The sequence below is a fragment of the Haliotis cracherodii genome, unplaced genomic scaffold (genome assembly GCF_022045235.1).
Source record: "Haliotis cracherodii isolate W230 unplaced genomic scaffold, xgHalCrac1.p SCAF_8, whole genome shotgun sequence".
Taxonomy (NCBI): Eukaryota; Metazoa; Mollusca; class Gastropoda; order Lepetellida; family Haliotidae; genus Haliotis; species Haliotis cracherodii.
The window spans coordinates 22,660,144-22,732,232 of record NW_027266341.1 but is presented as its reverse complement, the minus strand read 5'-3'; the positions used below and the strand labels follow the sequence as shown (position 1 = coordinate 22,732,232).

At 38.6% G+C, this 72,089-nt stretch overlaps 2 protein-coding genes across 2 annotated transcripts; both read left to right on the top strand.

The window, feature by feature from the left end:
* The first annotated feature begins 31,908 nt into the window (after positions 1–31,908).
* Positions 31,909–35,471, top strand: LOC139450865 (uncharacterized). Its single transcript, XM_071232701.1, has 4 exons — positions 31,909–31,924; positions 32,460–32,527; positions 33,360–34,349; positions 34,473–35,471. Exons 1-4 carry the CDS (start codon positions 31,909–31,911, stop codon positions 35,469–35,471), a joined length of 2,073 nt encoding a protein of 690 aa, XP_071088802.1.
* Positions 35,472–35,912: 441 nt separating this feature from the next.
* Positions 35,913–37,037, top strand: LOC139450864 (uncharacterized). The gene has a single exon (XM_071232700.1). The coding sequence runs from the start codon at positions 35,913–35,915 to the stop codon at positions 37,035–37,037; it is 1,125 nt and encodes a 374-aa protein (XP_071088801.1).
* Positions 37,038–72,089: the final 35,052 nt, after the last annotated feature.

The window sequence follows — 72,089 nt, the reverse complement described above, 5'->3', positions numbered from 1 at the left end:
CAGTGGAGGAAGTGATGTAGACAAGTGGCTGTTCACATCTCACAAGAACAGGCTAGGAATCCTATCCTGGGTTAATGTGTTCAACCTTTTTGCTGGCATTGCTGATTTGCATTAGTTACACCATCGGTAAACACAAGCAAAAACATGCTGCAAGTCAAAATAGGGAATTGCGTCGGACACCATTTTTGTCACTGATTTATAAAATTTGGAAATGTCCTCCACATGTCTACCATAAACTTTTGAAATTTTACTGAGGCCTTGAATGTTGTAACCTTGGTTAAACAACAGCTGAGCAATCGATGATGAACAATTTCACAAAACTAATATGGATTAAAACAATTCAGATTTCTTTATTAAGAGTTATTACACGATCTAGGTCATAGTTTCTGGTCTGGTAAGTGGAGCTAATGGGGTAACAAAATTGAACAAAAACCTTCATCAAAATGTACAACATTAAGACTGCCTGGTTAAGTGCCAGCCTGTTCCTAATGGTATGAGTAAAATGATTTAAGTTGTCAGAGTAAAATGTCACAATAATGGATCTTGACCATTACCATGTGTACTTGTGACCCACCAGAACCCATTCCTTACCCTCTGTGTAAACCCAATCTACATGGCTGTCAACGAAATTGCCATCCTTTTACCATCCCATGAGATCAGAGTTGCTTGAAGAACCACACACCCTAACACTGGCAAAGCAATGTCAGTGTTATGATGATTGTAATGCCAGTGCATTAGTAAATAAGAACAGACTTCCATTTTTTCGATCACTTTACTTGAGAAAATCAGTGTGAAATGACAACAACTAAACAAGTATCGAACAGGTTGAAACACAGGCGTGTTTATAATTATATCTGGGGCGGTCGGGTAGCCTAGTGGTTGAAGCGTTCGCTCATCACGCCGAAGACCCGGGTTCGATTCCCGACATGGGTACAATGTGTGAAGCCCATTTCTGGTGTCCCCCGCCGTGATATTGCTGGAATATTGCTAAAAGCGGCGTAAAACCATAATCAGTCAGTCAGATATAATTATATCTGGTTCCAGTTCCGATTGCGCATAAGGACCGTCTATTACACAATGGCGCCGTATAGTACAATGTTCTCTAATTAGTACAGATGTATGGTCGTCATAGCACAGAGGTGATACATGTTGTTTATTGTTTAACGCTGCACTCAACAATACTTCAGCTATATGACGCAGTCTGTAAATAATCAAATCTGGACCAGACAATCTAGTAATTGATATCACGAGCATCAATCCACACAATTGGGATGCAATGGCATGCATCAACCAAGTCAGTGAGCCTGACCACCCAATCCCGTAGTCGCCTGCAACAAGCATGTGTTTCCTGAAGACTAATTCTAACCGGGATCTTCACGGGTTAGGGGGTGAGTGAGTTATTCATCAGATAACTTTAATGATATCTCACACTAAATTTGACACTTGCTTCTTACGACAAGCATGGGTTGCTGAAGACTGATCTTGACCTGGATCTTCACGAGTCAGGTGATTCATGAAAAGAGCTAAGCAATCTTAGTGCTATGATCAGTGTGCAATAACTTTGTACAAACTTATAGTAGTCATAGCACTGAGATGATATATAGAAAATCTCACCAGAGTGTCTTTTTATATCAAATATATCAACACGAGTTGATAAAAGTGAAAAAATTCTGAGGCTTGCCGATAATTATTGCCACTTTTATCAACGAGTGTTGATATATTTGATATCAAAAGACACGAGGGTAAGATTTTATTTATCATCCAACATCATTCTTCCAACTTTTTCAATTTGTCGACAGTAATTAGCAGTGTCTTCAGTGGAAAAAGTACTGCTAACAGCTTCAGTAGCAGAGCCATTAGTGATGTCATTTGATTGTGACGTCATGGTAACAAGTGACGTCACAATGGTCTGCACAGCATTGTGATGTAATTTCATTGCAGTGATATCTACAGTGTAGATATCGCTTGATCTCATCCGAGCGATATCTCCTGTGGGAGCCAGTTTTGGATGATATATGAAAAATTAATCCTGGTGCTACGACCATCTTTGTATACTTTGTTGTAAGTAGTTCATTCTTCCCATGCTTTTGCACTGAGAGTAGTTAGGGCTGACTATTGATATATATCATAGAGATCGATAATCGCTAACTAAATATCAATCAATTATCAATAATATCGGAGAAGGAACTTTAATAAAATATACAAGAAAGCCCCAAAAGAAATCAACAGATTTCATGCCACTGGTGAGCAGTGACACATTTATGCATAGATTACTTTGTGGACATTTGAGATATAACAAAAACAGTTGTTTTCCATCTTCAACAGTTGACATTTTTAACAATGACAAATCTGTTTTGGTAAGTGTAAACTTTATTTCATCACAATAGTTTATGTGAGTTATTATCGATGACAAAGGTTTAAGATCAATAATCGTTACTATTTCTTCCCATTGACAATAATTTCGATTATCGATCATTTTAGCCGGGCCTAACCTAATTCATAGCAAAGCTACACCTACATCCTCCATGACTATCATACTTACTTTGACCTGAAAACAGTCATAGCTCTAAAACCGTTTTGTGGCACAACGTCCATGCATGCAGCGTTACATTAGAAGGATCCACCTAAGAGCATTGCCTCTCAGGTTACAATTACCGGTAAGGGAAAGCTATCAAATATAAAAAAATGGACACCTAGTATGGCTTCTGGGTTCATGTTAGTTAGCTCTTAAACTCACGATAAGAGATCTTATTTTTGAAGCAAATGATGAATGATTTATAACCAGGATCAATTCATTCACTCCAACATCTGTTCACAGAACTTTAAGTTGTGCTTATTGTAATGACCGATTTTCTTATGATCAATCTTTGTCTGCAGTCATTAGGAATAAAAACTGAGATTGTGTTCGAAATACTAATGCGAGGTCAACTTATTCAGTTCAAATATCCGAAATTTAAAAGCATCATCATTTTTCATGCTTAAGTTGGCAGAGAAACAATGACAGCGGATCACCTCATGTTTCAAGCTGATTTTTAAAGCAACAGGAGAGACAGCAACTGAGGAAATTAGTTTTAAAACCTTCAACAAAGTCTGCCTTGTATGAGTCTTGCAGAAGAAAGTATGATGACAACAGAATTTCTTTTGTAATGGACAGAAGAGACAAATATGTTTCTCTGAATACAATTTCATTAATAATGGGATGCTGGGCCAAGTATTGAAAGATTTACATTTTGTGAAATATTTCCAGCAATCAACAATTTCCTACAAATTGTATTAAAAAAAACCCAACCAGTTTACAAATTGAAAATGTTACATATGCTCTTTTGTGTCCTTTATTTCTCCTGATGTGAGTCATTCACATCATGTTTGTGTAACTCATGATCTCTCAATTAGTTCCTATTTCATCATTAATTTAGGGATTGGTTCTTATTTTAAGAGATACCCGGGGAGGTTAGTTGAGCTGAGGGTGGTGTAGGGGAGGGTGGGTATGGGGAGGGGGCTGTGTAATCAAGTAAGGTCACCCACAATGAAATGCACAGTGGGGTGAAAAGTTGACTACACTTTCTATCTTGCATTCATGTTTCATCCTCTTGACAGCGTGCAATCCTGGCTCTCATGCCTTCTGTGCTCTGCGTCACATCCTGGATGTGGTAGATAGAAGCTTGTACTACACATGCCATTATTGTGATTTACTTCTCCGGTTATCACGATGCTATCAGGAGGCACATGTGGAAGACCATAGAAGAAATGGGCAGACATCTCTGAAGAGAGTAAAAATAACCATTGTTTGGACACATATGGATGAAATGTCTCATCCCTATTTGTAGTTGTCCCTCAAGAAATCATTTCTCCATTAGCACTTATCAAGCAAGCTTTCATGTCTCCATGAAGCAATTGTCAAGCTAGCTTTCATATCTCCATTAGTTACATATACATATATATATAGTTGCTACACAAGCTTTCATATCTCCATCAGCAGTTGTCAAGGAGGTTTTCATATCTCCATAAGTTGTTAACAAACAAGTTTCCACATTTCCATCGGCAGTTATCAAGCAAGTTTTCATATACCCATAAGCAATAATTATTGTCGAGCATCTTTTCTTATTTCCATAAGGAGTTAACAAACAAGTTTTCATATTTCCATAAGCAGCTGTCAAGCAGGTTTTCATATCTACATGTGCAATTATCAAGCAAGTTTTTATATCTCTATAAGCAGCTGGCAAGCAGGTTTTCACATCTCCATAAGCAATTGTCAAGCATTTTTTATATTTTCATAAGCAGCTGTCAAGGAGGTTTTCATATATCTCAGCAGTTATCAAGCAAGCTTATATATTCATAAGCAGCTGTCAAGGAGGTTTTCATATATCAGAAGCAGTTATCAAGCAAGCTTTTATATTTTCATAAGCAGCTGTCAAGGAGGTTTTCTTCATATATTAGAAGCAGTTATCAAGCAAGCTTTTATATTTTCATAAGCAGCTGTCAAGGAGATTTTAATATATCAGAAGCAGTTAAATTATCAAGCAAGCTTTTATATTTTCACAAGCAGCTGTCAAGGAGTTTTTGATATATCAGAAGCAATTATCAAGTAAGCTTTCACATCTCCTTTCTTAGTTATCACACAAGCTTTTATATAATCCATAAGTTTTAGTCCTACACGTTTCTTATCTCCATGAAGCAAGATTTAAAATCACACTAAGGTCCTGTCAAGCAAGCTTTCCTTTCGCCAGTTGTCATATCATATCACCCTAAGCAGTTTTTGAGAAGGAACAACAGTTTTCCTTGTGTTCGACAATATTTATATAAAAAAACAGATAATCAGTCATTTTGAAACAAATATGATTATAAACTTATGTGAATGGTGAACCAGCCAATTTTTTTCTTCAGAGAAATAACACTTCCAGTATTAGACAACTAGTACAATTTACTGTCAGAAAGGTGTAAGAAATTAATCAGTCCAATATTATACCAACCAAAGTTCCTCTAATATTCACAGGTACACAGGATTTATAACACAGCTAGAGGTAAGAATTAGAGTTAAGATCCTCTCAGCCCCGATCTATCATTAACCAAACGATGTCTGTCCCAAGATCAAAACACCCTTGATTATGCTCTCCTCACTCTAGAACTGTCCTAGAATGATATACCAAGAGATGTCGAACCATCCATTACTGTAAATAATTCAAGAACATAACTGTATATAACCAAACATATGTCTGGCAGTATTAGAGTGATGTTCACCCATCTGACTAATTGAACATAACCATATGGGTTTTAGACAGTTGAACTTTCATCATGGGTTTCCCAGGCCAGATTAGCCAGATCTGGCAATCCCATGATGCAGTGTGACCCTGAACTGACAGACATTAGGTCACACAGGCATTCTGCAATGTGACTGTCGCAGACATGGTGTGGCTGTCCCTGTCAGAGTCACATTGTTAACCAGATTATATCCACTCGTGATGTCTTGTGGGATGAATAGTGGGACGCCCATACGGAGACTCCAGAGCCTTGTGCCCTTATTGAATCAGCTCGCACTCCTTTGTGGTACTTTGAAATGTTAAGAGGCAAAAACCAACACAAGTTTCTGCTCAGTAATGACCAAATATGGAATGTTGCTTTTTTTAAAGTGTTGAGTTTAATGGTTGGTTTTGAGAACATCAAAAGGTAAAATGACATCTTCTTGAGAAGAGTTCTTTCTGCAAAGCTGGTTGCATTAACGTGAATCATCTACCCTTAAATGTGTGCAGAAACTTTAAACACTCGCTCACAAATGTCAAGATAGTTTTGAAGAAACATTTCTCTATGTCAGTGAAATTAAAGGTGTAAGATCAATCTGAATTTTCTTGGCCTTTGAGTTTTTAGCATTTTCAGATAAAGAAGCACTTTATCTAAACACTCAATTTAATTTCAGGCCTTTTTATGGCCACAAAGTTTGTTCATTTAATTCTTAAAACCTTGCTTACATAAGATACCTCTGATCATGACATCACAGTTTCATGTGTACATAGATCATGACATCACAGTTTCATGTGTACACAGATCATGATATCATGTACAGTTATCGTGACATCACAGTTCCGTGTGTACAGATATGACATCACAGTTTTGTGTTTAAACAGATCATGATATCACAGTTTTGCATATACAGATATCATGATGTCACAGTTCCATGTGTACACAGATCATGACATCACAGTTTTGAGTGTACACAGATCATGACATCACAGTTTTGCATGTACAGATATCATGACGTCACAGTTCCATGTGTACACAGATCATGACATCACAGTTTTGCATTTACAGATATCATGACATCACAGTTTTGAGTGTACACAGATCATGACATCACAGTTTTGAGTGTACACAGATCATGACATCACAGTTTTGCATATACGGATATCATGACGTCACAGTTCCATGTGTACACAGATCATGACATCACAGTTTTGAGTGTACACAGATCATGACATCACAGTTTTGAGCGTACACAGATCATGACATCATAGTTTTGCATATACAGATATCATGACGTCACAGTTCCATGTGTACACAGATCATGACATCATAGTTTTGCATATACAGATATCATGACATCACAGTTTTGAGTGTACACAGATCATGACATCACAGTTTTGAGTGTACACAGATCATGACATCACAGTTTTGAGAGTACACAGATCATGACATCACAGTTTTGCATATACAGATATCATGATGTCACAGATCCATGTGTACACAGATCATGACATCACAGTTTTGCATATACAGATATCATGACATCACAGTTCCATGTGTACACAGATCATGACATCACAGTTTTGAGTGTACACAGATCATGACATCACAGTTTTGCATATACAGATATCATGACATCACAGTTCCATGTGTACACAGATCATGACATCACAGTTTTGAGTGTACACAGATCATGACATCGCAGTTTTGCATATACAGATATCATGATGTCACAGTTCCATGTGTACACAGATCATGACATCACAGTTTTGAGTGTACACAGATCATGACATCATAGTTTTGCATATACAGATATCATGATGTCACAGTTCCATGTGTACACAGATCATGACATCACAGTTTTGAGTGTACACAAATCATGACATCAAAGTTTTGCATATACAGATATCATGATGTCACAGATCCATGTGTACACAGATCATGACATCACAGTTTTGCATATACAGATATCATGACGTCACAGTTCCATGTGTACACAGATCATGACATCACAGTTTTGAGTGTACACAGATCATGACATCACAGTTTTGCATGTACAGATATCATGACGTCACAGTTCCATGTGTACACAGATCATGACATCACAGTTTTGAGTGTACACAGATCATGACATCGCAGTTTTGCATATACAGATATCATGATGTCACAGTTCCATGTGTACACAGATCATGACATCACAGTTTTGAGTGTACACAGATCATGACATCATAGTTTTGCATATACAGATATCATGATGTCACAGTTCCATGTGTACACAGATCATGACATCACAGTTTTGAGTGTACACAAATCATGACATCAAAGTTTTGCATATACAGATATCATGATGTCACAGTTCCATGTGTACACAGATCATGACATCACAGTTTTGAGTGTACACAGATCATGATATCACATTTTTTCATATACAGATATCATGACATCACAGTTCCATGAGTACTCAGATTATGACATCACAGTTTTGAGTGTACACAGATCATGATATCACAGTTTTTCATATACAGATATCATGTCATCACAGTTCCATGAGTACTCAGATCATGACATCACAGTTTTGAGTGTACACAGATCATGATATCACAGTTTTTCATATACAGATATCATGACATCAAAGATCCATGTGTACACAGATCATGACATCACAGTTTTATGTTTACACAGATATCATGATATCACAGTTTTGCATGTACAGATATCATGACATCACAGTTTTGTGTGTACAGATATGATGACATGTCATGTGCTGGGGTGAAATCCTTTTCATATAGACTGGTTACTTGATGCATTTGCACAGCACCATCTTTTCTGATGAATCAGTGTTTAACCAGTGGGTAATGCACCTGCTGAACAAATGTCTGAGATATGAAGCTCGGTAATTAACACAATATTTTGAGAAGTGCATGTTTTTCTTTCATTTCGTGAGCAAGTCTGATCTTGCACCTTTAAATTTTAATGCAGTTTATATATGTTCATCTGAAAACAATTTTGTAATAGTACACTCTTTTATTGTTGCTTAAACGAGATACAATTACTTTTTTAGATTAACATGAATCATTATTTGGGTATAAAAATAAGAGCATCAAGTACACACTTCTGACAAACATACGTTTAATCTCTCAGTGATTTAGGCCTACCAGTAATTCTGTTCTGTTATGATTCCTGCGAAACATTCTCCAAACATACCCCCTCTCATATCCCCAGGTAAATATTAATATGAAAAGAAATAACTGTTCCATTTCAGTTGTTGTTAATTAGGAACATATCAAAATAACATAAGGATATTAAGGATATGTTCTCTAAGAACTCTAAAGTCTGTAAAATATATGAAACAAATGATTATAATCATCTGACCAGACCAGCTAAATGGACTTACAGTGTAAGTTTAAATATACTGATTTAGGACAGACAAATTATTTATTTCACTTTACAGATTGGTTTGGCCATGAGGAGGTGAAATATCACTGAAAGAAAGTAAAAACTTTAAAGAGACCAAGATGATGAAATTAAGTTCACAATTTGAATCCAGTTGAATGTTACATTATTGTTCTCGATTTTGTAATATATTCAACGAAATAAGCTAGGATCATGAATGCTTTTGGGGATATTTTTTGTAGTAAAGACTGAACAAAACATTTCATATTTCACATATAAAAATTTTCATGATCCCTAACCTTTTTTGGGTCCAGTATCTATAGGACAGGCCTAGAATAAAAATAGCCTGGCCTCGAGTTAATAAAAGAAATACATTTTGCCAATGTATTTTACTACTTGAATTTTAGAATACTTACGGTAATTAGAATTCTATGGCTGCACATGCAGCACCAGAATTGATAAAATAACATATCACAGATTAATCAGATTAAAATTTGATCATCTGTAAGTTTTTCACATTTAATGGCTAAAATGATGTTTGCATGAAATGGGAAACATCAATTTTTTTCAAATTATTTTGTCATCATGAATTAAACATCTGACCTGCACAAAGTAGAAATATAACTAACCAAAATCATTTAAAACAAATAAAACGAGATAGAAACATTAAAAAGATTATTCCAATTAGGTAACACTATTCCATGAGCAAAATACAATGTTGACTGGGCAGTAGGCCGTACATCATATAAGATAGGTAATCTACAAGTGTGTGTTTGGACACGTGATATTCTCTTCAGGATATGCAATGGTCACTAGTATAGGCCTAATTGTGCCAACACATTCCTAGTTGGACCAAAGGGAAGGTTACTTCACCATACATCGCAATTTAGCACCGCTAAGTACAGAAGCATCTCCCAGTCGTTGCTGGAGTTACAGGGAGCAGTGGTGTATCTGCATCGTGCACATGCAAGCACACAATTACCAGGCCACTACAGGAGTAATCCACACGTCTTAGTGTCAACACGGTACGTGCCAGACAATTCTAACACTTCTCTGTGTAACAAGTCATCTGCTATCACATGAGTGAGCCAGTGAGTCTAATGCCGCTTTGAACAGTATTTCAGTTATATCACACACGGGAGATATAACAAGCCTGAAGTCTTAGGTGTTTACCACTTTGGTGAGTGGGTATAGATATGGTTTTACACAATATTCCAGGAATATCACGACAGGGGACACCAAAAATGGGCTTCACACACTGAACCCATGTTAAGAATCGAACCCAGGTCTTCGGCGTGATGAGCAAATGCTTTAACCACTAGGCTACCCCACCTCCCCACCACTTTGGTGAAGCCCACTATAATGGGTATGGTGGGTCTCAATCCATTATCATAGGATCCAGGTATGACCAAGGGACACAACTCTGCTAAACATTACTGGATTCCTTTTTTTCATGACATGATGTAGCAGGTCAAACTTTCCCCTGACTTTTGTCTTTGAATTATTGACTTTGGCCTGTTTTCCCCATTGAAATTTGAACTGGGCCAAACTTTATCCATCCAGGCAATCCATGACAATTTCTTCATAGCATTTGCTAGTTTCCACCAGTGACTTATGTTGGCATGATCCTCCCAAAATACTTGATAATATATCATCTACAAGAAGGCTTCATAATTATGTCATAGCGCCAATTTACTTCAAGAGTAAACTGAAAGAAATGAATTTTCTACACATATTAATATTCTATCTGAAATGGTAGATGCTACCAAAATCATGACACAGAACCAACTCACTTTTCCCAAAGCAATAAGAGACCTGTCATGTTCTTGTTTGATCCAGAAAACTGAGCGTTTGACAAGTTGACTTGTAGTCTATGCTTTAATACAGCTGCAAGCATCCTAACTTTGAGAGATTGACTTAAAACGTGGCATGAGAACATTTCGAGACACGACAGCCTGAAACACTCCATGACTGCCGAAATCATACTAGGTGACATCTATAATACACAAGCAATCTCTTAACATTACACCTGACATGTTCCCTTCACTTGACACCAACTTGTCCACGTTGACAGGAATCGGTGTAGGATTGGTCTACCAATTAACAGCATCTGCCATGGCAGTTACTGATGGATTCAATTGGTATGTATACTGTATTTTTAACTTCTGAATAATATGAGATCTTTAAAAACTGGAATTGGCTGTTATGAGAGAAACTACTTTTTTTAGTCCACGGTAAGACCCTATTCCACAGTATCACTGCCCCTGTCACATGTCCTTGTTGGACTCTCCAACAAGGGACTCTCGCTGTACAGAGTTGCGTCCCTTGGGCACGCCAGAAACCTATGATTGTGGGTTCGAATCCCGGTTCGCCCCGATTATGTTTCTAGGTTTGTCAGCACCATACCTGTGCTCGTGGGTTTCACCGAAGTGGTAAACGTCTGAGACCTGCATCACTTCGGGCTTTCCTCCCACATTAAGCTGACACGCCGCGATATAACTGGAATAATGTTAAAAGCGGCGTAAAACACAACTCACTCACTCTCCAACCTCCCACATGTTAATGAAGACTTTCACACTGGGTTTATCATAGATCTCTGTTAACACTAAGTACTCTTATAGACCAGTGCAAACACTAGGTACCCTCTTAGATCAGTGCTAACACTAGGTTCTCTCTTAGATCAGTGCTAACACAAGGTACTCTCTTAGACCAGTGCTAACACTAGGTACTCTCTTAGACCAGTGCTAACACTAGGTACCCTCTTAGACCAGTGCTAACACTAGGTACCCTCTTAGACCAGTGCTAACACTAGGTACCCTCTTAGACCAGTGCTAACACTAGGTACCCTCTTAGACCAGTGCTAACACTAGGTACCCTCTTAGACCAGTGCTAACACTAGGTACTCTCTTAGATCAGTGCTAACACTAGGTACTCTCTTAGATCAGTGCTAACACTAGGTACCCTCTTAGATCAGTGCTAACACTAGGTACCCTCTTAGACCAGTGCTAACACTAGGTACTCTCTTAGATCAGTGCTAACACTAGGTACTCTCTTAGACCAGTGCTAACACTAGGTACTCTCTTAGACCAGTGCTAACACTAGGTACTCTCTTAGACCAGTGCTAACACTAGGTACTCTCTTAGACCAGTGCTAACACTAGGTACTCTCTTAGACCAGTGCTTACATTAGGTACTCTCTTAGACCAGTGCTAACACTAGGTACCCCCTTAGACCAGTGCTAACACTAGGTACTCTCTTAGATCAGTGCTAACACTAGGTACTCTCTTAGGTCAGTGCTAACACTAGGTACTCTCTTAGGTCAGTGGTAACACTAGGTACTCTCTTAGACCAGTGCTAACACTAGGTACTCTCTTAGGTCAGTGCTAACACTAGGTACTCTCTTAGGTCAGTGCTTACATTAGGTACTCTCTTAGACCAGTGCTAACACTAGGTACCCTCTTAGACCAGTGCTTACACTAGGTACACTCTTAGGTCAGTGCTAACATTAGGTACCCTCTTAGGTCAGTGCTAACATTAGGTACCCTCTTAGACCATAGCTAACACTAGGTACTCTCTTAGATCAGTGCTAACACTAGGTACCCTCTTAGGTCAGTGCTAACATTAGGTACCCTCTTAGACCATAGCTAACACTAGGTACCCTCTTAGATCAGTAGTAACACTAGGTACCCTCATAGATCAGTGCTAACACTAGGTACCCTCTTATACCATAGCTAACACTAGGTACCCTCTTAGATCAGTGCTAACACTAGGTACTCTCTTAGACCAGTGCTAACACTAGGTACCCTCATAGATCAGTGCCAACATTAGGTACCCTATTAGACCATAGCTAACACTAGGTACCCTCTTATACCATAGCTAACACTAGGTACCCTCTTAGATCAGTGGTAACATTAGGTACCCTCTTAGGTCAGTGCTAACACTAGGTACCCTCTTAGACCAGTGCTAACACTAGGTACACTCTTAGATCAGTGGTAACACTAGGTACCCTCTTAGGTCAGTGCTAACACTAGGTACCCTCTTAGATCAGTAGTAACACTAGGTACCCTCTTAGACCAGTGCTAACACTAGCCACAACAGGAACCATTTCACTGTGGAATCAGCAACAACAACAAAAAATATCAAATTTCAATGTTTACGTTTAAGAGTTAGGGGTGAAAAGATAGCGCCAAGATTTTTCCATAGAGGAGCCCCTTGAGGATTGCACTTATGTTCAACTGTAGTATGTAACGACATCTCAAAATCTCATTCACTCACTCACTTCCTATAAATTTCACTTGAGGATGCAGCCAGAATAAAGGCAAGTGGCAGAAGAGGGCCCTCTCCTCGTCCCATGTTTATGGGGCTCAGGTGTCAGTTGCCTTGGAGGTGCTACAATCGTTACATACGACCAGTGTGGATAGGATACACTTTAGCCACCAGAATGAAGCCCTCAAATCAAGTCCCTGTTGCAAGCTTGTCAGTGCCAGACTAATCTTTATCTGTCCAACCAGGGAATAAGTACCCTTTGGTACCTTTCTCTCTGTCAGTCTTGCACCACGCTTCCTGTCTACATGGGCAGAGCAGAACATCAGCTAATAAGGACACACCGTTGATTCCATACACAAGGATTTGTATTGTTGCAAAATGTAATTTAAACTTCTGGTAATATTGTCGGGGACATTAGTGAGTGAGTTTGGTTTAACACTATTTACTGTATTTCAGTTACACTAAACTACATGCACTCATCACGAACATGCTTATAGGGAACTGACTGCTATTATGAACTTATTTTTTAGTCCCCGCCATGTTTGCATATATGCTGTATATATGCTTATAACGAACTATGGATATTACAAAGTAAAATTAGTGGTCCCTTTGAGTTCATTTTAACTGTAGTTTACTGTATATCGGCTTGTCAGCTTGATGACGCAAAGTGAGGTTGGAACACCATGGTAGCACTTGGTGACATCATACTTAACCAGTACAGTACTTGTAGACTTGCACAAGTCTCTAAGGCAATAATTTCATTTAGTGCTTCTCACTAGATGGGTTTATTGAAACCATAATGCACCTCTTTGTTTACCTCCGTTACATCATTTCCTCTTCCAATCTCCCGCCACTTACGTCATAATTCTACTTCCTATGACGTCATCAAACTTTCTCTTGCTTCATCACCATCGTCATCACCATCATCTGTTAGTTCTGTCAAAAACTTTTGTACCCAGTTTTGTACAGCAATTCTCAACTTTTGGTTCCCACCCACCCTACCCCTAGCCTGACACATTCATATTCTCTCTAATCAATCTTGTGTACATATATGGCTGAGGGCAAACTATGTATATTGCTTATTTATTCAATAAATGTTATAGGTGGGCGTGGTTCTTGTGGGCTACAAATGTAAATACTTACTTAATCACCAAGTAATCATCAAAATGATCAGGTCCCTGCTCATCAGCGGGAATCTGTTCAGTCCCTCTGCTTCTCAGCGGATGGGAACCTTTAGGCTTAACTTAATTCATGTCAGCTTTTCAGCAGAAACTTAGTATTTTGCTGCTGGCAACATAGTTGCCCATTGCTGCTTCTGCTGCTGCTTGCTGCTTGCTGCTTGCTTGTAACTCAAGTTGCCAAATATATGTCATTATAATAATAGCTTAGGGCAGCCCACAAGTCCTGCCACACCTATGACCTTGAACCCAACATATGCCTTTCTTATTTCTCTTGCCTTGTCAACTTTGACAAGGCAGGTTACTTTGCATGGGATGTTTCAATAATTATTAGTTAAGATAATAGTTTCTAGAGGATAGAAATAATAAGAACAATCTGTCCATAAAAGAGACCGCTTATCTAGACTAGCCTATTTTAAGGATAGAATTTCTATGCACCCATGGACTTGTCATTCAGTAATCCTTGGAGCAGGGGCTATGTTACGTGTTGCATCTCTATATATGCTTCCCTGTCGCTCTAGGAGCTGTAAGGTAGTATAGTGGACAGAGTGTCAGCTTGTGATACCTTACACCCATTCGCTGTACAGAGTTGCGTCCCTTGGGCACGCCAGAAACCTATGATTCAGGGTTTGAATCCCAGTTCTCCCTGATTATGTTTCTAGGTTTGTCAGCACCATATCCGTGCTCGTGGGTTTCACTAATGTGGTTAATGTCTAATACCAGCATCACTTTCGCTTTCCTCCCACTAAAAGCTAACATGCTGTGATATGACTCGAATACTGTTAAAAGCGGCGTTAAACACAACTCACTCACTCACTCACTGTGTTGCAATACTACAGGAAGCAGCTTAATCTACACTCACCAAACCACTAAAAAAAAGGGTTTGCCTAAAGATTTCCAGAAAGAGTAACTTCCACATAGAGCAGAGTTCCAACACTTCAAACATCATAACACTGTCCAAGGGTACTCTACATTCCCATCACAGACCTAATCAAAGCCATGATCAATGGCACCAATAATATCATCAAACGGAAGCACCACATAACCATCTTGACCCATGGGAACTTACAAATATTGATAGTATGCCAAACTAAGTGAGGATAATATTTAAGAAGCCAAGCAATTTGTCATGTTTATTTTAAATTCCTTTATGATAATGGTGTGCATTTTGACAGCGGCATTCCATAATTGATGCAATCAGCATCCCTCCTCATATCAACTCATCCTGTTACTAGGGTACGGAAGTATGTCTGGCCCCCATTGCCTTATCCCTATCACCATGCTTGTCACATGAATTGTTTGGAGTTTAATGTTGAATGTTAAAGTGGAATATAAATATATTTATCATACCTCCATGTCAGAATGATGAGATCCATGTGATCTTGATAAAATACTGTGTAACCCACCTTGGAGGGAAATAAATTTCTCAGCAGAGGAATAAATCTCTTATACCCCACCATGAGCAAATCAGGCTGCAGGTAGATTTCTGAGAGACAAAATAAATCCTTATATATATCCAGCTTCAAATAAAAAAGCTGCACGCTTTTCCCCGAGTCAGTGGAAGTCACGTGACATAGCACAATTGAACAGTTGTTTTCTATCAATTTTGAGTTTGTTTGAATTCTCTTACAATGTCATATTAAAACATATCGGTAAGATAAATTCATTGTAGCAAGATCACTCGGGGTACATGGGGTTTTATGCATCCCATCCGTGGTATAAAACCTAACACATGACGCATAAAACCCCATGTACCCCTTGTGATCCTGCTACAAATTATAGTGTCGAACCTTTCATATACAGGGCGGTCGGGTAGCCTTGTGGTTAAAGCGTTCGCTCGTCACGCCGAAGACCCGGGTTCGATTCCTGACATGGGTACAATGTGTGAAGCCCTTTTCTGGTGTCCCTTGCTGTGATATTGCTGGAATATTGCTAAAAGCGGCGTAAAACCATACTCACTCACTATCATATACAAGGAGCAGTGAGGTGGCCTGGCATGACCGATCAACTATAGTGTTATGAAAGAATTGGGGGTCCTTAACTTTTTTTGAGTAGTATAAGCAGAGACCATATAATAGATGGTCTCTGGTATAAGAGAGTAAAATGAAACAATTTCATAAGGGAGCCCACAAGTCCTTTAATCTCAGTGCTGAGAACAGGAAGAGTACAGGCTGCTACAGCTGTGACAGGATGAGAGTGGGATGGGGTGATTTTTTTATTAAATACCAGTATATGCTCTGGGATCTGTAAAAGAGACTAATTTTACTTTTGTAATTGGACATAATGCTAAACTAGCCCTTCCTTGAATTTTTTTTTTTAATTATCTATATGTCTGAATCTGAAGTACCAGAGTTAAATGAAAAATGAAAAAAAATGAATGAAAAATACAATATTCCTTCAATGAGTGAGTAAGGTGAGTTTAATGCTGCTTTGAATAATATTTCAGTGTGTATATCCTGACATGTCAGATCAACATGAATGAGATCCCCATGACATCAGTCATAGATATTTACTATGTTGGTGAAACCCACATGCAAAATCCTAGATCCACAATCTGGGTGGGCACGGGTGGCCCAGTCGTCACGATTCGCTGTACAGAGTTGCGTCCCTTGGGCACGCCAGAAACCTATGATTGTGGGTTTGAATCCCGGTTCGCCCCGATTATGTTTCTAGGTTTGTCAGCACCATACCTGTGCTCGTGGGTTTCACCGAAGTGGTAAACGTCTGAGACCTGATCACTTCGGGCGTTCCTCCCACATTAAGCTGACACGCCGCGATATAAATGGAATACTGTTAAAAGTGGCGTTAAACCAAACTCACTCACTCACAATCTGGGCAAATCTGGAATTCAAACCAAGTGGATCAGATTGGCCTGGCAGCTATGGGACATAACTCTGGAGAGGGATTGTGGTGTCTCAAGTGATCACCTACATTTCAGCTATGTAAACAGAATAGAAGGCATGAGTGAGTGAGTGAATGAGTGTTTCAATGGAGAGACACCAGAAATGGGCTTCACAGATAATCCCTATTGGGAAATAAAACCCAGGCAAAACAAAAGAACGATTTAACAACTATAGGCTACCCCCCTGCCCCTTGAACAGTATTGAAGCATTGGACAAATAAAAACTTTGTATAATAATACAATCAAACCACTAAATGACAGATCAATTTTGATCTCTGACAATATTACATTTAAAGTGCTATGTGCAGCCCTGTGTAAATATTTTCACATATGAAATGCAGCTGAAGATTTTGATACGGCCCCCGTCAGTTCAACCTGACATTTTTAAAGCTAAAGTCTTAAAGTATTCACAATCATATGGCAAACTTCAACCAACAGCCCACCCTTTAAGCCTCAATTACTGATTCCAGAACACCTGTAAAATCAAGCCATGAACCTGCTGTTCACATTATTGAACACCTGCATAAATATGATTATTTTCATAAACCTAACTAATATAATTTCAAGAAACATTCTACCTCAAAGTTAAACAATTACCTGAATCCTTTTTTTCTTTTCTCAAAATTGATATTTTTCTCATCCTTATTTTTGGTACTATTTTTGGGGAATATGTTAATTTGCAAACAATCTTGTAATGATTACATGATGAATGTACTGTAATTATTTCCAGAAAAGCTTATCCAAATTGTTATTACGTTCATGTGATATTAGTTTGAGAAGTATGCTTATTATTACTCAGTGTGGGAGGATGAATCTTACCATGATTCAGGTAGTAGTGGGGTAGCCTAGTGATAGAAGTGTTTGCTCATCACACTGAAGACCTGGGTTCAGTTCTCCCCTGGGTACAGGATGTTAAGTCCATTTGTGAGTAATGAGGGTTGCATAATCTTACAGAAGTGTAAAACTATAGCTGATTTCACTCACTCACTCACTCACTCACTCACTCATCCATGAAGATCTGGCTTAGAATTGGGCTTCAGCAACCCATGCTTGTCGTAGGAGGCAACTAACAGGGTCAGGTGGTCAGGCTTGCTGACTTGGTTGATGCATGCCTCATATCCCAGTTGCTCCGATCAATGCTCATGATGTCAGTCACTGGATTGTCTGGTCCAGTTTCAATTATTTACAGACCGCCGTCATATAGCTGGAATATTGCTGAGTGCAGCGTTAAACAACAAACATACAAAACATACAATGACTACCTTCTAGATTAACATATCTTGTGTACTGTGGTAGGACACGATTGCTGTGGTAGGACACGATTGCTGTGGTAGGACACGATTGCTGTGGTAGGACACGATTGCTGTGGTAGGACACGATTGCTGTGGTAGGACACGATTACTGTGGTAGGACACGATTGCTGTGGCAATGGCTAACAGGGCAAGAAATATTGGGATAATTAAATCAACCGAATCTTGAGAAGCTGTGTTTACTTTTGTTTTCTTACTCTCGCTTAAAGGGGCACTGATCTAACGCAATCCCTGGGACTGGTTGTTGCCTTTGTTATTGTTTTTTCCCCGTGAGAACCCGGATGTTACGCAACGCAACTGAGCGTGACCAGAGACTGGGCTACCGTCTGCAAGGACAGCTAAATAAACTTGGAGGCTGGAGGCAATATTTGTTTTTACGCATTTTTGCATAAACACTGATTGGTTAACTGTGATCTATAAAGATTTCGACAAAGGGCGCATGTTAATTAATTTCTTCAGCCGAAACAAACAGACAAAAAGAATGGCGGAGCTCATCGGATGTCGTCATTTGGAAATACCCCAGATAGTTATAGTTTAATTCTAATAAAAAGTATCCATGCAGTGAAAGCATATTCGGATTTCGGATTTCGGCTTGTGTCGATAATACGATTACTACTCCCTTGTTGTCATCCACGTTTTCTCGTATAACCCTACACTTGTGTATTTGTCGTCATTTACTTGATGCTCAGTTAATGAATTTATTACAGGTACAATTAGTGGTAGCACCACTTAGATTACCTGACAAAGGTTCCCATTTGGCATTTATTGTGTCTGGGGTAATTATTCAATGTAAATCCAGGTTTGAAGTGAGGTGAAATGTGTGTTATGTAATATGCACGTGGCAGCCCAGCAAGAGATGAATGATCAGTTGATTTACTTTTTTTTTGTAAATCAATGGATCGTTCCTGGTCATCAATGGATTAACAGAAAATACGTTGATTGATTAATCACTGTTATCTTGCACAGTGGATATGTCAAGAGTGAGTGTTTACATGTCTAGGTTTACTAAAACAAAGGGAATACACTCATATCATGGCGTGAAGTGCCGATGTAAAAACAACATACTTTGGTCAAAGGGTTAACTGATAATACGTTGATTGATTGATCATTGTTATCTATCACTCAATGGATTTTTTAGGAACCGTGGACTTTATGAAAATAGTTGTCACGTGGGCTTTTTCAGCTGACCATTGAGACTTGACACCTATGTGAAACACCTGAAACAATCTAAGTGATCAGTTGAGAAACGAACACGGGTTATTATATCCCAAAACGATATATATATTTTAAAATATTTGATTGTTACAGCGACACGTGACATCGAATAAGTTTCTTTGAACAGCTGCAGACGAGTGGGTTATTGTTCCTTTGTGGGGATATTCACGGATACATTCCTCAAACAAGGAAGCTGCCTAAAATTTATACACATAAATTTGGTGGGTTGTAATTATGATATTTGCATTTTGTTTTCCTTCATTTGAACCGATTCGTTCTTGTTTCTCTACGTCTTGGTTGGGAAATTCTTCAATGCGCGATAGACGCTGTTTTCACAGGTCTTCTCCTTTGTAAGCGTGTATATATTACCCGTCAATTTGTAAAATGTGATTCTCTCAGGCAATTTATAAAATGCGTAAATATTTCAGTCATTTTGACTAAAAAATCTGTCCAGATTGATTAAGACGATCAAAAGGGCCTACAAACATCACAACAGATTATTATGTAGGATTAGTAGCCAAACAACATAGAAATCTACTTTTCAACATAACATTTTCAGTCTCTTGGTGATGACATTAAACATCAAAATGTTTGGAATTCGTTATCATAATAATACATATGGAAATGTTTTTCAGTCACTTTGTAAAATAACTGAATATTTAGACGTTTAATAAATGTGTTACACATTTGACAGTAAAAAAATATAAACACTTTAAAAAAAAGCAATGCTCAGGTGAAATATTTACTTTGTGTTTCAAGTCAAAATAGTGTAAACAAAAATCGCAAAATTACCAAGCAAGTGACTTATCAAAACTTCATCACCATTACCGATACTACCCACAAAGATACCTATATTTCCTTATTATCTCGAAAACTGTATTTCATTTTGTTGATCAATGTGACCATCACCCTTATTACTACCCATAAGAGTGACTAATGCGCTTACGAATGGCGCGCAGCAGAGGTCGCGAATGAGTCTAGATTTCTGCTATAGATCCGGGTACTCACTGGGAAAAAACAATAACAAAGGCAACAACCAGTCCCGGGGAATTGTGTTAGATCAGTGCCCCTTTAAAAGATCAAATCTGTATTTTGTTTGACTGATGAATCTTGCCTAAATTTTACAAAACAAGATGTGATTAGCTCTGATGCTTAGTTCTTGGAATCAGGTTCTCTGGTTTTAACCTTCAGTCTAGAACTTTTTGAGGTCAATAAAACAAAACATCTCTTTGACTAAAAGAAAAATAAATGTTATTAATTAATCCATTTGACAAAGTAGACACAAATTTAGGGATAACAACTTCTTTATATACAGTACTGACTTTTCAGAATAGATCCTTATACGCATATACAGTATGAGGATCTATACCGAAATGTCACCTTTACAATAATTAAAGAAGTTGTTATCCATAAACTTGTGTCTACTTGTTATCAGTCAACTTCTCTAAGTAATGCCTATCAAACAATTCAACAATAATCCATTTATTGCCTAGCTAGGTTCATCTGTTCAAGGATTTTACGTGGCGGTCGGGTAGCCTATTGGTTAAAGTATTCACTTGTCACGCCGAAGACCCAGGTTCGATTCGCGACATGGGTACAACATGTGAAGCCCATTTCTGGCGTACCCCGCCGTGATATTGCTGGAATATTGCTAAAGCGGTGTAAAACCATACTCACTCATGGATTTTAATCCACAATTGGCACTAGTTTTACCTTGTTCTGTCAGCACCATACAGATTCAGTGGGTACCCCACATATGTATCCTCCACCAGCATTACCTTCCCTACATTAAGACAACACACCATGATTGGAGTACTGTTCAAAGTCCTGTTCAAAGCAGTGTTAAATCAACTCCTTCCCTCACAACAAACTTAATGCTGATTTCGGATTTTTTTCCTTCTGCGCCTTGGTTGTTAAAGTGAAATACTGTTCCAACACTCCCCGGCTCTCGGCATTAAGGGGATAAAACAAGGACTGATCGGCTCGGAGTCAGCATACTGTGTTTGAGTGGTGTGTCCATGTTAAACTGTGGCATGGTATATCAGTGGGATAGCACAGACAGACAGACAGACAGACACTGCTGTACATGTACAATAATCTTAAATGTTAAACCCAATTTCCCCACCCCTCTTTGTTCTTCTAACGAGCCTCCAGCAAGATCAATTGTATATTAATGCACTTGCTGACATAAATGTTCACAAAACAAAAAAAGAGCTTAGTTTGATTTTAAACTCTTACATTTAAATAGTTGCCTCAGACATTTATGCAAGAGTTCATTTTGGATAAAAACCAAGTACCCTGATAAACAATAAACAGATATTTTCAAAATATCATCCTCAGTTCTTTTGTCTTTGACTTTCAATTTCATTTTTTCTGTCGTAATTAACATCTAGACATTTTGGAAAATAAACTTTGTCTCTTGTACCTTACTTAATACAGCTGGACATCTGGAAGAATTATTTTAGTCGGGCCTAACAAGAGATTAAATCTACCAGCAGAACATAAACTGGAATAACATTTAAATCCTGAAATTAGTTTACCAGGAATTTCAACAGCTTGTTTCCATTGAATTACTTCCCCTTGTGTGAAGGTTCAGACTCCCAGAATTGTGTACTGGATCGTACAATATGTCTCACGCAGGTAAACGAAGATGTTTCCTTCTAATTCCACAGAAAAATAAGCAGGAGTGTCACAGAATAAACATTATCACTAGTGAAGGATAAGATACCTGTTATGTGTATCTTCCTTACTTACTTTTACTTATCAGATGCCAGTGTAAATAAACATCCACGCTAGAAACATTTACAATCTGGGAATGAATAACAAAGACGGAAAATATAATTTAATTTTGAGGTCTGCGTTGCTGGACCATGTTGTGGATATTTGACATTTAGAGTGCACTAGATTAGCTACAGTCAACGCATAATTCTGTTCAATAATATTATTTTTATGTTATACAATATCAGTTATAACATCTTGATGCCTAAAATGTTTTTAAGACATTTTGTAACTAATTTGAACAAATTGCTGTACTCATTTCATGTTCGTATCTCTGGGACACTTTCTATGCATATGGTTGAACAAAACCGATCAAGACGAATTCATGTAAATGTGGGATTCCTTAACACCAATATTTTTTCATACAAAATTAGTCTTAAAAATATATGAAGACATATAGCCACTAATCACAATCATTTGACCTATTTCGACAACCATGTCGCTTATGAAATAAAAAATGTCACCTTCAAACCCTCTCTCTTCGTTATAAACTGTCATGATCCTACATAAAAACACTTGTGACGTGTTCTGGAAAGTGTTGCTGGGTCACCTCCCGCTGGAGTTCCTTCGCACTCTCCACACACAGACGATGAAACTCGTGCAATATTTGCAGGGCAGATCCCTCGACATTGAACAACCATTCCATGAGCTGTTTGATTACTATGCCATATGTGCAAGTCTTCTTATGGCAGCCATGGCCGTTTACCAGAGAGAACTTACCATTATGAGATACCACGCATGAAACAACTTCTAATGTTTTAGGCAACGTTACATAAAGTCCTAACAAATGTATATACAGTTAAAGTGTGTTGTTTCATCAAATTTTCTCGCACCTTAGTTCATTAACGCTTCTTTTCTTCCACTCTATTGTACTTGCCTTACTGCTGTATCATTCTTATTCATACAATCTCTGTGAGGAAGAGAATTTATGGCTGTCAACTTCTTCATTATGAGGAAACACAGGAATGGAGGAATGGTGTTTCCTCATAATAAAGAAGTTGACATGTGTATCACTTCTAAATGCCATTCAAAGACTTAACTCTGAGACGAGGAAATAAAGAGTGATGATGATGATGATGATGATGTGAATGTATTATTCCTTGTCACCATTTTTTACAGAATAAGCCTTCAAAATTTATGAAGACATAATAGCTGATGATCACGATAATTTTCTTTAAACATTTTTTACACATTTCTGTCCTATCACATACATCTGTTTTGGTTATGAAATAAACATTGTAACATTGAAACCACCTACTTGCTTAAATAGTCATGATTAAACATAAAAATCATGTATAAAAAATAATATGAAAATTCAGTTACCTGTCCAACTCTTATGAACACCACAAGTAAGGATCACAAATTCCTTGTTTTAACTGAAATGTTGAGACCATCCACCTGTTACATCCTCGAACAGATAATCATGGCTACGTTTCACTGGCTTAGCAATGAGCCTTTCAGCTATCAAGCTCTATTTTATGTTCTGTCAATGATTTTCGGAAGTGTTTCTTTCTAATAGTCACAGGTGCTGAATCCTGCCTGTAAAGCTATAGGGAGCTACCTGACAGGCATCCACACACAAATGAAGATTGAAGGCAACCTGTAGTGCATGAAGAGCATAGATAGGCTAACCCTTTTTATTTCATGAAAAACAGGAAAAAAATAAAAAACTCCAGAGACATGTGTCTTCTAGGCAATCAAGTAATAGAGAATTAAAAAAACCTTTCACATGAATTGCCACACTTGATATTTGTTTCTTATTTAATATTTTTTTCTAATTCTAATTTTATAAGCTCTGGTAGCATGTATAGAGTTAAAGAACATTCTTAATGGTGTTAAATTGGTACAAATGGCAAGTTTCACATTATCCAGCTGTTATGTAAATATTAGGTTAACTCTGGTAGTCTCTATTGAACACTACTTCCAAAGTTCTTTACTGATTTACTGACAAAAACAACATATGGTAATCAGGTAAAATGTAGTGATTAAATATATCAAAGACGTGTATCAGACCTGAGAATCACACTGTCGTTGTGTAATTATCCCAATAAAAGATGTATTCGTCAAAGAATAAAGAGTCTCAAAATAGTAATTTATTACACAACATACGTCAAATGAGTTTAAAGCGTGATAAAAGAATCCTGTTCTTGCAGATTAGGTCTCCTGTTGTCAAGAAAACATTCTGAGAAATGCATTTTGTATGTCTGAAAAAAATTCCTCTCTTTTATAAAACCAGCACGCCTTTGGGATAGTTGTACAGTTGTATAATATGTGCTGGAAAGTTCAAAGTGATACATCTGAAGGATAATTTCTCCCAGAACAACAACTTCAAACTTTTTACCATTTGATTTACCATTCCCTGGGAATCTAGTATTGTTTGATTATTGTCCTATACATAGAAGTATCTGGGAGTGGGCTGGGAGGAGTTTGTACAAGGAACAGATTACTCTGTGGAGCTGTTGGACTGCATAAACCACACAACGCTGTCCAAATGGTAATGTATATGCCTTAATGCTGTGCCGGGTGTTGTGTGCCTATGACAGCACCAGACAAGTGATGAGGTGGGTTAGGACTCCTATTGATCATATCTGACCAATTATAGAGTAGAACCATATCAAGGAACTTCTGAAGGAGAGTTCTGTCTCTCTTACAAGTACAGCCACTCATATTATAAGGCTGTAATAGTTCTAACAAAGGGATACATATTACTGACTTAACCACTACTGCTGAGATACTTAATCCTTAAAACTACATTTCTCACATCCCTCGCATGGCAAGTGTCATAGCCCTACCACTACAACTTCCATAGCCTTAAGCACTATTACTTCCATATACTTAGCACTGCAGCTATCATATCCTTAAGCACTACAGCTGTCATATCCCTAGAACAGCTGTCACATCCCTAGCACCACAACTGTCCCTAGCACTACAACTGTCACATCCCTATAGCACTACAGATGTCACATCCCTAGGACTACAACTGTCATATCCCTAGCACTACAGCTATCACATCCCTATAGCACTACAACTGGCACATCCCTAGGACTACAACTGTCACATCCCTAGCACTACAACTGTCACATCCCTATAGCACTACAACTGTCACATCCCTAGCACTACAACTGTCATATCCCTAGCACTACAACTGTCACAACCCTATAGCACTACAACTGTCACAACCCTAGCACTACAACTGGCACACCCGTAGCACTACAACTGGCACACCCGTAGCACTACAACTGTCACAATCCTAGCACTTCAACTGTCACAACCCTATAGCACTACAACTGTCACAACCCTAGCACTACAACTGTCACAACCCTATAGCACTACAACTGTCACAACCCTAGCACTTCAACTGTCACAACCCTATAGCACTACAACTGTCACAACCCTAGAACTACAACTGTCACAACCCTATAGCACTACAACTGTCACAACCCTAGCACTTCAACCGTCACAACCCTATAGCACTACAACTGTCACAACCCTATAGCACTACAACTGTCACAACCCTATAGCACTACAACTGGCACACCTGTAGCACTACAACTGTCACAATCCTAGCACTTCAACTGTCACAACCCTATAGCACTACAACTGTCACAACCCTATAGCACTACAACTGTCACAACCCTATAGCACTACAACTGTCACAACCCTAGCACTACAACTGTCACAACCCTATAGCACTACAACTGTCACAACCCTATAGCACTACAACTGTCACAACCCTAGCACTACAACTGTCACAACCCTATAGCACTACAACTGGCACACCCGTAGCACTACAACTGTCACAACCCTATAGCACTACAACTGGCACACCCGTAGCACTACAACTGTCACAATCCTAGCACTTCAACTGTCACAACCCTATAGCACTACAACTGGCACACCCATAGCACTACAACTGTCACAACCCTATAGCACTACAACTGGCACACCCGTAGCACTACAACTGTCACAATCCTAGCACTACAACTGTCACAACCCTATAGCACTACAACTGTCACACCCCTATAGCCTTACAGCTGTCATACCCCTAGCACTACAGCTGTTATATATATAAACTGCAGACTGACACAACAAACCCTGCTTGATGGTAAGATAACATACGGTGGTTATACATAATACAGTTAGGAATACATTACAGCTGTAAGAACATCATCTGAACTACATGTGTCTGTAGAACTCTATCATGATCCATCATTTAAGATTGCATGACTTCCTCAACTGTTAGTTACATAAACACTCTTAATGATGCTCTCACACTGCTTTCATAGCCATATCAATCGTAATAAATTAACACCAGACCAATTATTTTTTTCTTAAAGTTGGTTGGTTGGTTGGTTGGTTTGTTGTTTAATGCTGCACTCAGCAGTATTCCAGCTATATGAGGCTGTCTGTAAATAATTGAGTCTGGACCAGACAATCCAGTGATTTATATCATGAACATCGATCCACGCAATTGGATCAATGACATGCATCAACCAAGTCAGCTAGCCTGACCACCCGATCCCGTTAGTTTTTCTTAAAGAAAAAAACATTTTTCCATTCTACGGAACGACAAACAGAACTAGATGCTAATAATTAATTGAATGTATGCTAATTTTGAATATACTGGTTGATTCTTAGAAGTTGTATTTAGACATTACAAGGTTAATCTAAAGAAAAGTATGCATGTATGCTCTTGTATATAATTGGCATTTCTATATGGAATCCTGAACTCTCCTGAAGAACTTTACACTGAAATGGTTCTTAGTAGAGATTCCTTATGAATATGGAATGGGTTTTGTCGCTTTTTTTTGTAATTGAAGTCCTAGTTGTCGAATAGGATAAGATTTGATCAATACAAATGTTTGTTTGCGTTGATCCTGGATACTTTGGAAGACAAGTCAATATGTAAAACGTGAAATATACATTTTGGGTTAGTAACTTCTTTTATATTCATGTTTCTTTGTTGTTAACACAGCAATCCAATATTCCAGCTATATGACAACAGACAGTAAATAATCAAATCTGGACAGTGATTCATATTGTGAATTTATATTTCTGAAACTGGTCAGCAACCGGTATCCTCCAAGGTTTGTCAGCACCATACCCGTGCTCGTGGGTTTCACCGAAGTGGTAAACGTCTGAGACCTGCATCACTTCATGCTTTCCTCCCACATTAAGCTGACACGCCCCAATATAACTGGAATACTGTTAAAAGCGGTGTTAAACCCAACTCACTCACTCACTCACTCCAGGAAATAACATTAACAGGAAACATGTTTTGTTATTTATGATGCTATTTAATTAAGACTGTGTAACGGTCATCTTGCACCAATAACCATGAATGCTGGATAATGTCAATTAAGAAAATTCCTATTTTATTCAACAAAATGTAACAGCCAAGCCATGACCCAGAAAGCTGAAACGTATAACAGATGTTTAGTCCTTCCTGCGCTTTGTGTCATTCAACAGGGTCAACAAGTTATGAATCTAGCTTATGAATATTTAAATTCAATTAGCATACCTTGCCATGCTTGGTATAGTTCATTACCAGAATTGTTACCTGAGTCAGTTCAATGGCTGGCAAGTCAAGATTTTTGTGTAAGCGATCATCGTATTCTCTGAATGTGTCCATTTGTGACATGGTGATGGAACAAATCATATTATTGTTTGAAAACATTTTTACATCAATTTCCGATATTGACACCGCAGCCTAGAGAATATGCTAGTGGTTGGAATTGTTTGACTTTCATTTGGTAGTGATGTGACAAAGTGTGAATTCATCTAACAGTAAAAGAAAGGTGTGAAGGTACTAAAATATTCACCAAGCTGAAATTTTGGATGATATACTGTAGGATAATCAATAAGCTAGGTCAATACGTGAGGTTATTATTTCCTTTGATGAGTTTAACCGTTTTTATACATGGCGCCATGGATAACAGCGCTTGGTGATGATTGATCGAGGAAAAGACCTCTTTTGACGAGATGTGTTGGCTATTTTCAGCACAAAAAGAATTTTCGGAAATATCAGAAACATGTGAGAAATGTTAAGTTACATTATTTCTTATCAACCATCAAGTTTATCACCAAAGATAAAGAATCTTATAGGCTATAGGCTATAGGATACAGGATATATGTCTAAATATATGTGAAAGATAATTTACTTGCCAATATACAAAATTGTAATTATGATGAAATGAGAACCCACACAAATCTGAATGATATGTGGAGTTTTTTTGCTTCTTTCCATAAAATCTATTATGATTTTGAATAGAAATACATTTTAACACATTTTAAAGATTAAGCTTGGTTATAGCATCACTCATACATCAATCACCGCCTCCGTGGTCTAGTGGCAGAGCCTCTGCCCAAAGAGCAGAACTTCCAGGTCTCGATCCGCGGCAACGTTATACCAAAAGACATTAAAAGATGGTACTTGTTGTTACCCTGTCTGGCGCTCGGCATTAAGGGACTAAAACAAGTACTGGTCAGCTTGGAATCAGTATACTGTGTCTGAGTGGGGTATTCATGTTAAACTGCGGCATGGTATATCAGTGGGCTAGCACTATAAATTGGCATCAGTCCAGACCAGCTAGCACATGCAGCCACACACTTACATGCACATCGCTATATAAGTGCAATAATCTTGGATGCGACGTTAAATCCCATTTCACCACACCTCATACATTAACCAGTGAAGGTATGGCTTTTCATAAATAACATTTAAAAAATATCACTCTTATTCTTACACAATCAAAAGAAAAGAAAAGAAATTGTACATAAATGTCAAAATAACACTGCATGTCATAACTGCGGGTAGACAGAGGCTTTCCTGCCTTGTCAGCTGCAGGGTTTGCACAGAATGCTCCAAGAAGTGAAAAGTTCCCATTGCGGAGGCAGGTGTCATTATTATTTCCTGTTGTTGAAAATGTCTCTTTTCACCTATTGTTGTGAATCCGCCATGGATGGATGACTATTAATAAAATGAAAAGGTGACATCTAAAGATTATTATGCTTCCGAAATAATTAACAATATGAGTGTGAATGACTCAGACTAATATAACAATTCATTTCCATTACTGTCAGAAATGTCAAATTCGGGTTTAGAATTCATGTAATTATTAGGCAATATGTTTCTTGTTGTGAAAGTAAAATACTGTAACATTAAAAGCCTCTTTTTGTTTGAAAATGTTTTTTATTGACATATCTTAATTTGTATTGTTATCTGTTATCAAGAGTTATTTTTGGAAATACACTTCCCACACACAGATCAATGGACATGCAGCTTCTTTATAACAATGAATGTGCATTGTTTGTAATAAAGAAGATGTATATCCATTGAATTATCTCCCTTGTTCATCATATCAACTTCTCAATGCAACTTAAAGAAGTTACCAAACACTGATAATATTCTTTTAAAGATTATTTATTTTCCTTCTACATGATTGAAAATCAATAAAATGATAAAAAAAATTGTCTCCCTTAAAATAATTTAAATTTAAACAAAGCATCTTTAAATTATTTAAGAATGTAACAATACACATCTTGTCTCTCTCCCTTATCAAGTGTAAGAATAAAATTTATATTGTGAGTCTCTAAAAATACATATGTTTAAAAATAACATATATACAAAAATAAAAAAATGAGATAAAAAATTGTTTACCATTAAAATGAAACTGGTTCCCAAATAAATTCAACAAACAATTATATCATGTCACAATGTTACATACCAAACAGACATAAAATTGACAACTGTTTGACAGATGTCAACATGGTTGTCAACTAACTTCAGCCGCATAATGTGTTATTAATAACAAAAGCCTGTAAAGCGACATTAAATCAATCATACATCAATATTTGCCTGTACTGAAACCTAAAACAATCCAAGTCTATATGTAACCAAGTTACCAACATCACAAAAAACAACACAAGATGCGTCATGTATACATAACAAAGATGAAATCACTACCAAAACAAACAAGACCTATCAACACCCACCACCAGAACGTTCCATTTCTCACACAGCAAACAACTCGGCTTTCCGTTGAGATACACTCAATCGAAATTGATCAGAGCCGTTTGCTATCACCATTAGCAGCGACAAGAAATCGTTTTTCGTATTTTCAAGCTGAAAGGAAAATGTATACAGGGTAATGGTGAAATCAATGTTGTCTTGATGGAGATAACTTGTTGTGATTTCCCGGTATCTCGGTGCTGCAGGGCATATAGTGTGTTACTGCTATAGCATCAGATTGGTCATGGGTCTGATATGCATATATTTTCATCAAGGCCAGACCAATCTGATATTGGAGTTTGTTGTTTGATCTAGCCTGATTTCTTAAAGCAAATCTTGAAATGAGGGTTTTAAAATAAAAATAAACTATTTTTGTGAAAAAGCATGTTTATGTGATAGTGATTCAAATAAATATAAGCAAAAAAAAACATTTCCATAGTCACGAGGCATCTCTGCTCAAAAGTAGAGTCCATTGAATGAGTCCAATTATATCATATCATAAGCAAGTGTTTATGGATGACTATCAAATAGGGTGGTGAGGTGAAATAAGGTTAAACGTCACATTCAAGATTATTGTTCTTATTTAGTGACGTACATGAATGTGTGAGTGTGGATGCATGTACGTGTCTGTTAGATAGTGCCAGCCCACTGAGATACCATGCTGCATTTTAACATCTCATTCAGACACAGTATACTGACTCCGAGATGACCAGTCCTTGTTTTAGTCCCATCACGTGTAACAACAAGTACCATCTGTTAACGTGGCCAAGGTTCTAACCCAATCCTTCCGCTCTACCACTAGACCCTGGCGGCCTATCAAATAGGACCACTGAGATACCATGCTGCATTTTAATATGAATACCCACTCAGACACAGTATACTGACTCTGAGATGACCAGTCCTTGTTTTAGTCCCATCAAGGGTAACAACAAGTACCATCTGTTAATGTTTCTTGGTATAACGTGGCCAAGGTTCTAACCCCAACCTTCCGCTCTACCACTAGACCATGGCGGCCTATCCAATAAGACCACTGAGATACCATGCTGCATTTTAACATGAATACCCACTCAGACACAGTATACTGACTCTGAGATGACCAGTCCTTGTCTTAGTCCCATCAAGGGTAACAATAAGTACCATCTGTTAACGTGGCCAAGGTTCTAACCCCAACCTTCCGCTCTACCACTAGACCATGGCAGCCTATCCAATAGGGATGATACCAGGTGTTAACAAAAAGGTGAACGTATTACCAGAGTGTAAACACATGCTCATTACAAAGTCATAATTGACAATGCACTCTGCCTTCAACAGTGGTTTCTTATGATCATAGAAAGGGTTTGGTCGCTTTTATTAACCAAACATAACTCAAATTTATGTTTGTATATATTTGGTAATTTCTTGAAAGCAGTTCATCAAATTGATTAGTCTACATTAATATGCAAATTACAAAACAAAGTTTAGAACGACAACATGCAGGGTGACGACAAAGAAGATAAAAAAGACAACACACAAAAATTATCAAATAGTCACCTGAATGAATGTTGTTCAACACCACAGTTGGCAATATTCAAACTATTCCCTGTGAATAATCAAGTCTTTACTAGGCAAATCAGTGGTTGATATGAACTACGTCATTGGTAAGAAGACATTAAGTCAATAATGTGACCAAACTTTCAAACTGAAATTTTCAGAAAATATCAAGATCCATAAAAATAAATAATACATGTATAATAAATAATAACATAATATGATATAATAAATAATATAATAAATAATGTATATTGTGGCTGTTTTAGTTAAGATTTATTATTTTTGTTTCATAAATTTAAGCATAAATCTAACAAAACTTTTCATCACAAAATGGTTAATAAATCTGAACTAAAATAGAAACATTACGGCCTCGAGGGTATTTATGAGAAAAGAATCAGTTCCACCTAATTCCAAAACCCACACTATCAAGTCACTGTGAAGATACAGTGATAACCCATGTTTGGTTAATTAAATCAATTAAAAACTCAAAGTATCATGTTGTGATGCCTTAATTACATTCAAAATAAACCTCATTCCTTCTGTAGGACTATTTTTATCAGGAATTTGTCACGCCTGCATTAACTTTCTTTACAAACTTCTTTCCAAGATATTTCAGTTTTACAATCCTATTTTTTTTTTCAGACATCCTGAGAACCAAGGTTATTGATCCAGTTCATGAAGACGGTAGCAGTTTTGCCTTCATCATCACTGTATGCCCCTCAGACTAGAATGTCCTTGGGATATAGGATCACATAGCTCTACTCGCTAAATCCTTTTGCCTGATAATTTTGACACTAACAAATATGACAGATAAGCCTTGCTAATAACATGGATTAGAACCAATAACAGCCTAAACCACTGGTCAAGGCTCTGTTAAGGTTGCCTGCAGATAGGATTGGATATTTAATTGTGTCCAAGTGTGCAGTCCCGATTGTCAAATCCCCTCAAAAGAGAGCAGGATTTGATGAGTGTCTGATGGCTAGGAAGCTTACATTTTTGTGAACTGCAAAACTAATGCTTTTGATACTAAGGCAGGGTTAACAATATTTAGGTTAATTACCAGACAAATACCCATCTTGATCATTATTTGAAGGATCAGTTTTAAAATCTAGCCAATTAAACATGTTGGTGTTTCTGTAAGAAATCTGTACTGACGGCTATTCGGTGATGTCAGAAAGGATGTTTGTCCATGCTTCCAGGGGGATATGTAGCTTTAGGATACCAGGGACTTTAGAGATGTATTAAGGTTTAGACTCCCAGTCTCTCCGTGCCATGACCATGGACATTATTTCTAAGAAGACAAGATTTACTTAACAGTTTCTATAAGCAGGTGATTTTCACCCACAAGCTTTAGTTTTTCTTGTCAACTTGGCAAGGATTTGTTGGCAATTTTATTGAGTCCAAGAAAAAAATAATGACCCCCGAGACAATTGTGTGAATTCTTTGTATACAAATGGCTATAATTAACACATTTATTGGGCCATGCATAAACTTGTACAACTACAGCGCCTAGAAGTGTGAATAGGTTGTGTATAAATGTAGGTAAGGAGGACTTGGTTGGTACTTGAAGAGCAGGAACAGAACACAACACTGACTACATGGACAGTAAAGACCGTACTTGAAGAGCAGGAACAGAACACAACACTGACTACATGGACAGTAAAGACGGTACTTGAAGAGCAGGAACAGAACACAACACTGACTACATGGACAGTAAAGACTGTACTTGAAGAGCAGGAACAGAACACAATACTGACTACATGGACAGTAAAGACTGTACTTGAAGAGCAGGAACAGAACACAACACTGACTACAAGGACAGTAAAGACTGTACTTGAAGAGCAGGAACAGAACACAACACTGACTACATGGACAGTAAAGACGGTACTTGAAGAGCAGGAACAGAACACAACACTGACTACATGGACAGTAAAGACTGTACTTGAAGAGCAGGAACAGAACACAACACTGACTACATGGACAGTAAAGATGGTACTTGAAGAGCAGGAACAGAACACAACACTGACTACATGGACAGTAAAGACTGTACTTGAAGAGCAGGAACAGAACACAACACTGACTACATGGACAGTAAAGACGGTACTTGAAGAGCAGGAACAGAACACAACACTGACTACATGGACAGTAAAGACTCTACTTGAAGAGCAGGAACAGAACACAACACTAACTACATGCACAGTAAAGACTCTACTTGAAGAGCAGGAACAGAACACAACACTGACTACATGGACAGTAAAGATGGTACTTGAAGAGCAGGAACAGAACACAACACTGACTACATGGACAGTAAAGACTGTACTTGAAGAGCAGGAACAGAACACAACACTGACTACATGGACAGTAAAGACTGTACTTGAAGAGCAGGAACAGAACACAACACTGACTACATGGACAGTAAAGACGGTACTTGAAGAGCAGGAACAGAACACAACACTGACTACATGGACAGTAAAGACTGTACTTGAAGAGCAGGAACAGAACACAACACTGACTACATGGACAGTAAAGATGGTACTTGAAGAGCAGGAACAGAACACAACACTGACTACATGAACAGTAAAGACGGTACTTGAAGAGCAGGAACAGAACACAACACTGACTACATGGACAGTAAAGACTGTACTTGAAGAGCAGGAACAGAACACAACACTAACTACATGCACAGTAAAGACTGTACTTGAAGAGCAGGAACAGAACACAACACTGACTACATGGACAGTAAAGACGGTACTTGAAGAGCAGGAACAGAACACAACACTGACTACATGGACAGTAAAGACGGTACTTGAAGAGCAGGAACAGAACACAACACTGACTACATGGACAGTAAAGACTGTACTTGAAGAGCAGGAACAGAACACAACACTGACTACATGGACAGTAAAGATGGTACTTGAAGAGCAGGAACAGAACACAACACTGACTACATGGACAGTAAAGACTGTACTTGAAGAGGAGGAACAGAAGACAACACTGACTACATGGACAGTAAAGACGGTACTTGAAGAGCAGGAACAGAACACAACACTGACTACATGGACAGTAAAGACTGTACTTGAAGAGGAGGAACAGAACACAACACTGACTACATGGACAGTAAAGACGGTACTTGAAGAGCAGGAACAGAACACAACACTAACTACATACACAGTAAAGACTCTACTTGAAGAGCAGGAACAGAACACAACACTGACTACATGGACAGTAAAGATGGTACTTGAAGAGCAGGAACAGAACACAACACTGACTACATGGACAGTAAAGACTGTACTTGAAGAGCAGGAACAGAACACAACACTGACTACATGGACAGTAAAGATGGTACTTGAAGAGCAGGAACAGAACACAACACTGACTACATGGACAGTAAAGACGGTACTTGAAGAGCAGGAACAGAACACAACACTGACTACATGGACAGTAAAGACTGTACTTGAAGAGCAGGAACAGAACACAACACTGACTACATGGACAGTAAAGACGGTACTTGAAGAGCAGGAACAGAACACAACACTGACTACATGGACAGTAAAGACTGTACTTGAAGAGCAGGAACAGAACACAACACTGACTACATGGACAGTAAAGATGGTACTTGAAGAGCAGGAACAGAACACAACACTGACTACATGAACAGTAAAGACGGTACTTGAAGAGCAGGAACAGAACACAACACTGACTACATGGACAGTAAAGACTGTACTTGAAGAGCAGGAACAGAACACAACACTAACTACATGCACAGTAAAGACTCTACTTGAAGAGCAGGAACAGAACACAACACTGACTACATGGACAGTAAAGATGGTACTTGAAGAGCAGGAACAGAACACAACACTGACTACATGGACAGTAAAGACTGTACTTGAAGAGCAGGAACAGAACACAACACTGACTACATGGACAGTAAAGATGGTACTTTAAGAGAAGGAACAGAACACAACACTGACTACATGGACAGTAAAGACGGTACTTGAAGAGCAGGAACAGAACACAACACTGACTACATGGACAGTAAAGACGGTACTTGAAGAGCAGGAACAGAACACAACACTGACTACATGGACAGTAAAGATGGTACTTGAAGAGCAGGAACAGAACACAACACTGACTACATGGACAGTAAAGACTGTACTTGAAGAGCAGGAACAGAACACAACACTGACTACATGCACAGTAAAGATGGTACTTGAAGAGCAGGAACAGAACAAAACACTGACTACATGGACAGTAAAGATGGTACTTGAAGAGCAGGAACAGAACACAACACTGACTACATGGACAGTAAAGACTGTACTTGAAGAGCAGGAACAGAACACAACACTGACTACATGCACAGTAAAGATGGTACTTGAAGAGCAGGAACAGAACACAACACTGACTACATGGACAGTAAAGATGGTACTTGAAGAGCAGGAACAGAACACAACACTGACTACATGGACAGTAAAGACTGTACTTGAAGAGCAGGAACAGAACACAACACTAACTACATGCACAGTAAAGACTCTACTTGAAGAGCAGGAACAGATCACAACACTGACTACATGGACAGTAAAGATGGTACTTGAAGAGCAGGAACAGAACACAACACTGACTACATGGACAGTAAAGACTGTACTTGAAGAGCAGGAACAGAACACAACACTGACTACATGGACAGTAAAGATGGTACTTGAAGAGCAGGAACAGAACACAACACTGACTACATGGACAGTAAAGACGGTACTTGAAGAGCAGGAACAGAACACAACACTGACTACATGGACAGTAAAGACGGTACTTGAAGAGCAGGAACAGAACACAACACTGACTACATGGACAGTAAAGACTGTACTTGAAGAGCAGGAACAGAACACAACACTGACTACATGGACAGTAAAGATGGTACTTGAAGAGCAGGAACAGAGCACAATACTGACTACATGGACAGTAAAGACCGTACTTGAAGAGCAGGAACAGAACACAACACTGACTACATGGACAGTAAAGATGGTACTTGAAGAGCAGGAACAGAACACAACACTGACTACATGGACAGTAAAGACTGTACTTGAAGAGCAGGAACAGAACACAACACTGACTACATGGACAGTAAAGACGGTACTTGAAGAGCAGGAACAGAACACAACACTGACTGTAGCTTTTACCATTCATGGAATCTGTCATGTTGAAAAAACGAAAGCAGTTATTCTCTAGCACAGATGTTTCATATTTAAGCTTCCTCCCCACTCAATCTCATTCAAATCAGATCTAAGTTCTCGCAGCCGCTTAACAAAGATCTGAGGACATCCCATTACGGGTCACGTCAGAACGACCTTTCGCGAACTCTGACCGCGACTAGCAAAGAGTCGACATCAGCCAATTAGAAAGCAGCTTTCTTGAGCTTTACGGCACTTGTTTAAACCTGGTGACTTCCATTTCAGACTATGCTTGAAAATATGTTGACACAGTTCTCAATTAAAATTTTGAAAACTAAACATTCCGGAATATCTAATGTATGGTTGCGATTGTATGGCAGTGCTTCCCACATACTGTGCAATGCCTCCTCCGTTCAAATGTTTATCCCACTGAAGCGAGAGACAGACGGGCCATAACTGTCATTCGGAATACCCCGGGTTAACGTTTTTGAGGTTGCATGATTAGAAAACACATTCCGACTGTCACTTTCATGATCTGGTAAGCGACGCTTTGATTGGTCGGATGAAAGGTCGTTCTGACGTGACCCGTAATGGGATGTCCTCAGATCCATGTTTAGCGATAGCGAGAACTAAGATCTGATTTTAATGAGATTGCTCCCCACTATGATGAAACATGATACAACAGAACTATTGTTCAAGACCCAACTCACTTACTCACTCAGACAATAGTTGCATACCATTTCAGAACATAATACCCTGTATAGACCCTGATGCCCATAGATATATAACAGCACATCCAGTGAATAGAATACTCCATCCAGTCTAGGTTATACATTCAGCTGCAGCCATAATGGGGAGATATTGGATGACGTGACATGCACACAGACATCAATGTGTGGCAACAAACTACATTTAGATATTCTGTGATGCTGCAGATGTAATTTCCAAAGTCATGCAACGACTCCGAGATAGTCAGGATTGTGTCAAACACAGCATGGTAATAACAAGATTCACCCTCAATGATACTACATAATTGAAATAGATAGAACACAAATCACGTTGATGCCAATTATGAGGAATCTTTGAGTATAAAACTACATTTTTTCAAGAATGACAACAACAACAAAATCTCTCACTTTAAAGGGTCATGACAAAGCCAGGATTTTGAAAAAGGAGATGCATCATACCCAAGTCACGAAGGGAATAAAAACATGATAGATGGACTTTCCCAAGTTGACACATAAGATTTTTGAAAACAGGCCTGTGTTTCCATGCACACATGTCCCTGGCCGCTATGTGGTCTAGTGGATTGAGCATCTGCCCTGAGAGCTGAAGGTCTGGAGTTCGATCCCCGGCCGTATCATACCAATAGGCATTAAAAGATGGTACTTTTTGTTACCCTGCCTGGTATTTGGCATTAAGGAGATAAAACAAGGACTGGTCAGAACACTCACAGACACACACACAAGCATTCACAAACACACATATGCACATACAGACACACATGCACACAAACACTCACAGAGACACAGATACATACACACATACAGACACACATGCACACCACACACACTCACAGACACACACTCTTTCACTCACAGATAGACAGACACACATATCCAGAGGAAGGGGTTGGATAAATCCCCTTATATCTGTCATGTCTTACACCTTATGTGTCAACCTATGCCAGGTCCTCTATCCTGTTTTCAAGCACACTTCAAGACTTGGACCACGTGAACCCCTTGTTTCAAAATTCTGGATCTGCTTCTGAATGCCATCCTCATACATGGCACAGAACTGCTTATTGCATTGAACATCTGCTTCAAGAGTTCTATCCCATATGCAGACAGTGCCTGGAAGTCCATCATATACACTGCACTAACAGATCAATACGTACCATACAGATAGTAGAGTACGACACTCATCAGCCCCCAAGTGGGGGCAACAGTGTAATCTTTTCATCGAACAAATTACAGTTGGAAATGGAGGCATTTACACTCAGGAAGAATGTCACATGAAAGGGAAATTGAACACCCTTGGATATGGAATTAAGAGCTATTCACGACCTTGAAAAGGCCAAGAGAAAGAGCTCAATATACTAAATGTATAGAGTTATCAGCAGCAACATATTTGGGCCTTTGTGTTGTATGGTGGGCGGACATTATGCTTTGGTGATTTGGAGTAGCTGATTGAAATCTAAATCATGTTCTTCCCTCATTCCCACTACCACTTCTTTCCTCGGCCCCATCCCCACCCCCTTCTTCTTTTCTCCCACCCTTTCTTATGATTCACTGCTTTTCACTTCTGTTCCTCTTCCTCTCCTGTCTATCTGACATTACCTTGATCTCTCATACCTCCATCCCTTGTTCTGTCAATCTTTCTCACCTGACTATCTGCCTCTCCCTTGATCTCTCCAACCTCCATCCCCTTCTTCTGTCAATCTTTCTCACCTGTCTGACACTACCTTGATCTCTCATACCTCCATCCCTTCTTCTGTCTCTCCCATCTATCTGCCTCTCCCTTGATCTCTCATACCTCCATCCCTTGTTCTGTCAATCTTTCTCAGCTGTCTATCTGCCTCTCCCTTGATCTCTCATACCTCCATCCCTTCTTCTGTCAATCTTTCTCACTGTCTATCTGCCTCTCCCTTGATCTCTCATACCTCCATCCCTTGTTCTGTCAATCTTTCACTCCTGTCTATCTGCCTCTCCCTCTATCTCTCATACCTCCATCCCTTTTTCTGTCCCTCTTCCTCTCCCATCTATGCCCCTCCCTTCATCTCTCACACCTCCATCCCCTTCTTCTGTCCTTCTTCCTCCCCCATCTATCTGCCTCTCCCTTGATCTCTCATACCTCGATCCATCCCTTTTTCTTTCCCTCTTCCTCTCCAAACTATGCCTCTCCCTTGATCTCTCACCTCCATCCACTCCTTTAGTCCCTCTTCCTCTCCCAACTATCTGCCTCTCTCTTGATCTCTCACCTCCATCCCCTTCTTCTGTCCCTCTTCCTCTCCCAACTATCTGCCTCTCACTTGATCTCTCACCTCCATCCCCTATTTCTGTCCCTCTTCCTCTCCCAACTATCTGCCTCTCACTTGATCTTTTCAACCATCCCCTTCTTCTGTCCCTCTTCCTCTCTCATCTATCTGCCTTTCCCTTGATCTCTCACCTCCATCCCCTTCTTCTGTCCCTCTTCCTCTCCCAACTATCTGCCTCTCCCTTGATCTCTCCAACCTCCATCCCCTTCTTCTGTCCCTCTTCCTCTCTCAACTATCTGCCTTTCCCTTGATCTCTCACCTCCATCCCCTTCTTCTGTCCCTCTTCCTCTCTCATCTATCTGCCTCTCCCTTGATCTCTCCAACCTCCATCCCCTTCTTCTGTCCCTCTTCCTCTCTCATCTATCTGCCTCTCCCTTGATCTCTCCTACCTCCACCCACTCCTTTAGTCCCTCTTCCTCTCCCATCTATCTGCCTCTCCCTTGATCTCTCCAACCTCCATCCACTCCTTTAGTCCCTCTTCCTCTCCCATCTATCTGCCTCTCCCTCGATCTCTCCAACCTCCATCCCCTTCTTCTGTCCCTCTTCCTCTCTCATCTATCTGCCTCTCCCTTGATCTCTCCAACCTCCATCCACTCCTTTAGTCCCTCTTCCTCTCCCATCTATCTGCCTCTCCCTTGATCTCTCCAACCTCCATCCACTCCTTTAGTCCCTCTTCCTCTCCCTTCTATCTGCCTCTCCCTCGATCTCCCGATCTCCCCAACCCCCATACACTTCTTCTTTCTAAATTCTTTTCCCTTCAATTGCCTTCTCCACCTCCCAACTTCCACTTCTTCTTTCTCTCTCCTCAGACTTTCCCTCTTCCCCATTTCCCATCACTACAATATATATGAAATCTTGCCAATGTCGCTTCCAAATTTACCTCACTCCAATCAAAGACGTACATAAATTGTGCTTACGTCTTTGCTCCATTACTTCTTTTGGGCTTTGTGGACCAGTTTTCAAAGGTACAGCAATTTCCTGTGCAGAGAGTTGTGTTCCTTAGACATGGTAGAAAGTGATGATTGTGGATTCTGACACCAGATTATGGCCAGTCAGCACAAAGCCTGCACTCATGCATATCTGGTCTGTCCGAAACCTATCACCTCTTGGAAGGATCACTGTATTAAAATCTCTAATCATTCCAAAACTAAACCATCTTTTTGCTTCTATACCTAACCCCCCAGAAAGTGTAATTAAAAATTTTGAAGAAACATGCTTTAGATTTATATGGGGAAATAAACCAGATAAAATAAAAAGAACTCAACTCACCTGCGGTGTGAAAGATGGAGGATTAAATGCTCCTAAATTTAAAGAAATTATACAGTCTAAAAAAATCACAGTAATTAAACAATAGTATGAACAGACATCTAAATGGGGCAAATTATTCAGAGCCAATTTACCGAAACTAGGTTCTGCGGAAATATTTGAATATAATTGTTTGAATCTTAAAGATACTCTCAGCCCGTTGATTCGTAATACATTTTACAGCCATCTTCTCTCAAGCTGGTGGGATTTTACATCCATTGTCAACACACCTAAGTTAGTTTCTAATACTATAGCCTCAGAAATCATTTGGAACAATAAAAATATTCTAATAGATAATAAAATAAGTCACTATCCAAATTGGAGCGAAAGTGGTGTACACTATGTCAATGACCTTTTGTGATGTAGAGGAATAATAAGTGCACTAAAACAGTATTGCTCAATACACTTTGTCGACTTTAAGGACATACAGACCTTTCAAAAGCCATTCATACCTACATATCTGTCTGAACTACTGAATGGCAATAGCCAGTCATACTACAGAACCTTGATGAAAAAATTTAATGTCAATAACCAACATTGTGCAAAATGGAAGCATATTTTAGAAAACGATCTCGATTTAAGTGTGTGGCATACTTATAATCAATACCATTCCGATGCACAAAAGATACTGAACTACAATGGTTCCAGTAAAAAGTATTACATCATATACTACCAACAAACAGAAGACTTTTTAAAATGCGACTAGTTGATTCGGAGACATGTATTTTTGGTTCAAATAGTAAAGAATCTGTTTCCCATGCACTGGCAGACTGTAGCAAAGTGAAACCCATATGGCAAAAACTGGAAGAGTGGCTATGAGACGAGATTCAAGTTAAGCTCACATTAACAAGAAAAAACATTCTGCTTGGATTTGATCAGCAACACAACGATCCTATAAATGTAATTATCTTACTTTGCGAATTCGTAATTTTTAAATATAGATATTCAAAAAAGGTACCGAACTTTTAGTTAAAAAAAAAAGAGATTTACAAATATTACATGCTTACAAAACACACAGCTCTCATAAGTAATAGTATCGATAAATTCTACAAATTTTGGTCATCTTGTCATCTTTTGTTTCCCACACAATAATTCTGATCTCAACTTTTGTTTACTGCCTATGTTTTACATTGTATAGCCCATGTGTAAAAATGCAACAGAAACAAGAGTTTGCCACTAACGTGGCTATATCCCCCGCCCCAGTTGCAGAATTTATGACATAATTAAATCTAAACAAACCCTAACCTTTTCTAACCAAGGTGGAACTTGTCATGGAAATTGTTTAAAAAAGATGAGTTTGGAACCTAAGTCCATCTTGTTGCCATGGAAACGAAAAAATAAAAATTTCTAAAATTTCTCAATAGCAAAAGGCACCAGTTCAGTATGTACGGAGCCCGTTTCTATATCCCCTGCCAACTTCGTTGGGCGGGGGATAAATAAAAAGTTATAAAAAACAAAGCCTGTGCTTGTGTTACACCCAGTGGTTAACATGAAGCACTTAAGGCACTCCTCCCACACTGCTGACATGATATTTCAGATATAACGGAAATACTGTTCAATGCAACGTTAAACCCATTACTTCCTCTTAAATGATCATCTTTGTCTTTCTTACTTTCTTAGAATCACTGTTCTTTTCTTCTCCATCTTCTTTTCTTTTCTCTTCCTCCTCTCCCCCTCCTTTTCTTTCCCTACTGCTTTTTCAAAATTCTTATGTTGGCAGGTATGTAATCTAGTAAAACAGATTGGTGACCTTATGGTAAATTCACTTGGTAGGGAGCACCTCCTACAACCTTGGCAGGATTTGCTTGTCTTAATTATACATCTAAGGTTCACCTGAATATTAATGATCCTTGCTCCATCACCACCATGCATGTGATCATGTATTTCACCAAAGTGGGAAAGGTCTATGGCCTTAACAACTTATGCCTATCCTGGCTCATGAAGCAGAAAAGACATTTTACATCATATCTATTTTACTATATCCTGCTATACCTCATTCTTGCAATCCTTTGACAATGACATGCCTTGGTTTTGTCACTATACACAAGGATGCACATGTGAGGTTGAAAACAAAACCTGGCAGCCAGCTATTGTGGCAATTATTCATGAATAATTTTTTAGCCATTAAGAATGAAATACATGTGAACATGTCTGCAGAAACAGTACCTCTTTTTCAACCTGGGCACAAAATCTCCCGTCTAAATATCATGGTTTGTCAAAACATTCCAATTCCAATAAATTTCAAAATACGATTTACCGGTAAACATCACCATGGGTGCTTATTAGAGCAGGGCACTTATCTCGTCGATTGTATACGTATAAGTATGATTTTTATGAGCATCTTTAATCTAAACACCATTTGTATGCCTCTTTAATACCCGTTATTCTACCATTGTGTTAAGCATCTAGTTTAACACTAACCTGGTTGTTGCGACTACAGTTTGTTTGACGCCACACTCAGCAATATTCCAACTAATAGATGGCAGTCCGAAAATAATCAAGTCTAGGCCAAACAATCCAGTGATTGACAGCATAAGCATCGTTCTATGCAATTGGGATATAACCACACATGGAATGAGTGAAAATACTTTAACAGCTAGACTACCCCATTGCCCCTGAAAGGTATGAAATAGTATCGATATGATAAATTCCACACTGAAAAATATCATTGGTTATTGTAGAAGTTATTACAAATAGAGATAATTTCATTGTCACAGGGGGGCATGAGGGGCCCTAGTTGTCTAAGGCGCTGCGATTCATTGTGCAGAGTTGCATCCCTTGGGCACGCCAGAAACCTATGATTGTGGGTTCGAATCCCGGTTCGCCCTTATTATGTTTCTAGGTTTGTCAGCACCATACTTGTGCTCGTGGGTTTCACCGAAGTGGTAAATGTCTGAGACCTGCATTACTTCGGGCTTTCCTCCCACATTAAGCTGATCGCCGCGATATAACTGGAATACTGTTAAAAGCAGCGTTACACCCAACTAACTCACTCACTTAAATAGACAATATGTTCATAAAAATAAATTTGATTATGACAAACAACAACAATATAAACAATAATGCATGTATGAAACCAAAACCTGGTTTTGGAGATAATTTAATATTAAACCTAATAAAATGTTAATTCTTCGACAGATAAATTCATTTTGAGAAGCATCATCAAGTGAATAGCAACTTTCATAAAAATAAAGTTCTCACCTCACTAATACCATTTAAAAAAAATTTCGCCCCCACAATTGATTTTCTATAGTGCTCGTGTGACTATCACGAGTAAGCCACTATTGGATTGTGTAAATTTCCATAGCAAATATATTGATTAAGACAAATATCAACATACATTCTCTAATCAAGATAAACACTGCATTCTTCCAGTATTGTCAACAGAACATTTAATTTTTTGCACAAAATCTGATTTTTCATCCTCTCCCTCGCCCCTTTTACTGGTACGGCACCAGGGAGAATTTAATCACTGATGGAACTAAAGATATATTGATTTTTTTTCCTAATACTGATCTCCTTATCACATAAAATCCTCATTATTCAACCTCTTACATAGTGCAGCTTGGCTTTAAAGACACACACTCACCTTCCGATTTTCTCTTCAATTTCAGCTGTTAACATTTAACCTTCAAAAAGAAGCATCCACTTCAAAACACCCTGATTCAACTTTGTGTTAGAGCTAATTCAATTACTTATTCATAATAAGACTTTTAATGAGACAATTTATCAATATTATCGAAAAAGAAATCCTTCATGGAATATATTTTCTGGTGCAAAGTCTCCATAAAACAGGAAGAGATGAGAAGACTATTTTCCTAACAACCGCCTTTTTGTGATGACTATAATTCTACTTAATGTCAGTTTAAACTTATCTTAATGAACATATCGTGAGCCTGTGTTACTCACAGGGCCATGTAGAGCAGGCATTTGGACAAATGATTTTTTTGGCAGTCTCGAAAACACTCACATGGTATTAAATGTAAAAATCGAAATACAACATATACGCATCCATCATGAAAGCATTCTCAATGCAAGTACAGAGAACAAATTAACCTAGTTTCAAAGAAAACATTCATTTAAAAAACTACAATGTCACATTGTCACCTGCTCTCATGTCTTGAAGATATAGCATTGATATCAACTAAAGCCTACTAGCTTTAAAAGCAGCTATAGCCTCATCAGTTTCTCTTAGCCTGTCAGAACCAAGAAGCCTCTGTCTTTTACACAGCATGTCTGTTTCATCCACCACACATTTCAAAGTGCCAATTAATAAAAATATAAACTATGAAATCTTTTTACTTAAATTCCCTTCAGTATATTACTGTGCCCTCCTTTTTTGGGGTAAAGACATGTAATTTGATAAAAGACAGCCATCTCTACAAAGGTGTATGTAAGGCCATGTCACAATTACCGGCCACGACTTAAGGGTGACAATATAAAGGGTTTGAACTTGCAAAATATGTGACAGTTCATTGCATATAATTTGAATAATCAGTGCTGGCACACCAAATATGGAAAGCTATGTCACAACTAAGCTGCATTTGAAAGTTTCAGGAGACATTGTAAAGTTTAAACTTGCATACCGTATTCGACGTAATAAGCGCCCTGCTCTTATAAGCGCCAACGTCGAAATTGGCTAATATACTGCCTAGTGAACAATCGAAATAAGCACCCCTTCTGATTGATCAATATAGACAAGACTTTTATTTATTCATGTATAATACACACTCATGTGTTATATGCACCCTTAATTATGGGCAATTAAATTCTGGAAAAATATATCTGTCAGATATAAACATTTGAGGCTGTCAGTATAAACCATGAAATTAACAATCTGTTTAACTCTGGGTTTTTTCCACCAAAATAATATTCTAATAAGAGCCCCCTATTTCTAACTTTGAGAGCTCTCTGGGTGCTTATTAAGTCGAATACGGTAATATATTACTTTCCACTGTATACTGCCATTCAAGGCAGATCCAGAATCTTTCTAATTTATATTTAGAATAATATATAATGTTTAGATATTATTCTGTGTTCAAACTTCATGGGGGGGCATGAGGGTGGCCCAGTCGTCTAAGGCGCCGCGATTCGCTGTGCAGAGTTGCGTCCCCTGGACACGCCAGAAACCTGTGATTGTGGGTTCGAATCCTGGTTCACCCTGATTATGTTTCTAGGTTTGTCAACACCATACCCGTGCTCGTGGGTTTCACCGAAGTGGTAAACATCTGAGACCTGCATCACTTCGGGCTTTCCTCCCACATTAAGCTGACACGCTGTGATATAACTGGAATGATGTTAAAAGCGCGTTAAACCCAACTCACTCACTCACTCAAACTTCATGGAGAGGTGAGTAAGTATTTAACAGAGATGGTACTGTGAAGTCACAATGAACCAATGTCGGTGACAAGAGAGGGCTGTTTGTGTTTCAACTTTTATTTCAACATTTTATTTCATAGAAATATTAATGAACAGATGAATGCAATTTCTTATCCCTGAGTGTATCAAAACATTTGGAATTTCAGCTAAGTCAATTTGGGTTTGATCCTGCCAAAATGCTTGTCAATGTATTTCATACCCTTCATTTCTGTCATATTTCAAAAGAGGCATTAAAAGGCATATATTGGAACAATATCTTCCCTTAAAATTAGTTCACCATCGATCTTTGAACCCTCAGTGCAGTTTTGGAGCCACTCTACCAGTGTCAAATGACCAATTGCAAAGAAATTTCAGAGTTGAGTACTGAAACCCAGTGAGTCAAGAATCAAGTGTTATTTGCCTGTTCCACTGTATGCCTGGCCAACACGCTCCCCGGAAACACTATGACCATCTCCAGGCAATGCTGTAGAGTAGAGTTGAGATCATGGCTGTTAATCAAAGATATATACCCCAATATTGAAATAACATCATAACAATTAGGGACTAGTCTGGATGGCACTGACATGCCATATTTGACAAAAATCTGTAAGCTTATATCTGCTCTAGACCTGATTCATATATTGTCGGCGACTATGCTTGTCGTAAAAGGCAACTCACGAGATCGGGTGGTCAGGCTCGCTGTCTTGGTCGATGTATGTCATTGATCCCAATTGCATTGATCGATCATGATGTCAATCACTGGATTGTCTGGTCTAGAATCGATTATTTACAGACCGCCATCATATAGCTGGAATATTGCTGAGTGTGGCGTTAAACAACAAATAAACAAACAAACAAACAAATCATATATTGTCCTCATGTTACAGATACAAAAGTTAGCATAAATGTTTAAAAAACCTTAAATCTCATTATCATATTCCAAATATGCTTATTTAGAACATCTTTTTGTCAATATGTTTATAATAAAGTTCCATTTGTTCAGAAAATAAATCACACACAAATTTCAACATGAGTTTTTGAAACATGAGTCCAGGCGTGACAAGTGAATGCTTTAACCACTAGGCTACCCGACCGCCCCGCCCAGAAGAGTGAGTGAATGAGTGAGTGGGTGGTTTGGTGGTTGAGTGAGTGAGTGAGTGAGTGAGTGAGTGAGTGAGTGAGTGAGTGAGTGAGTGAGTGAGATTTACACTATACTCAGCAATATCCTAGCACATTACATATACATGGTGACCTCCACCCGTGTCATTATAAGCCGATTGTGGTCCTCACGCTACAAATGTTTTCCGGGGACTACATCCAATGGCTCAAGCAGGGACAGGTTCCACAAGGGGATCTTAGCGCTAAGATGATTATAACTCTTGATACATTAAAGGAGGTCTACTCTTGAGCAAATTGGTCCTAGCAAATTTAATCCAAGTCGTTCAAACACAAATTTGTCTTTTTACTCAAAATGTATGATGTATACTAGTCAAATAAGTTAAAGAACACCAAATTCTTCATATTACTATAGTCAATCTGTCATGTCACTATAACAATGGCATGACAAATAAACTATAGTAATATGAAAGAATTGGGTGTTCTTTCACTTCTTTTGAGTAGTATATATTGTTACCAAATTCTATGAAAATGATGGATCAGTCTAACACAGAGCACAACACTGTGATCTGGACTGGATAGTCCCTCTTTAACATCGACTTATGACAGTCACATCACTAAGATTTGGGTAGCCTAGTGGTTAAAGCGTTCGCTCGTCACGTTGAAGACCCGGGTTCGATTCCCGACATGGGTACAATGTGTGAAGCCCATTTCTGGTGTCCCTCGGCGTGATATTGCTGGAATATTGCTAAAAGCGGCGTAAAACCATACTCACTCACTAAGATTGCTTTGAAGACTAGGCCCCAGCTGGGTCCCATTCAATAAAGAGACCGCAGTACTAAGGCATAGCGAAACTTTTGTCAGATATCAAGGCCTTAGCATAGTTGTTGCAAGTAGGATAATGAATGATGGTTTTTGAGGTAAGTCACAGTGTTATGATAGTATATGGACTTCGAGCCAACCAGTTCTAGTGTTATCCTCTTTATGCCTAGCCCAGGCAGGGTAACAACAAGTATCATATTTACTAGTTTTGGTACGTCACAGATTGTGATCGAACCACTGACTTCCATTCCCTGGCTGATACAAATTAACTCAATATTTCTTTAGGCAAATATCATCCTTTTTCAGTTTTAATGTTTTCTTTGTTTATGATGATTTTTGTGTTATCAAGTTTCAGGGTAGATTCTGTGCCAAAACAAAACATAAATACAAACACTCCCCCAAAGTTCACACGAAAGAATAATCCAAAACTCTATAATCAGTAATATCTCAACTTTGGGATATTCCATCAGCTTAAGATAACAACATGGGTCATGAGAAAACCTTTGAAATATACGTTGTTACTGATAAACACGGATAAACAAACATTTGTTTTTGCTATGGCCCTCATACAACAATCAACAAGCCATATTTCAATACCATTCTGTCATGTGACACTGAATTCTGTTTTAAAAACCTTGTTTTCCTCCAACACATTAGTTGTGTTGTGACGTATACACCCCCATGTCTACGTCCTTGAAAGAGTGAACGGTCGTATCTAACGTACATCAATGTTTCGCCCTAGTTGCCATGATGTATTTGTGATTTAGTCGAAGCTCGGACTCGAGTCTCATCTACAGACATCTCTGTGATAGAATTGATATTAGAAAAGATGGCAGACACATTGTGCCATACACCATCCTTCACAGGCTTTCATAGCGTAACATGCACTCAAACACACAACAATAGCACTCAAGGAAGCACCCTTTGCTCTTAGAGTAAAAGGAATTTTGAAGAACTTGAATCTCATTTGGGTCAAAGTGGAGGAAGAATGTGATGGACCCATTTGTGAAACTGCAATGCCATCCATTCCTGCTGTTACAAACCTATTTGGATTAAAAAAGATCAAGATCCCTTTTGGATTTTAAACTTTTCTTAAAACACATAAAATGTGTAAGTAAACAGACCATGTTCATTGTTTGGCATATGGATTTAATAAGTTATGTTTTTGAGATATTTCCCGAATGATTTCTCCTTTGATTTGGCAGAATCAATATCCATTGTTTTCATGTGTTCATACTTCTATACATGTGGTTATGAGAATCCATGATTGATAAAAAACTGCGAACTGCTCTTTTATGTCCATGGTTCACCAAAATAACATATCCTTCATCCAAGAAATGGAAACATTCTTCTTTATGTCATGTCATTAATGGTGAATAATTCAAAAACAATTATCCAATAAGTTACGCATGAGTGATTATATGGAGGAGCAACAGCGATCATTCATCAGACAGTCTCCACAAACATTTGTTGGTCTCAGGGACTATTACCCCCCTAAGATGTTAAGCAATTATTTATTCATCAGATAACTTTAATGATCACTCACACTTAATTTGACATCATAAATTTTAATCTTAACTTGTTTATTAAGTGTTTGAACTCACTGTAATGTAATTGATTAACATCATTTTCCTTAAAGCGTACTCTATGGCGGGTAAAGATGAATGTGCTTAAACATAAGAATGAAAGAGCATTCACTTGATTGTTGTATAATATATAAGATTGCAGGGTATTGGTAGGGGATAAATGACCTTTAATTAAATGGCCCAGAGTTTCATAGTGCAGAGTTACATCCCTTAGCATAGCCATGATTTTCTGTCTTGTTGGTTTAAAACCCCAAACCCAGTGAGTGAGTGATAACATTTTGTCAGATCCTGATAAAGCAAGATATGACTGTCTGAACCTGATCAAACAAAAGGTCACATTGTCAGGGCTGATCAAACAAGATATTATATTGTCAGGCCTGATCAAACAAGATATCATATTGTCAGGCCTGATCAAACAAGATACCACACTGTCAGAACTTGATCAAACAAGATACCACACTGTCAGAACTTGATCAAACAAGATACCAAACTGTCAGAACTTGATCAAACAAGACAGCACACTGTCAGAACCTGATCAAACAAGATACCACACTGTCAGAACCTGATCAAACAAGATAGCATACTGTCAGAACCTGATCAAACAAGATACCACACTGTCAGAACCTGATCAAACAAAATACCACACTGTCAGAACTTGATCAAACAAGATACCACATTGTCAGACATGATCAAACAAGATAATATACTGTCAGAACCAAATCAAACAAGATATCACACTGTCAGAACCAAATCAAACAAGATATCACACTGTCAGACATGATCAAACAAGATATTACACTGTCAGAACCAAATCAAACAAGATATCACACTGTCAGAACCCATCAACAGAACTTATCACACAAATGTAGTTTGTGATGGTAAGTAACTAAGTATCCTGTATCAGCAAAATAAGCAGTGTATTTAGCCACCTTGGCAATACAGGATATCTACCATCCCAAAACACACAAGTGTGATAAACTCTTCATCATGTAAAATCATTCTTAAATTCTATCCATGAAAAAAGTATTCTCATCTCTCATAAAAGATACCTACACATAGCAAGTTTTCTTGGAATGTGTGCATCAATATATTATGCCACAAAAACAGTGTTCAGTCAAACAGTGACAACAGGCAAAATTGATCAACAGAAACATGTTTTTTGAGACACTTATTTTAGGCATCTTGGCTATTATCTGAACGAATAACTTTTTGTGATCAGTTATCCCAGTAATTTGTCCAGATCCCCAATGGTCAATATTGTTGAGATTGCTGATAGACAAAGGGTGATGCCATGTTTGTTTGTAAACACTGAAAGTAGTACCAACCTGTTTATTTATTCATAAATGACCCCAACAGACACCTAGCCACTATGTGATAAAACAAGATATCACTCTTATCATAAAATAATGACAATTTTGAGGGTACATTTTTTTTCATTTTGCAAGGATATAACAGGACAATCAAAAGGCTACCAGTAAGGCAAGTCATGCTTACCCTTTTCTTGAACACCTGGTGTCATCAAAGATTTTCAGTGATCCATTCATGCAACACTCACTGCTATATTGCCTTTTACTCTCGAAGGAATCTGTTTCGGTAGATAATCAAGACACTGTTCTCTGGTGTCGACTTTCCAGTAAGTTGCCTCTAAAGACCATCATAGGTTGCTAGGGGCCTATTCTTACCCACTACAATGTCTTCATTTCATCCAGTCTGAGTAATAATTTCATGACTAGAGAGCAAAGAGTGGTAACATATACTGATGGAAATGAAGAGTGAGTGAGTGAGTGAGTGAGTGAGTGAGTGAGTGAGTGAGTGAGTGAGTGAGTGAGTGAGTGAGTGACATTATAGATTTGCATTGGCTGTATTTGAAAAATATGCAACAGGGTCTGTAAGACAGACTAGTCTGTCTGTTTCTCTCTCTGTCCCTGTCTCCCTCTCTCTATGTCTCTCCTTCGCCCTCTCCCTGTGTGTACATATATATGTGTTTTCATTTCTCCTTCAAATGTCTCTAAATTTCACTTGATTCTGTCTCTTTGTGCTTAATAGTGAGTGAGTGAGTATGGTTTTACGCCGCTTTTAGCAATATTCCAGCAATATCATGGCGGGGGACACCAGAAATGGGCTTCACACATTGTACCCATGTTGGGATTCGGCCCCGGGTCTTCGGCGTGACGAGCGAACGCTTTAACCACTAGGCTACCCGACCGCCCCTGGAAACGATGGAACAATGCAAAATATAGGGAAATAAGCTTTACTGTGTGTACATTTGAAATAGTATGCACACAAATTCATACCATATCAGAATCAAATGCTGAGATGTGTCTGTGTGCATTGTTTTCGACCCGGGATCGTAGACAAGGCACCCATGACAGCATATCATTTTACTGTGTCTAAAACTAAGTGTCCCCTTATTCATTTCCATCAGGATATGTTCCTTAAGCTATAACAAGATGGATTATACATCCATGTTCTCAAGATAATCTATTTGTAAACATTTATGGTGTACAGTTGCTATTTAATGATGCAATGTACCTCTGAATGAATTTTACATCCACAGTGATCATCGACAGGCAACCGCTTTGCAGGTTGTGCAGTCTGACTTTGTTCAAGAAATAATGTAGTGGCAAACGTTTGAAAGTTTAATCAAGATACAACTCATCGTTCACACTATTTTATCTAATGGTCTTTGCTCCATGCTTAAAATAACTATATTCTATCAATAAACTTTGCATTAGCTGCCGTCAAGTTTGTTAATGAATTATTCAAACTCTGATTCAATCCATATTCATTCACCCATTTACACTCTTCAGGCTAAAATGTGCAAGCAGTACCTAAAAAATACCATAAAATGTTCCTTCTGATCTGAGTCAAGACTCCTTGTTAACATGACCAAAGACGTTAACCCAATGGCAAGTTGACAAGATGAGGATGTCATCTGTGGAATGACTACACGCTGCCCTCATACATACTCCCCATCAACAAAAGGCATGTCCCAGGCCGATTAGTAGGGTACTGAGACTTATTTGCTTTAATAAATTATACATGAGTCCCTTGATGTGATTCGAACCACGGACCTTCTGATCTGTGGTCTGACACCTTGCCCTCATGACCAACTGTGTGAGGGGTGTACCCTGCCAGCTAGCTTACAAGGTAAGGATGTCATCTGTGTGGTGACTCCACGCCCTGCTACATTGACATGTACAACCGTAGCCATTTTGTTTGATATTTTGCAAGCTCCTTCTCAGCATGTGACATCTTTGTTACATTATAGGTATCATTGCTGCCACTGGTGTACAAGCGGCCATGACAATGTAGCAGGGCGTGGAGTCATCCCACAGATGACATCCTTACCTTGTCAGCTTGCTGACGGGGTTAACCTCTTTGGTCATGTGGAAAAGGTGTCTGACCTCAGATCAGAAGGTCAGTGGTTCGAATCTCATCACGGGACTCGGAAATTTAATGGCCGCTACATTGGCACCCAACGTGGGGCTGAGCACGTTCATATTAAATTTGAGCAGAATAAGCCTCAGCACCAAACTATGCGGCCCGGGACATGCCTTCTGTTGACGGGGGAGTATGTAGCAGGGCGTGGAGTCATCCTACAGATGACATCCTTACCTTGTCAGCTTGCTGACAGGGTTAACCCCTTTGGTCATGTGGACAAGGCGTCCGACCTCGGATCAGAAGGTCAGTGATTCGAATCCCATCATGGGACTCGGAAATTTTATGGCCTCTACAACAAGAATAAGAAAACCTCCCCTTTGACGCCAAATGCAGTCACATTTATATTTGTCTGAATGTCTCTGGGAATGCCATGCAGGTGAATTGGGAAAAGGTTTACGACTGACTATTTCCCTGACGACTTTATATTTGTTTGTTTGTTTGTTTGTTTAATCAGATTGGTTTGAGATCGTAGACTAATGCAAAACACCCAGTTTCTCCCTTGCATTCTACTAAAACTAATTACATGATAGTTGAAATGAAAAAGAAATGATCAAATTGACAAACAAACAAACAAACAAACAAACAAACAAACAAAATGATTGGGAAGAATCATCATGACATCTATCACTTGCTTGTAAACATAATGGTCAGGCGATAGCAAGTTTAACTCCATGCATGGTTCCAGGCTGTCCAGTAGACTGCCCTCCCCTTACTGTAATGCTATAGCCCTAAATTAGCAAGTCTGTATTTTCAAAAAGTTCTCACTGAGTCTCCTTTTTAATTTAAATGTATACTAGCCACATTAAGAAACTGTGCACAGAGAAAATATAGATATAAGGGCACACCGTCCATATATGAAATATAGGTTTGAACACAGCAATTATTGGAGACATTCAAACGCTCATGGACATGCCATGCGATATGACGTCATTGATGGGGGCCTATGCACGTGCAATGTGTTACTGCACGTGCATCCTGTGCAGCTGTACACAGCATGTGCAACTCAAAATTCGCTGTCACTTTGGAAAGCATCTGTGGTCATTCAAAAATTCAAAACTTCTCAGGCGCAGACACAAGCATATCACAAGCAAATCATGCCAAGATTGACAGCTGCACAGCGTCATGAAGCCATTGGAATGATCCGAGCGGGAATGAGGCAACAACAGGTGGCAACACATTTCCAATGCCATCGTAACATGATATCGGCATTGGTGAGGCATTATCAGAACACAAATGACGTTGCCGACCACCCACGTTCAGGACGTCCCCGAGTAACGACGCCAAGACGCCGAGTAACGATTCGAGTTACACATCTCCGACACAGGTTCCAAACGGCAGTAACGACGTCCCAGACAATTCCTGGACTGCGCCGTATCCATCCCAACACTGTCAGGAATCGTTTATGTCAGTACAGGATTCGACCACGACGCCCTGCCATACGTCCCATCCTGACACACCGTCATCGAGTCAACCATCTAAGATGGTGTCGAAATCATGTTCGCCAACCTCGAATATGGTGGAGAAATGTTGTCTTTACAGATAAATCGAGGTTCAACATTTCCCACAGTGATGGGCGCCAACGTGTCTACCGGCGTTTGGGAGAACGTTATGCACGCAACTGTATTGTGGAGAGGAATCGTTTTGGAGGTGGCTCTGTGATGATTTGGGGTGGGATAACAGCACGGCACCAAACCCCTTTGGTGGTTGTTCAGGGCAATCTCACCGGTGTTGGCTACAGAGATCAGATTCTGAGGCCTGTGGTCATTCCTTTCCTGCAACGTCATGGCCCGGGATTGACATTTCAACAGGACAACGCTCGTCCTCACACGACTAGGGTCGCAATGGATTTCCTTCACCATAACAATGTCATGTTACTGCCATGGCCTGCAATTTCTCCAGATCTCTCCCCAATAGAGCATGTGTGGGATGAAATGGAGCGCCGTCTGCGTCGTCTTCCACATCCTCCAGATAACGTCTGTGACTTGGCACAGGATTTGAGCAGGATATGGCAGGCCATTCCCCAGGCCTTCCATGCCCATTTGGTGGACTCCATGCGTCGCCGAAGCACTGCTGTGATTCACGCACAGGGTGGTCATACCCGTTATTGACTTTGTGACTTTGTTGTATGACCCCCTACTCCATTTTGATCTTCTGACGTCATCGTAACAGATGTTGTTCAGGTCCCGTTGACATTTTCTTAAGGTCCGATCATTCAGCTGCTACAGCGTCTACATCATTTTGTTCTTGCTGTGTTATATTTCAATCCAGAATATATTTTCTCCGTGCACAGTTTCTTTATGTGGCTAGTATAGTTGCTTGTTCCTGTCAAAAGTATACATTTTCAAAGAAAAAAAGTTAGTCTAGCCACCTAGTGGGGATCTGTGACAGGTGGCCGAGATAGTATAGAGGGCTCTGCGAACAGGCTGTCATCGTGAGGAGAGTGATACTTTAATATCGAGGGACATCACTCTATCTGTCTCATAGATTAGTGAACTTTCAGTCAATAACTTAAGATGAGAAGTTCAATTCCCGCTTGGTTAATATATTTTTTTAATAAGTTGACATTTTTATCTACATGACTAGATGACAAGACTAATCCAATTTCACTGATTTTTTTTAGAAGAAGGAAGTTGAAAGAATTCTGAGGAATCACAGAAAAAAAATCAATTTTTTGGGTCGCAGTGAAATGTCATTTTTATTTTCAGCACTTATCACTGTATTTCTCACTTGAAGTATATTATCTGATAAGACAACCACATGTAGTATTATAACATGTAATATCAATTTAGACAAATTCTGTTGTTTTTGTTTTACAAAAGAATTACTGGTCAGAATGCCAAGAGGCTCTGAACAAAAGGATATAAATAAAATCACGTTGTCATGGTTGATTTGAGGAAACTTTCTAAAATAAACTCTTGAAATACTGTTTTTAACAAAATACTAAAAGAATATGTTTAAAAACATTGTTGCGTCATTTGAATTTTATTGTCAGAATGACTTCACACTAGAATCGACATTATAGCTAAAGATCGTGGCGGCCTTCGACAAATTGTAGTTCTCTATGACAGCGATTGTAATCAGTGCATTTTTCTAAAGGGTATCTCAAAAAGACGAAGAAATAATGGATAATTAAGGAATTATTACCATCGCGTGTGTGTCATACTGGTTTTACGAAACTCGTTTAAAATTCATGTATTACTATCACTCAGGATATACAAAAATTCTTACAACCCGTGAAGATCCAGGGTAGAATAGGTCTTCAGCAACCCATGCTTGCCATAACAGGTGACTATGCTTGTCGTATAAGGCGACTAAAGGGATCGGGTGGTCAGACTCGCTGACTTGGTTGATACATGTCATCGTATCCCAAATGCTTGGATCGATGCTCATGACATCAGTCACTGGATTGTCTAGTCCAGATTCGATTATTTACAGACCGTCGTCATATAGTTGGAATATTGCTAGAAAGCAGCACTAAACAACAAATAAAGAAACATGGTACACTCATTTGGTAAATCAGTCTGACACACCTGCTCGTATAATAATCTCTATATTTGAACATGACATGGAGCGAAATTGATAAATGATACGGACGTGAGTGTATTGTGATATTACAACACAGTATGACCCAACATTATCCTACAATGAAGGTCAAGAGATAAAGATACTGTATGATATATTCTGTCATCTCATCTTCCTCCTGTATACAGAAACATGCTCAGCCGAACAAACACCACATACCTGGTTTAATACTACACACTACAGTACGACATGACTATGTTCATTGTCACAGCAAGATATGTCTCGACAGTGACCATTCTACAAAGCAAGTACATTAATCCATCCAGAATATGTTTGGTACATATCTTTTTTCAAAATGTCTTGTCATTAACTTTTCACACTGTGAAATCTATATACATTATTGGTGCAATTAATATTTTAAAATAATTTACAACACTAATATTAAAATTTAACTGTATCATTGTATATTTTATACAGTATTTTAAAACAATAATAATAAAATGATAATTAACTCTAAAACACTCATATTTGTCAAAGGTCAATACATGTATGTGAAAAGATACATATCTACAAAAAACAAATAGCTCCAAAATAGCCTTTCCAGGTTCCTAAGTGTTAAATAAAAATCAGTAATCTCTTAATAAAAAAACCCTACATTTTTATCGTCCAACTCTGATACAGAGATAATATATAGGGCCAATTAACACAATACATTTATCTACAATTACTGCAACATTATCAGTAAGTACCAAACACCCATGAATGAACACATATACCCTAATACCTTTTCTGAATGACATACAATATCACCCACCTGGTGAGTCGATGACACCTGCTTGTCAATCACCAGCTACGATCCTCAAAGCATTGACGACAAGTCTTGTGATTAACGCAGCACGAGATCGCGAAGACCATCCTCTTAGTCCAACGGTTGCAGATCAATGAACACCAGTTCAGTGGCAGTCGTCTTCAGCCGCTCTGCGAGTCCCACACTTCGGGATTTCTTTCTTGATTGATTGCAGCACGTTGACAGCGTCTTGCCGATCACAGGTGCGACATTGACGTCTCATGGGAGTAGATGTCTAACTCAAATCACAGTTCACTGTCAGTAACTGGCAATAGATTAGCAATTTTCATAACATCCATATGGCGTATATATAAAGAAACTTTTGGTTTAAGGTGACAGTGTGAGTTTAAGCTTACATTTCTTTGATTATGGAAATGTCATGCGTTCGCTTGGATTCAATGCATATATCAAGTGCAAACCACTTGCTATTAGGAAACATGAAGCAATTTCATCTAGCAAATGTTCATCTGGTGTGTGTAGAAAGGTATCTTCAGTACAAAATAACACGGACTGTTAGAGCTGATATAGCTGAAATGTCAGACATACTATATGGATGGTAGATTTAAACATTGCTAGTGTGCACCACATGGCTATTACAGATTATGTTTATTACTTATATGTTGTCTGAGTTTCAAAAAACACTGATTGTCTTTTTTCACTTTGTACATCTGTTGCAATATGAATGGCTGGACACATATGTCTGCATGGCAGACCTTGAACTCTCATTCAAAACAAAATACTTTTGTAACCATTTAAAAAAAAAAAAGCATTTGTTATGTCAAGTGGACAGGATTGCCCGTCTAGAACAGGCGTTACGATTGCACTTTCCATGTTTTCCAGGTCTGAGTGATGGAATACGGTGTCAGTATGTCATGTCGCAGGAAAACACAAGGGGATGACTGAGGTAATAGATGTTTAAAGCTTTGCGGACTTCCACAGGCAGGCATGGATATGGGGGTTACAAACTTAGGATCATTTTGGGGGGATTCTGGTATTCAAACACATATTTAGCAGATCCTGGCATGATTAAGAAGCGATACTCTGCACATCTTGAAGTCCCGCAGTGCACACAGTATCAGAAGACATATACATAAATGAGACATAAATCCACTGTCAATACCTTCAGTAAGATGTCTACACCAGTTCAATGCCAATACCTTTACTAAGATGTCTACACCAGTCCAATGCCAATACCGTTACTTAGATGTCTACACCAGTTCAATGTCAATACCTTATCTAAAATATCTACACCAGTTTAATGTCAATACCTTTACTAAGATGTCTACACCAGTCCAGTGTCAATACCTTTACTAAGATATCTACACCAGTTCAATGTCAATACCTTTACTAAGATGTCTACACCAGTTCAATGCCAATACCTTAACTAAGATGTCTACACCAGTCCAGTGTCATTACCTTTACTAAGATGTCTACACCAGTCCATTGTCAATACCTTTACTAAGATGTCTACACCAGTTCAGTGTCAATACCTTTTCTAAGATGTCTACACCAGTTCAATGCCAATACCTATACTAGGATGTCTACACCAGTTCAGTGTCAATACCTTTACTCAGATGTCTACACCAGTTCAGTGTCAATACCTTTACTAAGATGTCTACACCAGTTCAATGTCAATAACTTTACTAAGATGTCTACACCAGTTCAATGCCAATACCTTTACTAAGATGTCTACACCAGTCCAGTGTCAATATGTCTATACCAGTTCAATGCCAATACCTTTACTAAGATGTCTACACAGGTTCAGTGTCAATACCTTTACTAAGATGTCTACACAAGTTCAATGTCAATACCTTTACTAAGATGTCTACATCAGTTCAATGTCAATACCTTTACTAAGATGTCTACACCAGTTCAATGCCAATACCTTTACTTAGATGTCTACACAAGTCCATTATCAATACCTTTGCTAAGATGTCTTCACCAGTTCATTGTCAATACCTTTACTAAGATGTCTACACCAGTCCATTGTCAATACCTTTACTAAGATGTCTACACCAGTTCAATGCCAATACCTTTACTAAGATGTCTACACCAGTCCATTGTCAATACCTTTACTAAGATGTCTTTACTAGTTCAATGCCAATACCTTTACTAAGATGTCTACAACAGTCCAATGCCAATACCTTTACTTAGATTTCTACACCAGTTCAATGTCTATACCTTTACTAAGATGTCTACACCAGTCCATTATCAATACCTTTACTAAGATGTCTACACCAGTCCAATGCCAATACCTTTACTTAGATGTCTACACCAGTTCAATGTCAATACCTTTACTAAAATGTCTACACCAGTTCAATGTCAATACCTGTAATAAGATTGTGACACCAGTTCAATGTCAAAACCTTTACTAAGATGTCTATACCAGTCCAGTGTCAATACCTTTACTAAGATGTCTACCCCAGTTCAATGTCATTACTTTTACTAAGATGTCTACACCAGTTCAATGTCAATACCTTTAATAAGATGTCTACACCAGTTCAATGTCAATACCTTTAATAAGATTGTGACACCAGTTCAATGTCAATATCTTTACTAAGATGTCTACACCAGTCCAGTGTCAATATGTCTATACCAGTTCAATGCCAATACCTTTACTAAGATGTCTACACAGGTTCAGTGTCAATACCTTTACTAAGATGTCTACACAAGTTCAATGTCAATACCTTTACTAAGATGTCTACATCAGTTCAATGTCAATACCTTTACTAAGATGTCTACACCAGTCCATTATCAATACCTTTGCTAAGATGTCTTCACCAGTTCATTGTCAATACCTTTACTAAGATTTCTACACCAGTCCATTGTCAATACCTTTACTAAGATGTCTACAGCAGTTCAATGCCAATACCTTAACTAAGATGTCTACACCAGTCCATTGTCAATACCTTTACTAAGATGTCTTCACCAGTTCAATGCCAATACCTTTACTAAGATGTCTACACCAGTCCAGTGTCAATACCTTTACTAAGATATCTTCACCAGTTCAATGTCAATACCTTTACTAAGATGTCTACAACAGTCCAATGCCAATACCTTTACTTAGATTTCTACACCAGTTCAATGTCTATACCTTTACTAAGATGTCTACACCAGTCCATTATCAATACCTTTACTAAGATGTCTACACCAGTCCAATGCCAATACCTTTACTTAGATGTCTACACCAGTTCAATGTCAATACCTTTACTAAAATGTCTACACCAGTTCAATGTCAATACCTGTAATAAGATTGTGACACCAGTTCAATGTCAAAACCTTTACTAAGATGTCTATACCAGTCCAGTGTCAATACCTTTACTAAGATGTCTACACCAGTTCAATGTCATTACTTTTACTAAGATGTCTACACCAGTTCAATGTCAATACCTTTAATAAGATGTCTACACCAGTTCAATGTCAATACCTTTAATAAGATTGTGACACCAGTTCAATGTCAATATCTTTACTAAGATATCTACACCAGTCCAGTGTCAATATGTCTATACCAGTTCAATGCCAATACCTTTACTAAGATGTCTACACCAGTTCAATGTCAATACCTTTAATAAGATGTCTACACCAGTTCAATGTCAATACCTTTAATAAGATTGTGACACCAGTTCAATGTCAATATCTTTACTAAGATATCTACACCAGTCCAGTGTCAATATGTCTATACCAGTTCAATGCCAATACCTTTTTTATGATGTCTACACCAGTTCAATGCCAATACATTCACTAAGATGTCTACACCAGTCCAGTGTCAATATGTCTATACCAGTTCAATGCCAATACCTTTACTAAGATGTCTACACAGGTTCAATGTCATTCTCAGCTCCTTTGAGCAAATGCGGCAGTAGAAGGTTTGCAGTCATATTACCATCTCATCCTACTGGGTACCCATTCACAGCTGGGTGAACAGAGGCCATATTCGAACGAAGTCACTTGCCCTAGGCGACGCCACATGTGTTACATGTGCTTCTGTGTTGGGCAGGACCGAAGCCCTAGAAACTCTCAGGAGCCAAACTGCTGAAACGTGGTGACCCATCCAAGGACTCTACGCACAGGACCACGTACCGCCACCCATTCATGTCACAATGTTCCATGGATTCTGACATTTAGTCAGTGTCATGTCACAATAATTTATGGATTCTGACATCAAGCTATTGTCATGTCACAATGTTCCATGGATTCTGACATCAAGCTATTGTCGTGTCACAATGTTCCATGGATTCTGACATCAAGCTATTGTCATGTCACAATGTTCCATGGATTCTGACATTAAGCTATTGTCATGTCACAATGTTCCATGGATTCTGACATTAAGCTATTGTCATGTCACAATGTTCCATGTATTCTGACATTAAGCTATTGTCATGTCATAATGTTCCAAGGATTCTGACATCAAGCTATTGTCATGTCACAATGTTCCATGGATTCTGACATTAAGCTATTGTCGTGTCACAATGTTCCATGGATTCTGACATTTAGTCACTGTCATGTCACAATGTTCCATTGATTCTGACATTTAGTCAGTGTCATGTCACAATGTTCCATGGATTCTGACATTAAGCTATTGTCATGTCACAATGTTCCATGGATTCTGACATTAAGCTATTGTCGTGTCACAATGTTCCATGGATTCTGACATCAAGCTATTGTCATGTCACAATGTGCCATGGATTCTGACATTAAGCTATTGTCACGTCACAATGTGCCATGGATTCTGACATTAAGCTATTGTCGTGTCACAATGTTCCATGGATTCTGACATTTAGTCAGTGTCATGTCACAATAATTTATGGATTCTGACATTAAGCTATTGTCATGTCACAATGTTCCATGGATTCTGACATTAAGTCAGTGTCATGTCACAATGTTCCATGGATTCTGACATTTAGTCAGTGTCATGTCACAATGTTCCATGGATTCTGACATTAAGCTATTGTCATGTCACAATGTTCCATGGATTCTGACATTAAGCTATTGTCATGTCACAATGTTCCATGGATTCTGACATTTAGTCAGTGTCATGTCACAATAATTTATGGATTCTGACATTAAGCTATTGTCGTGTCACAATGTTCCATTGAATCTGACATTTAGTCACTGTCATGTCACAATGTTGATGCCATAGTGAACCAAAACAGATACCCTTGAATGCCCCCTATTTCGAGGTACGAAAAACTTGCCTTATACACAGCAATATACGGTGATGGTTTCCTTAAGAAAAATATTTAATTTTCGTAATAACTCTGTACGTGAAATTACATTTTTCCTCTGTTTTCTGAACTATTGTAATTCGTCCATTCACTCAGGGTAGATCATCCACACTTCTAAGAAGCTTGTGTGTTGGTTTACCTAATTCTTAACATTTTTCCTTGAGAAAACTGTATTGAGTAAACATTCATTGAAAGTGGATTGGCCCACCCAAGTTCAGATATTAGTGTCACAATTGATGGCAATAAAAGCATCTCGAAATAAAATTTGATTAAATGCACTTTTCGTATCCCCAAATGTCAAAACCTAATAAATTCCCCACCTCTGCTTATGTGAAGAAAGGTTGAAAGGCAAATGGCAGCGTAGCAGCCTCACAGGTACTCATTAACTCAGCGGCCAAGATGTCAGAAGAAAATAGCTCCACTTCAAGGGTACAATCCCATGAAAAATACTTCAGGCATTAACAAGGCTGAACGGACACTTAAGCAAATGGCTTTCACTCAGCATCTGTAATTTCATTATTAATGGGAGGGACAATAAAAAATGATTCAATTCTGATTGGTTAGTGATGTGTGTGTTGAATGAATGACACCAGCTGTCCGGGAGGATTTTCTGCTCTCACTGTCCATCCAATGATTTTTTCAACCCAATAGACTCTTAATCAATTATTTTTTCTGCTTAATTTTTGTGACTGGCATGTATTTTAAACTCACACAAAGCTGATCCATAATCTCAATTTGCCTTAACAAGTTTTTTTTGTCACGGTACAAATGCAATCACCAGAGCATAAAATTGCCATCAAGAAACTAAACAAGGTAGGTATTTTTAAAATAATCTTGAATTATTTTAATCTATCTTCGCAAAAAAATCAATCTCAGTCTTAAGTCTTAATTTCCCACTGAGCAGTCATCAAATTAAACAATCATCAATACAATTGATTTTATGACAATTTGCTTTTGAGACAAATTATGTTTGATTTGTCGAAATCTACAGATGTCGATTTCCAGTGGGCTGTATTACACCTATCTGTCAGGAATGTCGATTAGATATACACACTTCCTCCGCTGAGAGATGTGATGCACGCAAAACGTTCATCTTAGAGGCTGGGCCATTACCATCACCTTTCATTCCAGCCCCTTTTCCAAGCTGGAACAACCTGATTGAAGTATTTCTAATATGACATTCTCCAAAAGGAAGTATGAATATACGTTGATACTTCTTTTTGAAGAATGTCATCCTAACAATGTCAAAATACAATGGATTCATCTCTTCTGTTGATTAGATCAGTGTAGATGATTTATCACTCAACACTTGCCTCAGGCAGAGGCATTGGGAATAGGCAGGGAGCATAATTTCCATTAGATATTGCATGATATATAGATATAAAAAGGTCATTCATAATGTCACTTCAAGTGAACGGGACATCACAGAAATGTTATGAGAGTCATTGAATAATAGATGGCCTTTATAAATGAAATTGAAATTTAACTTTCTTCAACAAACATGTATCAAGGACTGATTTTCTGTTATTTGGCCTACAAAATTAATATTTTTACAATTAAGGTCTATTTATTGTAAAAAATGAACTTAAATGTTTGAAATGATAACTTCAGAAGAAATTATCAATTATTCAAATTTGGTCATGTATGCAGACAACATGACTATACATTTCAGGAAATATGAATGTGCAGTTTGATTGGCTGTTGTGAAATGGTTGAAAGTGAGTGATTGAATTGGATGATTAAGCTGCTTTGAACAGTATTTCGGTTAAAGCATATGTAAACTTGTTCCCATGTGCGTTTTTTTTCAGGTGAACAATTGACTTGCCTTTGCATGTGTTTGTGATGGGTGCCACTGACTATTGGGGCAGGATATGCTCACCTTTTCGCGAACACCTGATATCTTTGACAGTGATTCATAAACATATGAATCGGAATGGGAATCACAAATCAACACTGCTTTTGGCAGAGATTTCTTATATTTACATAAAAAGGGTTTCGTCGCTTTTATTGACATTTTTTAACCAAAAAAAAATTTACATACAATGTCAACAAAGACAGTCACTTAAGTCGAAGTCACTGCTATTCTTCATCAATATTGAGTATAAAACTACTTGCAAATATGAAACAAATAACTAAATTTCAACACTGTTTCCAAATCTGCAAGAATGCAAGAACTATTGTCTAAAATTGTTGCAATATACCGGTACATCTCTGAGCCTTAAATACCTTCTGAAAGAGAATATTGTTTCTAACAGAATGCATTTTTTTTACTAGTTTCACAAAGCATACATACATCCTAATGATTAGGGCTGGCTGTCGATATAGATTATACATATCAATAATCGTTAACTAAATATCAATCAATAATTGATATATGTCAGAGAGGTAACTTTGATCAAATGTGCAAGAAAGTCCCAAAAGAAATCAACATATTTCACGCCACTGGTGAGCAGTGACACATTATGCATAGATTACTTTGTGGACATTTAAGATATAACAAAAACAGTTGCTTTCTGTCTTCGACAATTTACATTATTGACAATAACAAGTCTGTTTCGGTAAATCTAAACTTTATTACATCTCAATAGTTTATGTAAGTTCGTATAGATTACAACTATTTCATATCAATAATCGTTAATATTTCTTCTCATCGACGATAATTCCAATTATCAATTTTTTTTCGCCGGCTCTACTAATGATTGAACAAAATATGATGTCATACACGCCAAAGTTCAGCTTCTTTTCAGAGAACATGTTTACAGTGCCAAATTGCAATTTTAGAGGATTTAAGAGCATTACATAACATTCTGAGCAGAAATGATTAAGTAATGGCCATATATATCAACAAATTCAAGGGACTGTTAAAAACCTATTTGTTCCAATCTGCCTATAACTCTTATTGAACTTTCTGTTTGACCACCAGACTCATGCAAAAGCGCCTTTGAGCAGATCCAATCTGGAAATTGGCGCCATATAAATTTCAATATAGCTGCCACGGTGGCCAAGCATTCGAAGTTTCAGCTTCACTGGTCAAGTGGTTTCTTAGGAGGTCACAACTTAAAATATTGCAAATAGTGAACAAATGTGTTCAGCTCCTCTGCACGACCACACACATACCAAATTTCATTACGTGGGAACAAGCATGTGAAGGTTCAGCTTCACTGGCCCAGTTGTTTCTGATGAGACGATCTTCACAGACGAAGCTATCCCCACGGATAAGCATGGATAAGCATGCAGCTGTAAGCAGCTGCAACCCCAACACATTTAATATCTCATGGTGCATCACTGATTTCAGTGGTCCATTCATATCAATTTCACAGCCATTTTGCACTTCGCAGAATTTGTTTGACTTGTTATTCTCTTGCATTGACGTTTTATATCAATTTCACAGCTCTTTTGCACTTCGCAAAATATTTTAAGACTGGTTATTATCTTGCATTGACGTTTTATATCTTCACAACTATTTTGTCACTACTTTGTTTTTTAAAACCCTATGGGATCCAGAGGCATCTGTTTCAGTAGAGACCTCCTCCGTGGTCTGGTGGTAAAGAGTCCGCCCGAGAGCGGAAGGTCCGGGGTTCGATCCGCAGCCGCGTCATTCCAAAAGACATTAAAAGATGGTACTTGTTGTTACCCTGTCTGGCTCTCGGCATTAAGGGGCTAAAACAAGGACTGGTCGGATCGGAGTCAGTATACTGTGTCGGAGTTGTGTATCCATGTTAAACTGCGGCACGGTATCTCAGTGAGCTAGCACTATAAATCGGCATCAGTTTGGACTAGTACAAGCAGCCACACACACACTGACACACAAGTGCATGCACATCGCTATATAAGTGCAATAATCTTGGACACGACATTAAACCCCATTTTACTTCACCTCACTGTTTCAGTAGATAATCAAGCCTGATTATTCTCTGGTTTTGATGTTTTATATTTATATATTATTTGGAAACTACAATAGAACACTGATATAACGAAAACGGATAGAGCGAACAGATACAATGACCCGTTACAAAATCAGTTAGCTGGCTTGGTTGGGATGAGACTATTACAAATCAAACTCATTTCTTCAATATTATATTTTATTCGAAGATGGTCCACCAAATAAAAATAAATTTAAACTTTTTCTATTTTCTATTTCAGATTGTGGTTCTCGACACTGTTTGGTCGAATCTTTAACTAACACAATGTCACCTACCTCACTAAAACAGTGACACCAGCACTCAGAGCAAAGGAACTACAGTACATACAACAAGGAAAGGTAACTCCCCTGTTCTTGTGTCCTCCTCTCCCGAAGAACAGCTTTCAGCACAACAGCATCATGACGTGTGAAGCCTAGAAAAGATGTCCTTCCCCGTTTGATAGCTCCACATTTCTGAACTTGTGACGAACGGGTAATTAAGTGAGTGAGTGAGTTGGGTTTTACGCCGCTTTTAACAGTATTCCAGTTATATCACGGCGTGTCAGCTTAATGTGGGAGGAAAGCCCGAAGTGATGCAGGTCTCAGACTTTTACCACTTCGGTGAAACCCACGAGCACGGGTATGGTGCTGACAAACCTAGAAACATAATCGGGGCGAACCGGGATTCGAACCCACAATCATAGGTTTCTGGCGTGCCCAAGGGACGCAACTCTGCACAGCGAATCGCGGCGCCTTAGACGACTGGGCCACCTGTGCCCCCTGTAATTAAGATATCGGGGCCCAGTTGGTGATGATAACATTAAAAAGCCAAAACTTACTGTGAGGATGTACAATAGATTGGGTAAAATCACGTAATTTAATAACATTAGGTAACTTGGCCAACAGACACCTGATCTTAAACAAATGACATATTTCTATCAAAGAAAACGGAAACTGATATGGAGTGAGTCACAATATTTCTAAAAAGCTTTAACATTTCCGAGCTCTCCATGTCCTTGAATCCGATCATTCTAGACGTTCTGTTGTTTAAGTTTACACGAGCCTACTTCAGTGCATTTAAATCGTTAGTATTTGTTTATGACCTCGTGGCCTTTCCCAGGAGAAGCTAATTTAGTTTTGGACAAAATTTAAATGTGCAGTTATAATTCAGAAATTGTGTCGTATCAGTGACAGTTTTATGTAGCCTGGTTTCTTTACCTGCAAGCTCAAGATATTGAAGCCTTCCTAACTGATCGACGAGGTGTTGTTTTGCACTGACTTTGAGCAGAATTTACTCAGTGACGTGCTGTAAATAGCTGTAATATTGTTGATGCAGAACTTGTCATACTCTCACTCATGCAATCAATGAAATACAAGTGAAGATATTTCACATCCAGAGGTTTACCATGTAACTAGAATTATTAACATTCAATTTTTAAAATGTTCTGTGCACCTCTTCTTCCAAGAAGCAGTGCGTCCGGCCCCTTTTAAAAAAAGATGGGCACCCCACCCCTGTTCCAATGAGCCATGCACCCCTGATATTGTTTAATAAGCGGTGTAGCCCACCCTTTCCAAAAAGTTGTGCAACCAGATCCCTTTTCTTAAATGCTGTGCAACCAGACCCCTTTTCCAAAAAGCTGTGCAACCAGACCCCTTTACCAAAAAGGTGTGCAACCAGATACCTTTTCTTAAAAGCTGTGCAACCAGACCCATTTTCAAAAAAGGTGTGCAACCAGACCCCTTTTCCAAAAAGGTGTGCAACCAGATCCCTTTTCTTAAAAGCTGTGCAACCAGACCCATTTTCAAAAAAGCTGTGCAACCAGACCCCTTTTCCTAAATGCTGTTGTGCACCTCACCACCTTTTCCAAGACGCTATCCACCCACCCACCCCCACCCCAATCTATTTTCTAAAAACTGAGCACCCCATCCCCCCTTTCCAAAAAGTTGTTCTCCCCCCAAAATCAATGCACCTCACCCCGATTTAAAAAACAACTGTGCAACCCCTAACACCCACCCACCCTCATTTTTCCACAAAGCTGTTCAACACCCCACTGGCTAATTCTTGCATGCAACATTTACAAATACTTACTCTTGACAAGGTCTATATGCAAAAACAAGGACCCCAGGATCCAACCCCTGAGGTGATCTGATTGGACCATGACCTCAAGCTGAGGACTGGTCAGACTGCCAAAGGTGTCGGGTCCGAGGGGTTTTGTTTTCGCATATTGACCTTGTCAAGAGTAATCATTCATAACATGAGGTCCAGTACACGAGGTCCAGTACACGAGGTAACGAGGTCCGGTCTGAGCACTGAAGGAGTTGGGTCCAAGTGTCCTTGTTTTCGATAAATCATCTTGTCAAGAGTAATCATTTGTTTCGTTATACTGAAATTCACTTTAAAGCTTATAAAGTCTTTCAACCATCCTCTGTTTCATCATAGTAACATAGAACTGTGAAATGATCGTACGAGACACCATCTTGTTTTCGAGCAGATGTGTCAATATTATTCACGTGACAGTTCAGTCACATGATTTCCAGCTCTACATTGAAATGTTTTTTTTCGTCACTTGGTATGGATTTTAACCAATGGAATTGCAAGATTCTTAATAGAGGTATAATGAAATGCAATTCTGCATAGTAAATTTCAGTACTTCATATGACTGGACTACCATTTCCCCAGCAGTTATTTGGGCTGACATTGATGTATTGGATGCATAGATTCTCACATTCTAATGTATACTTATCAGAAATACACTTTGAAATGTGAAATTAGGTAATTATATTAAGCACAAGGGGCGGTTGGGTAGCCTAGTGGTTAAAGCGTTCGCTTGTCATGCCGAAGACCCAGGTTCGATTCCCGACATGGGTACAATGTGTGGAGCCCATTTCTGGTGTCCCCTGCCATGATATTGCTGGAATAATGCTAAAAATCGATGTAAAACCATACTCACTCACTCACTCACTATTTAGCACAAAGAGACAGAATCAAGTGAAATTTAGAGAGATTTGAAGGCGAAACGAAAACACATATATATGTACACACAAGGAGAGGGCGAGGGAGAGACATAGAGAGAGGGAGACAGGGACTGAGAGAGAAACAGACAGACTAGTCTGTCTTACAGACCCTGATACAAATTTATCAAATACAGCCAATGCAAATCTATAATGTTTGGCAAGTCTAGATTACTTCAGCATCTGAAAATGAAGAGAGTCTCTGGGCTCCTTTTTATTATATTTTATTAAGATAATTGAACTGTTCCATACGATATGCTCATTTCAGAGACGAGATGTTAGTCTACAGACAGACAGAAAGGCAAACTTCAGAGACTATTTAGTTTATAAGTAAAAATAAGTATAAACACAAGACAATATGATTATGAAAAAATATAAGTAGTTATATATATGTAAATTGGTACTCACCATCTTGTCAATATCATCACATCCACGATCCCAGATTCTGTCATTCAAGATGGCCACTAACTGGTATAGAGAGACAATGCTTCATCACACCAGTAAGGCCAGACAAAGAGGTACTAAAATACACCAAATGCCTTTAACAAAATACAATTGTTTATGTTAGAAAGTAAGAGGTGCAATTTGAAGAGGGTGGTATATGCAAGGGTCTGTTGACGAGCACCGCTTTGATGGTATCTACGGTGATTGTAGAAACATAAGGCGCCCAAGCAGTTGTGAGGGGAATACCACATGAACCAACAAATCATTAAAATGGAGAAATCTAGTACCATAGACTTGAAGTAATGGCTTGCTGCTAGAGAGGTGCCATATGTTACGTACAGCCTTATACACCTAATTGCAAACAGAAAAAGACTAATTGCTACATCATTCTGTAAAAAAAAGAATCTGTGATCACATTTTTTATCTAAGATTTTATATTATCCTTTGTAATAATCCAACAACTGCTAGGTTTGAAATGTAAAAAAGAACCACCATTCTTGTAAACTGCTTTCATTCTTCAAATAACTCAATTTAAATATAGTAAAAATATAGGGGATACAAAATTACTTGGACTGAAAGAAATATTATTCCATTACAATTTTGGTATTTTAGGAAAGAGTCATATTATAAAAAATCAGATCTCACTAACTCTTCTGTGCAAACACAAACGTGAAGTTAGAGTGAGTGAGTGAGTACGGTTTTGTGCTGCTATTAGCAATATTCCAGCAATATTCCAGCAATATATCACGGCGGGGGACACCAGAAATGGGCTTCACACAGTGTACCTTGGTCGGGATTTGAACCCGGGTCTTTGGCGTGACGAGTGAACGCTTTAACCACTAGGCTACCCGACTGCCCCCTTGACGTTAGAGAACATGGTAGTTGGACTTTATGTGTTAAATAATCATGAAAATCTTGCATGTGCCCAAAGACATCTCGGGGACCATTATGCCATTTTGGAACAGTATATCATCTTTTGTGTGCAATGGTTTCCTTTGTAACAGTTTCCAAGCTGTTTAGCTGCCGTTATCATTCAACGTGTACTTATTCAAGGTGGTTTTGGAGTTTACCCAAAATAATTACTATTCTTAAGCTTTGGGATGATACTTTTCCAATTTTATCCATATTATCTATATCAAAAGCATCACACAAATATATTATACTGAACCAAATTAAAAACATCACAATCCTAACATTTTAACATTTTGACCAGTTATCATTGTGGGCCCTTATTGTGTATTTACACAGTAATGGCCACGTGTTGTCTTCATATAACACCTGTTTTGCACAGGTGAATCGATCAAAATCATGTGCACAGCACTATAGTGGCTAAAGTGTTTTTTCACTTGCAACTGGTCACATGGCCATAATACCGCACATGTTTTCAGCCATACTGATAGTAGGGCGAGGGTGTGGAGGCGCTGTAAGGAACGTTACACCCAGTGTTGTGTACAGGAAGTTGACAGATTTCGAGGTGGAAGTGTCATGGTG

Bases quoted from the DNA above. Each gene is read 5' to 3' on its own strand.
- LOC139450865 (XM_071232701.1), top strand. The intron at 32,528-33,359 runs GTATGCCCCTCA...GTATAAATGTAG, and splicing joins GTTTTGCCTTCATCATCACT to GTAAGGAGGACTTGGTTGGT. The intron at 34,350-34,472 runs GTACTTGAAGAG...CTTGAAGAGCAG, and splicing joins CTACATGGACAGTAAAGATG to GAACAGAACACAACACTAAC.
- LOC139450864 (XM_071232700.1), top strand. From the start codon at position 35,913: ATGGTACTTGAAGAGCAGGAACAGAACACAACACTGACTACATGGACA.